This window comes from Halichoeres trimaculatus, unplaced genomic scaffold (genome assembly GCF_033239565.1).
Source record: "Halichoeres trimaculatus isolate MK-OKI-2021-1 unplaced genomic scaffold, fHalTri1.1 fHalTri1_scaffold_7, whole genome shotgun sequence".
NCBI classification, from domain to species: domain Eukaryota; kingdom Metazoa; phylum Chordata; class Actinopteri; order Labriformes; family Labridae; genus Halichoeres; species Halichoeres trimaculatus.
This window is the reverse complement of record NW_027437185.1, coordinates 4,723,166-4,788,893: the sequence shown is the minus strand read 5'-3', so window position 1 is coordinate 4,788,893 and position 65,728 is coordinate 4,723,166. Positions and strand designations below refer to the sequence as shown.

The 65,728-nt window shown below is 41.2% G+C and overlaps 3 protein-coding genes across 4 annotated transcripts; 1 reads left to right on the top strand and 2 right to left on the bottom strand.

Annotated features, from left to right (window-relative positions):
* Positions 1-5,590: 5,590 nt before the first annotated feature.
* Positions 5,591-13,493, top strand: LOC141793884 (uncharacterized). The gene is made up of 5 exons (XM_074674758.1): positions 5,591-5,813; positions 5,925-6,098; positions 7,274-7,359; positions 8,353-8,550; positions 13,461-13,493. Exons 1-5 carry the CDS (start codon positions 5,591-5,593, stop codon positions 13,491-13,493), a joined length of 714 nt encoding a protein of 237 aa, XP_074530859.1.
* Positions 13,494-17,308: 3,815 nt separating this feature from the next.
* Positions 17,309-44,892, bottom strand: LOC141793253 (up-regulator of cell proliferation-like). 2 transcript variants are annotated; one of them, XM_074673781.1, is made up of 4 exons: positions 44,795-44,892; positions 39,615-39,733; positions 26,485-26,554; positions 17,309-22,466 (listed from the first exon to the last, which is right to left on the bottom strand). In XM_074673781.1, exons 3-4 carry the CDS (start codon positions 26,531-26,533, stop codon positions 17,785-17,787), a joined length of 4,731 nt encoding a protein of 1,576 aa, XP_074529882.1. In that variant the 5' UTR covers positions 26,534-26,554; positions 39,615-39,733; positions 44,795-44,892; the 3' UTR covers positions 17,309-17,784. The 2 variants fall into 2 exon arrangements, with proteins under 2 accessions (XP_074529882.1, XP_074529883.1); XM_074673782.1 differs by having other exon boundaries at positions 39,615-39,730; positions 44,795-44,874.
* Positions 44,893-50,449: 5,557 nt separating this feature from the next.
* On the bottom strand, positions 50,450-63,234 carry LOC141793255 (NLR family CARD domain-containing protein 3-like). Its single transcript, XM_074673784.1, has 9 exons — positions 63,122-63,234; positions 62,866-62,985; positions 62,524-62,596; positions 60,647-60,860; positions 55,158-56,964; positions 54,863-55,036; positions 54,591-54,764; positions 52,151-52,197; positions 50,450-52,033 (listed from the first exon to the last, which is right to left on the bottom strand). The coding sequence occupies exons 1-9, from the start codon at positions 63,169-63,171 to the stop codon at positions 51,498-51,500; spliced, it is 3,195 nt and encodes a 1,064-aa protein (XP_074529885.1). The 5' UTR covers positions 63,172-63,234; the 3' UTR covers positions 50,450-51,497.
* Between the last annotated feature and the right edge of the window lie 2,494 nt (positions 63,235-65,728).

Below are 65,728 nucleotides of genomic sequence, written 5' to 3'. Positions count from 1 at the left end.
TGGAACACTGGACCAGCTCTGTACTTTCGCAAGGGTGCTAGAGGGGGCATGGGAGTCCGCCCAACCAGTCCATGTGCTATGTGGACTTGGAAAAGGCTTTTGGTAGTGTCTCCCCAGGTATCTTGTGGGGGCTGCTTTGTGAATATGGAGTCGATGGCCTGTTGTTATGGGCTTTTCAGTCTGTATTTCCGGAGTGAGAGCTTGGTCTGTATTGCCAAAAGTAAGTCAAACTCATTCCCAGTCAAGTTGGACTCTGCTAGGGCTGCCTTTTGTCACAGATTCTGTTCATTACTTTTATGGACAGGATGTTTTAGGGGCAGTCCAGTGGCGGAGGGAGTCAGGTTTGGGGGTCTCAGGATCCCATCTCTGCTATTGGCGGAGGATGTGGTCCTATTAGCCTCATTGAACACTGACCTCCAGATCAGTACCTCTACGTCTGAGGCCATGGTTCTCAGTCGGAAAAGGGTGGACTGCCCACTCCAGGTCGGGAGAGAGTCTTTGCCCCAAGTTGAGGAGTTCAAGTATTTCGGGGTCTTGTTCACGGGTGAGGTGAAAATGGAGCGGGAGATTGGCAGACGGATCGGGGCGGCTTCGGCAGTGATGCACACGTTATACCGGTTTATTGTAATGAAGAGAGAGTTGAAGGCAAGGCTCTCAATTTACTGGTCAATCTATGTTCCAACCCTCACCTATGGCCACGAGCTGTGGGTCGCGATGGAAAGAACAAAATTGCAGATACGGCTGAAATGAGTTTCCTCTGCAGGGTGTCTGGGCTCAGCCTTAGAGATAGGGCTTGGAGCTCGGAGTAGAGCCGCTGCTCCTCCACATCAATCGGGGCCAGATGAGGTGGTTCGGGCATCTTGGGAAAAGTTGACTTATCAGGATTGGATCTCTGCAGTCATGTGAGTGTGTTGTGTCATTTCCGGTTTTCCTTACTCTGTCTACAGCACGGTCTTGTCGCTAGCTCTCAGCTACCTTCATAGTTTTCTCTACAACAGGCTTTCTCTCTCTTCAAACTCACTAATCTACCAATCCGTAGTAGTTTTCACCAAGCACTCTGCTTTTTCCACAAGGCTGTGCACTTTTTTCGGTGTTCTAACGACTGTTTCCTCGATTAGCCTCTAGCTCATTAGCACCGGCGATGTCTCCCCACTCTAGCTGTCCCACTGACTCTCTCTCTCTGGCACACAAAGGTTAATGTGGAGTCGGTGTGTGCTCTGGCTAAAACTATGTCGGACTCTGTAATTTTCTCTGACCCCCTGCCAAATAGGGCAAATGATGAGATGTTTAGCCGCATCTCCTCATTCAACCGCTGGCTATTGAACTGGTGTCCAGATAATGGCGTGGTCTTTAGTGATAACTGGCGATCCTTCTGGGGCAAGCCTGGTCTAATTCGTCGAGATGGCGTTCATCCCACTCTGGATGACGCAGCTCGTTTAACTAGAAATCTGGCTGATTTTATTAGTTTACTCATCTGACAACTCAGAGTGGAGACCAGGCAGCAGAGCAGTGGTCCTACACGCTCCTCTGCGTTTCCCTTAGTGCAGTTTCCCAGCCACTCCTGCTGTAATATAGAGACTGTGTCAGTTCCCCAACCTAGACCCATTTTCTATAATAATAATAATAATAATAGTAATAAATGAGTGAATTATGATAATCTCATAAAAAATAAAAATCCGGATGCGGATGAACCACATGCCGTTAAAGTCAAATGTGGTCTGTTAAATATTAGATCTTTATCATCTAAAGCTGTGCTAGTTAATGAACTTATATCAGATTATCATATTGATTTACTTGCTCTGACTGAAACCTGGCTGTGTGAGGGTGAATATGTTAGTTTAAACGAGTCCACTCCTCCCAGTCACCTTAATACTCATAACCCTCGAGACACAGGCCGTGGTGGGGTAGTGGCAGCTATTTTTAACTCTAGCTTTACTACACCTAAACTAGGCTTAAGCTCTTTTGAAAGTCTTTTTCTTATTTTCTTGTATCCAGCTGTAAAAACTGCGTGACCGATTTTGTTTGTTATTGTATACTGGCTTCCTGGCCTATACTCTCAATTTTTCTAATTTTTCAGTTTCTTTCCAACATTGTTCTTCTTTCAGTTAAAATCATCATCGTCAGTGGCTTTAATATTCATGTGGACGTCGTTAATGATAGTCTTTGGATTGCCTTCATGTCGTTACTGGATTCTCTCAGTTTCACACTGTCTGTGACCATCCTACTTATTGCTTCAACCACACCTTGCATCTTGTTCTTGCTCATGGCGTAGAACCCGTCAATGTGGCAGCCTTACCACAGAATCCTCTTCTGTCGGATCATTTCTTCGTTACTTTCGAGTTCTTGCTGTCGGATTTCTTACCTACCAATAAAATAATCTTGTCCAGGAACTTGTCTGACAGAGCCATATACATTATCAAGGAAGCTATTCCTGCTGCCTTGAATTCTTGCTCTGCCTCTGCACAGAGCTCTTATGCCTCCTCCCAGCTTGATCAACTTGTTGCAGATACCACGGGTTCTCAAGCTGTCCTTAACTCAATTTCTCCACTTAGACAGAGGACGCTTAGACGACATGGTTCAGCTCCATGGTACATTGCTCAAACTTGTGAGCTCAAACAAAAATCGAGGAAATTAGAAAGAATATGGCATTTGACTAAAACAAACGAATCCTGGAAAAATGGTCTAAATGAATATAGGAAGGCTTTGCGGCTTGCGTGTACAACTTATTAGTCAACTCTAATAGAAGAGAATATAAACAATCCCAGATTCCTTTTCAGCACTGTAGCCAGGCTGACAAACAGTCATTGCTCTACTGAGCCATGCGTTCCTCTATCGCTCAGCAGTGAGGACTTAATGATCTTTTTTAAGAATAAGATATTAAAGATTAGAGATAAAATTAGAAACGTGTTACATGCAACTGCGTTAGAACCTTGGACCGAAGGCGAAATCGCGGAAGCTAAAACACTCTTGGACTGCTTCTCGCCTGTGGACTTGTCAGAACTGGATTCAACAGTCTCTTCCGCCAAACCATTGACTTGTCTTTTGGATCCCATCCCAGCTTGGCTGCTGAAGGAAGTCTTTCTCTTGGTCAGATCTTCTTTACTAAGGATGATTAATGCCTCCTTACTGACCGGCTATGTGCCCCAACTTTTTAAAGTTGCTGTGAAAGGAAATGGTGTTTTACATTTATCTCCAAGTGACAATTTTACTGATTTCCTTAACTGCAATATCTGTTAAAAGGAGCGGGTACTCTGTAACTATGCACTCCGTTATTTTCCTAATTTCTGCCTTTTCAAATAAAGAGGGTACTCTGCAGATATTATTTGTCACTCAAAGCAAAAGTCTTTATTTTGTAACTCCCGAACATTTCAGTTACTTTTTCACCATTTCAAGAGTGTTTGTTGAGCGGAGAAGAAGATCACCAGGATGCATCCGAGTTCTCAGTTAACTCAGATTTAACGATTAAAGCAAGTCAAGAATGTGCAACAGAGCTCTGGGTTCTTCTTTACCTCACCCTAACAGCCCTGATACAAGTCACGGACTCTCCCTTTGGGGACAGAACCCGGATATCTGGCCCTTGAACCCTTATATAGTTGAAGAAGCCATTGATGTCTCCACTCATTTCCCAGCATGGTCCGGTGTTTTTCGAGTAAAGAAAGGCTAAATGCAAACTCACACACATCACACACTTTCATGCTGCCTTATTAAAATTGTTGTCTCCTCCCAAGGTACTTTCCGTTCTACTCCCCTTCAACTCAAGGCCTGAAGCTGCATCGTCCAAGTGTCACATCAGCACACACACACATTCTCAAAAGCAGCAATTACATTATGCAGTTATTTGCTGAAAACTCAACAGAAACCCTTAGCAGTTATTTGATAAGTAGATGGGTAAACAAGATTAATCACTTAGCTTTAAAATAAAACTTTCATGTTAATGGTGTCCACTCTTCCTTCGAACTGAGTGATCTGTAGCCTCTCAGGAGCTCTCAACCTTCTGCAAGTACACACATTATCACATGGCTGTAACGAGCACAAATTAATATACGTCTGTAAGAGTAACACTTTACTCAACACCACATCTTCCTCCAGCTGTTATTAAGCCTCTTGAAGAAAGTTGTAGTGAGTCAGCTCTGTGAGTTTTTTCAGGGCAACAGTCTCTTTGGGGTCTAGCCCTGTTAATGTTTTTGTAATGTGTCTTGAGATAACGTTTGTTATGATTTGGCGCTATACAAATAAAGATTGATTGATTGATTGATTGATTGATTGATTGATTGATGAGGATGCCTCCTGGATGCCTCCCTGGGAAGGTGTTTTGGGTATGTCTAACTGGGAGGAGACCCCAGGGCAGACCCAGGACATGGTGGAGAAATAATATCTTTTGGCTGGCCTGGGAATGCTTTGGTATCCCCTCAGAGGAGCTGGTGGAAGAAGCCTGGAAAAGGGGTCATTGGTCTTCACTGATGGCACTGCTGGCCCCATGACCCGGACCCGGCTAAGCGGAGGAAAATCAAATGAAATGGAATCATTTTGGTACATGAGGAGCTTTGATATAAAAACGTAGCGCTGAGCTAACGTACAAAGGGAAAATGCATTGATATGCTAGCTGTAAGCGTACATTAATAAAACTTTTTTTTTTCCAGCAAAATATCAACTTTATTACGGAACAAACAAATGTACACAACTTCCACACAAAAGATTCAATTTCAATCCATTCAACAAGTAATAACCCTCCTACACCACACGGCAGTGGTGTGGAGAAGGCTGAAGAGCTGTCATCCTGTCTCTGAAAGGACACGTATGTATAATCACACATCATCACTGAAAAATCAGGCCACATTTCAAAACATCAATATAACCATTAACAATCACACAGCAACAACTCAAATGAACAGTTCTGGATGTTTTTACAGCAACCATTCAATTGTATTTACTGTAACCGGAAGTTTACATGCAGCTTGATTTTTAACCGGATATACGTCATTCTTGCCTGTGCATTGAGCCCACTGAAACAATTTGGGGGGGGGCAGCTCAAAGTGGCTTCAAGTCACATTCTGCAGCTGGAAGGAAAGGCTTACTCTCCTCTTTTTTCTTTCTCCATCATCAGGGGGACACATAGAACTTCTTTCAAGTTGGACCAGTAAAGAAGCATTAAGGGCTGTTCGTACCTGGATGCAGACTGAGTCAGAGTGGCTCCTCATGAACGTCACAGTGGAAACTAAATGGGTCATAAATTTTGACTATTTCTTCAGTGTGCTCATTTATACAGTGAGTACTAATGGTGGAAGTCTAGATTCACACATGATCTGTCGCTTCCAAACAGGCCAGACTCTATTCACATGTTGATTAAATTTAACATCATGGGCTGCTGCAGAGCATGAGCTTGTTTGTATCAACACACACCTGTTCAGCTCCACTCATCCTGGACAGTCCCAGTTTATGTCCTTTCTACTAGTTTGGTAACAAACACTGATGTTGCAATGGCCAGCCCCCACACCCCCCCCCCCCCCCCCCCCCCACCCCCCACCCCCCACCCCCCAAAAAAAAACTTTAACTGAAGTGCTGGAACAAATAGACCAAACTGATCTGAACCATGATTTCACAGATGACCATAAAGAGGCGTTCAGGCCTCTATGTGGCGAACTTCATCGTCCCCATCCTGTTCTTCCTGTGTCTGGACTTGGCCTCCTTCCTGATCTCAGAAAGTGGAGGTGAGAAGCTGAGCTTCAAGGTGACTGTGCTGCTGGCTGTCACAGTGATGCAGCTGATTCTGAATGATATTCTGCCTTCTTCTTCAGACAGGATCCCACTCATAGGTAAAGGAGCTCAGAGTCCTGCACAGACTGATGGATCTGTAGCAACACCTGCTAACTCACTGTGAGCTCACTGATTGCTCTGCTCTTTCTGTCACTGCTTTCTTCTTTTAGCCGTCTACTGTATCGGGGTTTTTACTCTGATGATGCTGAGCCTCTTGGAGACCATTTTGATGATGTACCTGATGGAAAAGGACCATGTGTTCCAGGACCAAGAGGCAGATACAGACCAAACCCTGGGTGAGGACTGCAGGGACAAACCAGGAAAAGTCCAGAAGTGCCTCAGAGGTGAGATTCAGCTCAACTTGAGCGTAGGAAATAAACACATAGAGCAAAAAACAGAGGTTAAGTTATTAGGATTAATTATTGATGATAAAATGTTATGGAATAGTTATATAAATCAAATAGTGATAAAGATTGGCAGAGGCATGGCAGTGGTAAGACATTGTAAGAAGTTTATGTCAAGCCACATGATCAAACAACTTATTCAGGCGCTAGTTCTTTCATATTTAGATTATTGTGCAATCATCTGGTCGAATACAACACAAAGTAATTTATATAAGCTGCAAGTAGCACAAAATAAAGATGCTCGTATAGCTTTGAATTGTCCATAAAGAACAAGCAGCACATGGATGCATAATGAACTAATTTGGTTAGATGTTAAAAGTAAACTACACTATTTACTAGTGACCTTTATAAAGAAAGTAATTATAAATAAAATTCCCGAAGTGCTCTATAATAAATTAACATTCTTATCTAATGAACATATGTACTGTACTAGGCAGGCATTGGATGGGAGACTCAGGCTTCCTCTGTGCAGGACAAATGTGATAAAAGGTTCAGTTCTCTACAGAGCAATGGTGGCATGGAATTTACTACCCAACTTTTTAATTTCAGACAGTAATAGAAGTTGCTTCAACAAGAAATTGAAGATGTATTTGTTTACATATGGCTTACCTGAAAGATAATAATAAGAACTATTTTTCACTAATGACATGGATTTTTTGCTGTAGTCTCAAAAGGTTAGAATAGTTCTGTGGTTGTCTCTTCTTTTTTGTTTGTTTTTTTGTTTTCTTTTATAAACATGTATTGGTTAATTTCTGCAATCAAGTGGTGAATTATAGAGCTACTGTATGAGTGGACTGTGTGAATGGTGTGAGGGTAGTGTATATAGACATGCTTAAAAAGAGGATATTTTTTGTTGTAAGTGTAATATGTGGACCCCAGGAAGAATAGCTACTGCATATTTGCTGTAACTAATGGTGGATCCTAAATAAATCAAATCAAACTAACATCATTATTTACAGAAACATTTCAGAAATCAGACACACACACACACACACACACACACACACACACACACACACACACACACACACACACACACACACACACACACACTTTCAGATTGTATAATGTTGTCTCTTTGTTCAGGCTCTAACCTGTCCCATGTTTATGTGTAGACATGAACAAATCCATTCCTTGTGTGCGTGTCTTTGACCAGTCCCCTGCTGAGACGCCTCCTGAGCTGCTGCCAGATGTGAAAGAGGTACAAATGAAATTGTATTTATGTCAAACTGCTGTGATGATTCTCTCCTGAATTTTCTCTTCATCCCATAGATCCAGAGCCTAAGAACAAACCATGACTCAGTTTTAGGTGACAGGAAGAGAGCAGACGCAGAGATTTGAGTCTAGTTCTTGATTTGTTGTTGCTAACAGATGAAAGTTGGTACATTTTGCTCATGAAGCTCATTTCCAATCAGGGTTGAATCGTTTAGTGTAACTGACTCATCTGAAGGCCTCTGAAAGGCTGATTTTACAGTTTCTCTCTTCATTCAACTCCCACCCCCCATCAGCAGGTTCTCAGAAAGAGTATTACACTCAAAGAAATGAAATAGTGGTGTGGTTCATATGTATCATAACTTTGACTCTCAAAGGGTTTCATCTGGATCCTGGACAGGGAGTTCTACTGAGAACCCTTTTATATTTCAAGGATTTTATCTAGAACCCACAAAGGGTCCTTTTTTTATAAGAGTTTCACCAATAACCCGCTTGTCTTCTCTATAATATTCTCTGTAACCAAACTTCAAAAAGCTGCTTCTTCACACTTTGAGAAAATGGTTTTAGCGAAGTAAATTTTGTTGTGCCAGCATTTTGTAACCCTGAGTGAGGAGGGAACACAGTGGATATGAGACCCTGCTGAACAATGACATGCTGGCCAGGGCCGTGTGTAGTCTGTGCTCCACATTAAAATGGACTAGTTGTCCGTACTTCATGTGGCATGGACTGGCTGTGTTTGACATAACATTGACTGGCCATTTGTGATAATTAAGCTTGATATACTTAACATGTGTTATTCACATTCATGATGTTTGCTTGTCTAATTTAAAAACAGTTTTGTGGAACCAGGGGACATATCTTAGTGAAGTAAAATCAACATTTCATTTCTCAGGGGCCACTGTTGAGTTTAATCTCAATAACTCCTCTTTTCCCTCTTCGTCTTCCTCCAATCACTCTAATAAACTGTTGTATGTTGTTTCAGGGTTATAGCAGCCAGCTGACCCAGGAAATCCAGGACTTACATGATCTGAATGATGAGCTGAGGGAGGTTTTGAAGACAGTGTCTCTGCTTCAAAGCAGCAGCAAAGAAAAAAAGGAGCCCGGCTACTGGACCAGAATGACCAAAAAACTGAACCGGATTTACTTCATTTGCTATCTCATAGCTGCCAGTGTGTTCCTGGTATCTGTGTTTTCACTTTGGCTTCATGAAGACACCATAACAACTAAAGAATGAAACCAACAGTGCAGAGAGTCATAGAGTCCAGATCCTCAACAGGTCAGAGTTAAAGGCTTGGCTTTGGTTATCAAGCCTGTTTCCTTAAAGGCCCTGAGAGGACTTTAAAACTGATGCGGGAACAGTCTCACTGTTAGATATTTGCCCATTGGTAATTCATGGGTTAAAAATGTATTCTTTCTAAATTTCTAAATGATATTTCTCAGTACTTGTGGCTGGTTCAGATTTTCCCTGGAACACAAATCCATGTAGCACATTTAGACCAAAAGTCCTTCTGATGACCAGTAAATGCACACACTGACCAGAATCACATCTTTAACACAGTGGGTGATGGTGCTCATGGGAAACAGAGTCTTTATCTGGAAAAACACTGCAGATTCTGGCCACAGGTGTCACTGTACCCCCCCAACTTATGTTTAATTTGGGTTAAAAAGAAGAAAATGCCAGAGAATTACATTTTCAAATTAAGGGGATGAAATACAATGATTTTCATTTAATAATCAGCTCTGTTAAGTTACTTTTGGAGAATCAACAACATGCAAGAGTAAGGGGATACTCATGGCATAACATAAAGGCTCAGGGGGTACACAAGACAAAAAAGGTTGGGAACCACTGGTCTCAGGGATGTCCTCAAACCTGGCTCACACTACAGGGATTTAACCCAGATTCAGCCCCCCTGACAATCTCCAAAGATATCTGATCGAGGATCAAAGTCAGCTCGATGTTTGGTCCAGATTATCTTCTTCTATGGGCGGGTGACAAATCAATCTCAAGTCCCTTAATCGTCACACAGACTTGTCTGTAGTGATGGTGAGAAGAAGCCTCATGAAGCATCGAACCACTTGAGCCAAGTGGTTCGAGAAAGGGTTCATCTCGCGAAGCTTCATTTGCTCACGAAACCACCTGCTGGTCAGGCACATAATCACAGGCAGTTATAGCTTAACCACATAATGTGTGATTCATTGAACTTCTGTGCCTGATTTTGCTCTTGGGAACGACTGTTAATTACAAAAATGAAAATAAAAAAACGTTCAACAAAATAAATTCTCTACATAAATGAACACATATTCATATAAAACAGTATTTTTTAATATTTTGTGTGTAAATTTCCCATAAATGGTAGTATCAATGATATGGCAGGTTGTGTAATAATGCTTTTCTGTTGCTTTAGGAAAATTGCATGAGCTCAAACAGGCAGAGCACAGTGAAAGTGTGTAACTAGGGAGCACTGAATATGCTTATACATGGGCAATATAATATAATATACAGTACAGGGAGATTTTACTCATTTTCATTTTGAACTAACGGTTCTTCAACTGTTTCAAACTATTTTCAAACTAAAAATGCTTTCCCAACTTTAGTATCAACACTATCAGTGACTGATCAACTCTATCAAAAACCTACATTTTGAATGGAGCCTGATGGGCTTATGCACTCAATAAAGGAACTTTGGTGTTTGTTCAATCAGCATAAATAAAACATGTTGCTTCTACCAGATTATTTCATGTTCAGTGGTTAAACATGATTAAATCATGTTGTTTCAGCATGATGTGCAAAATTGTTAAAACAACTAGATCACTTTATGTTAACTCAACCTAATTGGTTTAGGTAGGAATCCCATCTGCAACACCCCCTTCGTTACTCGATACACGCTTCGAAGCCTCGGCACATCTTGTCACATCACTACTTGTCTGAGCTGCCCCAATCATTTTCAAACAGGATTACAACATTCATTCTCACTAAGGATGACAACAGCCAATCAGAGAGAGCCCCTAACAACAGACATACACCGCACAGACAGCTCACATTGTTCACTAACCACAACTTCATCCAGATGCGTTTTGTCTCTTTTGACTATTCTTACTGCAAATAATGTTTACAGCCATCGCAGCACTAGGCTCCATTTTTTGTGCTTTTTGCTTCCTTCAGAGATCAGGGCTCCACATTATAACTGGCCCGCTTGCAGGGCTCAGAGCGCAACTGAAAGGCTCCAGGTCAGCTGACTGCGCTCACTCGAGCCAGTTAAACAATGCCTTGAAGAATAACACAACATTTGTTTTGTCAGTGATCAATGTGAGATAATGCCATTATTGGCTGATACAGGAACAGTTTCACCTCTGTCCCTCTGCGCGCACGTAATGGGTGAAAGGCAGCGCTGCAGACAGCTCCGCTTCACTCTCCTCCTGTCCCACCAGTGCTACAAACGTCAGCTCAAACAACTGAGCACGTGTGGTCCATCACTCTCTCTAGTCAAATAATCTTGGTGAAATCCTGTAGTGTGTGCTGATCATTAATCTCAAATCTTGTAGTCAGTGGGTGCTAAAGATTTAAGAAAAGAGGATCCATGAAGATTTTCCTTTTGTGGGAGATACAACCAGATTTCAGAATCCTACGATTTTTAAACGCCTGAGTCTGGCTCGGTGAGTGTCTCTTTTGTCTCTTTTCAGAATGTCTTTGTAGCTCATTTCCAGCCTAAAATAAATGTCAATCACACTATCCCTGTCCACCTTGTAACTCAAGCAGCTCCTCAGCATCTAGAGACACTAGGGAAGGTGCGCTCGAGGTGTTACACTTACTTTGTGGAAACAAATAAGCATTTCAGAGGGAACAATTTAGTATTTTGTGCACGCGTAACACATATATGTACTTTGTGGGAACAAAGTAGCATTTATTTTTCTTTTTACCATGTCATGTCTGGGGCTCTGTGGGATTGATAAAAGCTGTCAAATAGGATGAAAGGAACAGGAAAATGTTGCTTTGAGAAAGAAAATCCAACCCCAACATGATCAGTTAGTCTCTGAAAAGACTTGTGAGCAGAAAAAAGAAGAGGAGAGATCAATTATCATTGTGTTATAGTTGATAATGAGCTTTAAGAGAGCATGTTTTAGTCTGAGCCTGCACCATGACAACTGTATCTGTGTGTTCGTATGCTCAACTGCCTGATGTTTGAGATGAATGAGACCTTACTGGTGCTCTCTTGTGTCCTTATGACAAATATATGCATGTCTATCTATGTATCTATGTATCTATCTATCTATCTATCTATCTATCTATCTATCTATCTATCTATCTATCTATCTATCTATCTATCTATCTATCTATCTATCGTACTTATCTATTTATCTATGTATCTATCTATCTACCTATCTATCTATCTATCTATCTATCTATCTATCTATCTATCTATCTATCTATCTATCTATCTATCTATCTATCTATCTATCTATCTATCTATCTATCTATCTATGGTTTAATGAGAAAACTATTATTGTAACCATGAGTGAGGAGGCAACATCATTTACGAGCTACCCTCTGTTTCCGAAGTATTTGAATGACGGTGTTTGTCCCTTGACAATTCATCTTATGGAATTGTTCAGGAGAAAAAGTCAAATAATCTCTGGGAAAAATTCAGTCTATTTTGGGGTGATTATCACACATAAATGTGTTAACACTCTGAGATTGTGTCACATTTTGGACACTTTGAAAAGTGTTAATTTAACACTGTCAGACACCAGGCAGGTGTTACTTTTGAGCCAGTTAAATTTGAGGAAGTTAAATTTGCCATTTCAAATTTGCAGCGTGGCAGGAAGACATTCTAAAGAAACACTGGTAAGAGTGGTTTTTAAGCATCACACTGTGTTAAATACATTTAACACTTGTGAAGAGGTAACATACAGAGAGTAAATGTCATTTGACAATGAATGTGGTCAAAGTCAAGTGTAAATGACACTACAACAACACAATAAATCGTGTGAAAACTTGTTAACACTTCTCAGTGTAATGTGGGAATAGACAATATTGAATATTAACTCTTTCAAAAGTTAAACTCCCTGTAGCTAAGGACCAAATGTTCACTGGCTCAGTGTCAAAATTAACTCTGTCAGTGTTGGACTGACTCTGCTGATTTCACTGTGTGGAAAGAGTTCAACCAGGTCTTGGTAATTTATATAAATATGTGAAAAACAGATCAAATTCAGGTCTTTGACATAAATCAGGCTTCTAAACCTTCCATGTTTATTTCCATACTGCTCATATTGAAAATGTACTTTTTTGTGTTTCCACCAATAAAAATCTGATTACAATAAAGTAGATGTCTACAAATACTGTTATAACAAGTGAAATAGCAATCACTGTTTCATGTGTTTCAGTGTTTTTTTTTAAGTTGATTACTGATAAGTGTTAAAGTTTACCTTTAAGGGCAGACAGAAAATCTGGTAAGAGTTTGTTGGAGCAGGTCTTGTTTTGTCACAGCTGTCTGCTCTCAGTGGGTCTTAAAACACTTTCCGTCTACTGTTTGTGTACCAGGCTCCCCTTTTGGCTCCTTCTCCAAATCAATTCTGGATCTCCTCCAGTTTCTCTGCCTTGTCTGTGTCTCCTTTCTCCTCCATCCTCTCAATCAGGAAGTCCAGGTGAACATGAGTGGACAGGGAATCAGCTTTCAGAGCTATCTGCTCCAGTTAAACAGCATACTCGAAGGCCTCCTCCAGACACTGAAGCTTTTTCATTTTCATCTCCAGAGTTTCCAAAAGGCCTGATGTATCCTCACTGTCTGCTTTACTCTTGTCATACTTTCATATCCTGAAGCATCTTCAGAACTTTTCTCGTCTTGGTCTTGGAGATCCACTTTGCTCCTCACAGACTGTGCAGCAGAACAGCTCCTCTCATAAAACAGCCCTGTACGCCACCACCCACTTTTGATAAGCTGTTTTACTTTGTAAACTTCATCCACTTCTAAAGTAAAGGTCTTGTTGCTCTTTGCTTCTTTGCTCTTCATTTCCTTCATGTTTCTTCAGAGCATCCTGATACTGTTGGACTTCTCTCTGTTTTAATTAATTCACCTTAACTCGTTCCTTCAGGTTCTGGATGCAGACTGTCAGTCTGATGCGTAAATTTAGAACCTCCATGGGTTTCATCAGATTTTGAGGAGCAGCTTTCTCCAGAAACTCTGAGAACTTCTTCAATGCTTTTGTTGTTCTCTGCTCAGCTTGTCTAATGCCATGGTCACACCGGACGCAAATTCGTAAAGACGTGCAATCCGCCTTGGATGGCACGTTGGCGCGGCACATATGGAGCGTCTGGCGCGTTTGGGGCGTCAGATGCCTCTACGCTTAAGTTGAAAATATTGAACTTTCGACACAGCCAATCAGCAATGACATTCCCCTCCCCGACGTCATCGATTTGATGACATGTGGCGCTCCCACCACCTGCTCTGACTCCAACCCCGCCAAAAAATGGAGGAGAAAATAATCTGTGCAGTGTATCATTATCCAGAGTTATACGATACGACGTGTGTACTCTACAAAGACGGGAAAAAAAGGAGCAGGCTTGGGTGAAAGTCACTGAGGAGACAGGTTTTGAAGGTAAGTTCAGTAAATATTTGTTTCCAGCTGGATTTGCCTGCAGGGGTCATCACTGAGCCCGACTGTGTTTTCCTCAGCGGGGTTTTGTCGTAAAAGATGGGAGAGCATCAGGGACAACTACCTGAAAGAGAGGAGGAAGGAGCAGGACAAAAGGAGTGGGGCAGCAGCAGAGCCAGGGGAAAGATGGAAGTTCTCAATGGTCCTCTCTTTCCTCGACCCCTTCATTATCCCCAGGGAGACCTCCAAGAACATAGATAGATGTAAGTAACCCATAGTAAGTTAATCGCGCTTCGTGCCATAGGTCCTAGCACACGCTCTGTCACGCTCTGATTGTTGTTTTCTGATCCTAAGGTTTTCAGGTGTTTTGTTTTTTTGTAAAGTCAAATTAATTTTCCCACATTGTGAGTGAATACAGTTAATTCTATTCTACTCAAACTAGCCTCCAACATGTTTAAAATCTGTTTTTTAACTTAAGCTAAATGTTCATTCAAAACTTGTTTTCTCAGAGTAATTCACACCAACAGCTCCAGCCTGTGTTCTTCAGATTTCTGCATGTTTAGCCCCGTAACAGCCTTTTTTACAACTAACTTTCTCCAAAACTTTCAGAGAATTAAAACTGCTTCTGACCAAAAAGATTAAATATATCAAAAAAAAAACTATAGCTCACATTTTGCTATATGCTTATCATCTGTGTGGACGGGTTCTTATTGTTTAGTTATTGGAGTCAGAATTATAAATCCCTTTGTATGTGTTTTTGAACGTCACACTGTTGCAGACACTTAGGAAAACAATGTATTACTATGGTAGCAGTGAAAATAATTTTAGTACAGAACAAAGTTTTCCACAATTTCTGGACAAACTGTGTCCAATGAAATGATCCAAAAACCTTGTTATGTTTTTTTTTTTAGCAGGTGTCACTCTCTCCATAAAATAACACACCAAACTGACTTCCTTAAATGAAGATTAGGAAAATAATTTATATTCTCTCTGTTAATAATCAACCAAACATCATCGTTACTGTGTTTATTATCACAGGTTTGGCTGTTTTGTTGCAGAGCAGCATCACCTTGCAAATTCACTCTTTGTCAGAGGTGTTACAGTACTCAAATATTCAGTACTCAGGTACACGTACTGTTACTTGGATGAAACCTCACTTCAGAAGAAGTTTAAGAAGTAGTATGTAAACCTCATTAAGTAAAAGTAAAAAGCCTCATCCACCTCTTTAAAGTGCCCAGTACTCCTTTCTGAATCAGGGGGTGTGGAAGAAAAGATGTGAGAGATCTGAGCTCCACATGCAGTCAGAGCATCACTTTCTGTGCCGAGAGCATCTCAATATTAATTTATTCATTCATTTTCTTAACCCCTTATCCTGTTCAGGGTTGCAGGTGGCTGGAGCCTATCCCAGCTGTCATTGGGCGAGAGGTGGGGTACACCCTGGACTGGTCGCCAGCCAATCACAGGGCTGACGCAGAGACAGACAACCATTCACGCACACACTCACACCTACGAACAATTTAGAGTGATCTGTTGACCTGGTGAGGATGTTTTTGGACTGTGGGAGGAAGCTGGAGGACCTGGAGAGAACCCACGCATGCACAGGAAGAAACTGCAAACTTCACACAAAAAAGCCCACTGGCCAAGCTGGGAATTGTCCTCATGACCTTCTTTCTGTGAGGCTGCAGCGCTAACTGTTGCACTACTATACTGCCATGCTGCTTTAATTTATATTTATTTCAAAGTAAATGAGTTTTATTTTTCTTCAACCATAGTAGTCATACATGTGCCCAAAATGTAAGCCGTGCAACTATATATTTGTTCTTGCGCATTACACTTGTTCACATCCTGTGCAGCTCCTGGGGACTTTTTTACTCATACTTGTGGGTCAGGAGGCAGAGAGAGGCTCAGGGTGAAACATCAATAAATCATGTTCACAATTATACAACTACAGATGAAACAGAAACAAGGTTAGTTTTGTCTGATCTTTTCTATTGTATAAATTAACACCAGAGGGCGCCATTGTAACAGACTGCACTTTGTGAAGTCACAGGAAACTACGGGGTCAGATGATTGAGAGAACTACAGCGGCATCTTTGAATAACTTCTCACTTAATTAAAATGTTTGACTTTTGTTTGCACTTTTCATGTGGACATCTGGTGGCATCATAAACTGATTACAAGCCTGAGGCGCTTCATTTCCATTAAGTCTTTATTGCCTTTAACATAATGAATCAATATTTAATTTAAACATTTACAATATCCTGTGAAAATCTTGGTTTTTTTTTCTTCTTACCAGAGAGGTTGTTAGAAAAGGATATGTTTTATTTTATCTTTTTTCATTTTTTTTCAGTTAAACTTTATTTAAAAGTTTCCTTGATCAAACTTAACTAAGTTTTCTGTGCCCAATAAAGTGTTTGTGTATCTGTGAAAAAACTACATGAGTCAGCTGACTGCAGGCTGTAGTCAGGGCTCAAAGCTGTTCACTGAACTGTTAAATTCAGAAACCTGAATTCAGAAGAAAAAAACATGTTAGATGACAGATTTATTTTCAAAGATGGAAACTTGAGTGAAACTGTCTCTTGAATAAATGTAGTGATGACTTTCTGTTTTAGAAGTTAATATACACTGTAGTGTGACAATGAGCTGAAAACAGATAAAGGTATCTACAGTCAAAGTGTTGATGAGTTTGTTTATTCAATCAGTTTAACAGAAAGAAGTTATGAGACATGTTGACTGTACGCAGCATGAATCATCTTTTGATTCATTTAAAATGCAAATATAAGAAAACATTAATTTAACAGAATCAAGAAAAAGCAAAACTAAAGTAAACATTCTGAGAAAAAAAATAATGATTAAAGTACAGGAGTGGAAACATGTGAGCAGTGAGCTGCTGCATTGGATTGAGATATAGTGATAGAATCAAAGTTTCATTAAATTATATTTCTTTCCACACTGACAACACCAACTCAAAATGATAAGTTAACAAGAAAAAAAAGAAAAGAAAAGAAAAACAGAAAAAAACTTCTGTAATTTCTAGAACATGTTTTTGCTGCATAAAAATTAATGAGGATATAAGAGTAAATACTCTGCATCAGATACTTTACATAATTCAAAACAAACTGTGTTCAAACTTACAGATTAACAATCACAAAATAAATCAAAGACATTTTCTTTAATGTTCTCTGATCGTTTACAGACAGACCAATAAACAAACTCAGAAATGATTTAAAAAAAAACACACAGCACACAACATCAAATCGTAATTAAAGTCTCTTCAGTCTTATTCAATGACAAAATCATACAATGGAAAAAACATCTTAAACTGAAGAGCTTGGTCAACAGGAATTTCAAAAAGCCAAAGAAGAAAAGCATATGGTAATTCATTCGATTAAATGATTAAACTTTCTGGTCCCTTTGTTGCATTTAATAAACAGGTCTCTGTTTCAAAAGTGGAGTTTTCACTGGGGACAAGATTCAAAGCTACATTAAGTTACACACAGCGAGTATGGTCATTTTGTGTCCTTACATGAGCTTGACTCCAAGAACACTTCAGATAAACAAAAGTGTAGAATAAAAAGAAAAATTATGGAAGTCCTGTTTGATTCAGACTCTGAGTTACCAGTTTTTTTTGTTTGTTTTTTAATTTCACTCTTTTAAGCCTTGCTGTTTTAATGTCTCGACACTCTTTTTCTTCAAATTGTGCTTTTCTTTTGGTTTTCTTCTTCTTCTTTCATTTTCAACAAGCTAAAGTAGAAACTTCCATGACAGGAGGATCTTAACTTCTGTACTCCTTAGGTCTGTCAACTGTAACATGGTTACTTTTTTATTTCACACCAAACGACTTTTTGAGACTCTCCTCTGCCTGCTGTTTGGTGATTTCTTTCCAAGTGTCAGGAATTTCAGCGGGCTCTGCTTTGTACTCTTCAGCAAATTTGTTGTTGAACTTGGTCAGAACATATTTCCAGTAATCTGAAGCGTGGAGGCTTTCGTCTGGAGCTATTAGCCAGTCAGAGAAAATTTTTCTGTACTCCTTGTAAGGGCGCCATTCCCCATTTGTGGCAGCATTGCAAAGGCAAGAGGAAATGCAAATGTCAGTGACAAGTTTCCAACCCTGTTTGAGTCCGCCCAGACCCTTTGGTTGATGAAATGAAGTGAAGTGCTGCTTGTGCTCTGCTGCTCCTGCCTCACAGGGTGCTTTGCAGAATGGACACTGTTTACCACATCCAACAAGTTTCTTGTACAACTCAATCTGAGGCTTAACATCAACACTGGTGAGTTTTGTTCTGATGTTTGTAGTTTTGAATTCCTCTCTGAGATCTTCTGCCATGTCCTTCACACACTCTGTGAGCCACTGAGCAAACTGTTTGGGGTCGACATTATTCAGGATCATGAAAGGACCCAGAGAGTCCTCAGAAATCACCGGACTTTCACCAAGTTCCTGACGGATATCTTGAATCAGTTTCTGCAGGTTGCCTCCTTCTTTAGCTTGAGCTTTGTTTACTGCATCATTTATGCTCTGGATACTTGACCTGAGATGCTGATCCTCAAACTTAGAGACAGACTCGTTGGTCAAGAGTTTCAGCATTTCATCAAGGATCCATTTCTTCACATGTTGCTCATATGAGTTGACATAGCTCAGATAGTCTTCAAAGTTATCCTTTCTGATCAGATCCAGTAGCACAGAGTACTGAAAGAACATTCGTGTGCTGAACTGGAACCTTCCTCTCATGTCATCAATAATATCAGAACCCAGAGACTTGCTGACAAATTTGACCACAGCAGGCTTCAAGCAGTCGTCTGTGAACTCTTTTGCCTTCTTCTGGCACTGATCTCGCTCATGAAACTCGTCCTTGAAGTTAGCTCTGAACTTCTCTTTGTTTTGGCAGAGACACCTGTAGGGATCATTCACCTGAATAAAATCTTCATGCATTTTCTGAAATTCTCTGGCTGCATCTGCACAGATGTGCTGTTTCAGAGAAACCTCAAAGTCTGATCGTATCTTTAAATCCTGGCTGTTTTCCAGCTTCTGATCGATCATGTGTAGGATCTCCTGGATGAAATTGTCATGGTAGTTGTTTTTTCTCTCCACTTTTTCTTCCACAGACTGTGAACAGTCCGTTATGATACAGACAGCAAGTTTCTGCAGGGCCTTTACCTGATCTTCAATTCCGTAGAATTGACGGACTCTGTGCGCGGTCTGGTTGAAAAAGCCTTCAGCTAAATATTTGAAAGGGATCTTTCCACAATCCTGCAGTCTCTTCTGGTTTAACAATTCCATAGCATGACTCCCTTTTTGTCTAAGATTCTCCATCAGGTAAACAAAGACACTTCCCATGACATCAATAGTCTCTTGTTTTGGAAATGTTTGTTCGTCCACCATTTTATCCCACATTGTGTCAAACTCTTCATCCAACTTTTTGTCCGTCATGACGACTTTTTTCTTGTGGCAGTCTTTTATCAATGCTTGTATTTTCTTTACTAGTTCTTTGGTGTGGTTCATCTTCATTTTGTCGACTTCGTTCATTCTCCTTATATCTCCCCTGACATCTGTTGCAGCTGTGAGTTTGTTACACACAGAGCTTTCTATTTCTTGCCGGAGGCTCTTTGCACTGTTGGCAAACTCTTCCCTGTATGGTTCAACCAGATAGACATGACCCTCTGGGTGCATGAAGTACTCTTCAAGTTTATCTAGAAGCTTTGTCTCCCATTTAAACAGCTCTGAGCTGGCTTCAGTTTTTAATTTCTTGAGAAGTTGACCGATGTCAGACACCTCAGATCTCACTCTACCAAAGTATGAGATTTTTGTTTCTGCCGTGTTTGTCCAGGAGTACATTTCTTTTTTGAATTCCCATTCCCATTTGTTGTATTCTGTGCAGAGCTTCATGTATGCGTCAGCCACCAGGCTGTTTCTGAAGCTGAAGATGAATTTTTCATGTTTGACAGATTTCCACAGGCTTGTTATCCACTCTGTGAACTCTGGGATGTTATTAGCAGAAGTCTCATGATTTCCCAGAACTTGAAGGATGTTCTTCTTGAGCTCATAAACAGCCTCACTGTACCCTGCATTGACTGGGGCCATTGGTGGACTTCCGTTCCAGAGTCCAGGGATGTACATGTTCCCAGTGTCTGGGTTGTACTCCATCACATCAGTGAAGTTCTTGTACTCCTCCTTCTTTTCCATTCTGGCTGCTGCCTGTGTCATCTCATTTAGCTGCTCCAGGAGCAGCTGTCTGTCCCGTAGATTCTTCTCAGGGGCTGACACATCTGCCACATTCTGATGAACAAACTGACATTTGGGTTTTTTGCCCAATGCTTTCATCCTGAGGAATGCATGAACCACTATCTGTAGGATATCCTTCATTTCTGTGGAGTTCTCCATTGCAATATTGATGATAGTGATATCACTCAACCCCACAACAAGTGTTGCCAGCTCGTTGTCATGTTCGTAGCTGTCGTCCAGGTTTGAAAGCTCTGGTGACTTTAAGCCCTCAGTGTCGATGATCATCAAGAAGTCACAGCCGAGTTCTTTTTTCATGTCTTCATTTACTTTGATGAGCAACATAAAAGCCCCTCGAGTGCATCGACCACTGCTGACTGCAAACTGGACTCCAAACATGGTGTTGAGGAGAGTGGACTTCCCTGTACTTTGGACTCCAAGAACTGTGACAACCAGAATCTTGTTGTGAGGGGACACCAGCTTATTGAGCTCAGACAGAACATCAGTCACCCATCTGAGAGGGATGTTAGACGCATCACCATCAACAAGCTCAACAGGTAATCCATCCAACAACAGCTCTGCACATAGTTTGGGAAGATGCTTTAAGAGCTGATGTGATGGATCTGTTTCTGGAAGGGAGACCGAGGCTTCATAGATCTGACCCATTTCACGGAAGAAGTGTTCAATCCCGAGTGAGCTGTTGGAAAGTTGCTGGTCAATTTCTTTGATTTCCTCTTTGTTTTCAGGACTTTTCTTTTGGTTTTTGTAAGCCTCTCTGAGGTCAGATAGCTTCTGCCGGGACAGATTGTCAAGGTTCAGTCTCATCCATTTCAGGAAATAACACCTCTCAGTACTTGGTGTTGATATTGCACTGATGAAACATGTCATTGCATCACACATGTCATAGGAATTCTGTTTGTCCCTGAGTTTCACTTTCTGTTTCTGAAGATCACTTTTGTACATTTCTATGTTTTGTGTACCAACTTTTCGAAGTCGAAACTCTTCTTTCTCCAAGCGAGTCAGTTCCTTCCATGTTTCTCCTTGCAGAGGCAGCTGGGTCTCTTTGTATTTGAGGATGTCTTTAATCTCTGCAGTGATGGCGTCTGCATTTCTCTTTGCAGTAATGGCATCTGCATTTCTCTTTGCAGTCTGGCACTTTTCACAGTCTTCATCAACCCAGATTTCCAGTTCATGAGCAATGTCTGCCATCTGTTCAATTTTCATCTTCATCTTTGAGTTTTCAACCACATTGTTAACTGCTCCACGCAGACTTTTTATGAAATCTGCATCATTCGTTTGCTGTTTCCTCAGAAGGATTTGGCTGTTAGTCAGGTTCATCTTCTTGGCCACCCTGCTCAGAGCATCCAAACTGAGTCGCCCGCTTTGATGGTTACCAACCAGGAAGATCTGGCCCTTGTGGTGTTGGTTTGTGAGCAGCTTGCACTCAGAGTCTAAATTGTCAAAGAACACAAAAACTGCTGCAGATGTTTGACACAAAAAAGAAAACTGTGTTTCAAAAGAAGTAATGTCCCCACGAAGGTTGGCTACAGCTACTGGCTCGCTGAAAACATCCATGTTTTTGTTTCCACAAGGTAGGTACCATGAAATTTCAGTCAGTCCGTTGGATATTTGTCTTGGACAGTCACCACCCTCCATGTTACGGTGAACAAAGGTATCGTGGTACTGCTGAGAGTTACTCAGAAGCTTGTTGAGGATCTCTGACTTGGACCAGGAGCACTCGCCCAGTCTGACAAAAGAAACCATTGGGAGTTCAGAGACAACCAGTCTGTCTTCAATGAAGCCCTTAGATTCTGACAGTGATGAAGGTCTGTACTTTTTAACTATGTCTCTCATGGCCCAAAGCATCAGTGTGCACTGATTTGTGTCACAGTTTGGAAGCAGCAGAGGCACAGCAAACTGACACATAGACATTTTGAGTGTCAGTTCTTGTTGTACAAAACCATCAGAGCACAGAAACAGAGCAGTGATAACATCGAGGGGGTTCAGCTTATTATCTGACGGCAGACTGACAAGAAGTTTATCTAAATCAAACTCTGCTCCTTCAGGATCACTGACTGATTCACATGCAGATGTTAACTGAACATTCCTTGCTGTCACATTAACCATCATCAGTTTCTTTAGGAAATACCATGGAAGGTCTGAGTTACACTGAGGAGGTTCATCACTGATGGTCTTCTCATCAATCTGAAGAATTTTGCTCAGGGTCAGCTTCTCTTGGTAAAGGTGCTCCAGTCCCAGGTCCTTCAGGAGACGCTCCAGATGTGTCTCTGTGGGAATGCATATATTTGTTATGTGTAGAAGCCAATGTGTATGTTTATATATTAACCTATATTGTACGAAATGATCTAGTAAAAGAATCAGCCCCTATTGGTACATCCCGCTCATCTTAAGTTGAGGTTTGTGCTAATTAATTTTCCCCTTTAACTTCATGAACTTCTTTAAAGATGCGCTCTCTTATCTAATTTTAGCTTACCACCTTAGCTGTTATAAAATGATTTGGGCTTTGGTTTGAGATATTTGTCACTTTTTATTTTAGGATAGAGAGCAAAAGAAAAGGGGAAAGTGAGAAGCTTAAGATAAGAGTGGGCTGGAGTGAATGAGCTGGTGGGATTTGTAATCAGACAATGCCTGTATGCATAGGCCTACTCTCTGTGCCATGTGGCATGGGTCATGTACCTATAAGTATGTTTAATGCTATGGGCCCTAATTTCATAGACCAAGCGCAGGCGCACCTGCCCTGTGCCGGCCTTCGCCGCGCGCAGAGGGCGCACTTTGCAAGTTTCCTGCAGTGCCAAGAGAGGCACAGTCAAGGTGCAGAGGAGCGCAGAGGAGCAGAGCTGCGCGTCCATGCCTCCTTCAGCGCAAATGGCAGAGAGGGAGGCGAAAAGCCATGGTGGATTCAACACAGGCGAGGGCTGTTTTCACCAATCAAATGAGCGCCTCTCCTCGCCTTTAATTGCCCTGTGGCCGAGGCGCAGCGTCTGATTGGTCTGAGTGATCTACAGCACCACGGAAACAGTGCTGGTAGCGGAGACAGTCAGAGCCCCTGTTCCTGCAGCAGGATAATGGACAGCGGGGTGCATCGGAGGACATGAAGCGCGTCACCTTGTGGGCCAGCTCCCGGGACAGATTTAATCTGTTCCTTTGTCATTAATAGGAGAACAAAATGAAGAGACAGTTACACAGCTGGCTTATCCATTCAGAATACTTTTGATCCACCTGCACTCCTGGTTTGTCATCGCCAAATAGCAGAACCTTTGGTGATATACTGTATACTCTCCCAGTGTCTCCGCCTCATCCTCCTTACAGTAATGTACTCCATCTTTTTAGATCACGTTAAAAATAAAGACTAAAACAGAGAAATATGGGAAATCACGGGTAAATCCTGAGTGACATACATTTATTTTGTCTCTTTTTTTCTTCGTCTTTTCTCTCCCTCTTTTCTTTGAATTAAATGAAATGAGAGAAGCCAGATATATACTCAGTATCAGATGTTAAGGCTGTTTATTGTTTAATTGTAAGATGTGCGTCAAACTTCCAGCTGCCGTCAGGTTAACTTTCCATTATGACAAACGGCTTTAATCTGACATCAGATGTGACGGGACAGTTAATATAGATACAAATGTATATGCTGGTTCAGACGGTTACATTAAATAGTGATTACTGTGATTGTTTACTGCATTAAAATGAGCCTGACACTCTGGAAACCTGCCTCTGAGTCTTTGTTGACATGTGTGCACATGTGCGCCTGTCACCAAATTACAGCTGCGGAGGGTGCGCTCCGCTTTGCACAAAGAATAGACCAGGTTGGAGCAGGCGAGCTTTCAGCGCACTTTTTTGGCATGAAATTGTCACTGCACCAACATGAATCTGCCAACACCTCCCCCTGGTGCGCCGTCAACTCCCCCTAGCGCAGTCACACCCATCTCTGCGCAGACGGTCTACCAAATTGTCAAATTGGTAGCGCACAGCGGTGCACCGCACGAAATTAGCACTGTGCAACGCTGCGCCAAGAAATTAGAGCCCTATGTTAATAAATGAGATGTGTTGATGGTCTAAAATTATGATTAGAAATGATAAACTGATAAACATCAGTTAAATTTAAATTACCATTACTGAGAGAGTATTTTAATAAGTTTAGATTTACTTTATCTACTTGTCAAAAGTAAGTTCACTTTACTAGGTTTTCTTTTTCATGTAAAGGAATAAGCAAATAGTTCAAACAAAGAACAATCTTGCTTGATCAACATAAATTGTGCAAAAAGTTGCCTTAATTTTTCTTGAGTAGATCTGGCAGAATACTTTTATCAGTGTGACAAGATGTTGAAAAAAAGAGCATTTTTAACAGCTATACCGAAAACAGAACTTATTCCTCTTAATTTGTGCATTTTTTGTTGTATAACATACAAAATCAATGATTGACTTATTGTACCGCCCTTATTAGATGATATTTAGTGTTACATTACAAAAGAAATTTCACCTGCAATGTGCCCTCAAAAACAGCACTTGACAGGTATTTGAATTGACCTAATCACCTCGGGGATGAATAAAGTATTTTCTATTCTATTCTATTCTATTCTATTCTATTCTATTCTATTCTATTCTATTCTAAATAAAATGAGTTCATGTAACACATCGAGATCACATTCTTTATATGAACATGATTTAATCGTGTAGGTGTAACATTTAAAGAACACTAAAATAATATCTCTTTGCATGAACTCAAGTACATTGTGTGCAGGATTGCATGTTTTGAAAATTACATCTTTTTGCTGTGTCATTCAACCGGTAACCAAAATAACACCAAATAACAGAGGTCGAGTTTCTTTTCGCCTTGAGCGCCTCACTAACTTCTTTGTGCTCCATCTTGTCTGATTAATCTGCCGTACCAGGGAGGCAGATAGTCACGTGACCAGTTGAAACAGTGACTGATTAGTTATCTCATGCTCGCTCTCTTACTCAGTCACATACACACAAAAACAGACACACACACATCACACACACAAACACGCTCATTTTTTTAACTCTTTTTTAAAATAAATAATCACCAGCTCCAACCTGGTCTATCCTTGGCGCAAGGCGGAGCGCACCCCACGCAGCTGTAATTTGGTGACAGGCGCACATGTGCACACATGTCATCAAAGCCTCAGAGGCAGGTTTCCAGAGTTTCAGGCACATTTTAATGCAGTAAACAATCACAGTAATCACTATTTAATGTAACTGTCTGAACCAGCATATACATTTATATCTATATTAACTGTCCCGTCACATCTGATGTCAGATTAAAGTCGTTTGTCATAATGGAAAGTTAACCTGACGGCAGCTGGAAGTTTGATGCACATCTTACAATTAAACAATAAACAGCCTTAACATCTGATACTGAGTATATATCTGGCTTCTCTCATTTCATTTAATTCAAAGAAAAGAGGGAGAGAAAAGACGAAGAAAAAAGAGACAAAATAAATGTATGTCACTCAGGATTTACCCGTGATTTCCCATATTTCTCTGTTTTAGTCTTTATTTTTAACGTGATCTAAAAAGATGGAGTACATTATTGTAAGGAGGATGAGATGGAGACACTGGGAGAGTATACAGTATATCACCAAAGGTTCTCCTATTTGGTGATGACAAACCAGGAGTGCAGGTGGATCAAAAGTATTCTGAATGGATAAGCCAGCTGTGTAACTGCCTCTTCATTTTGTACTCCAATTAATGACAAAGGAACAGATTAAATCTGTCCCGGGAGCTGGCCCACAAGGTGACGCGCTTCGTGTCCTCCGATGTGCCCCGCTGTCCATTGACCTGCTGCAGGGACAGTGGCTCTGACCGTCTCCACTACCAGCACTCTCCCCGCAGTGCTGTGGATCTCTCAGACCAATCAGATGCTGTGCCTCGGCTGCAGGGCATTTAAATGCGAGGAGAGGCGCTTATTTGACTGGTGAAAACAGCGCTCGGCTGTGTTAAACCCACTCACGGCTTTTCTCCTCCCTCTCTGCCATTTGTGTGGAGGGAGGCGTGGACGCGGAGGGAGGCGTGGATGCGCAGCTCTGCGCTCCTCTGCGCCTTGACTGCGCCTCTCTTGGCACTGCAGGAAACTTGCAAAGTGCGCCGGTCACGCCCTGTGCGCATGGCAAAGGCCGGCGCAGGGCAGGTGCGCCTGCGCCTGGTCTATGAAATTAGAGCCCAGAAAGTTTAAGGCCTAACAAGAATTTATTGGGAAAAAAAAAAGTTACTGACTTCTGAATTTAGCATTGACTTATCTCATATATAACCTTTCAACCTTACCTTTCATTTTGCTCTGTTGATTGTCATCCATTCTGTCAGTCAATGGCATGGGTCGAGTTTCCTCTGAGGCCTCATGGTAAAAAAAAAGGAAGACAGAAAAATATAAATATGACATTTCTGCACTTTTTATTTGTCTTGTTCTTTTCTATTCAATCATTACATACACATATAACATATAAAAAATCAACATACACATATAAAAAATATTTTTTGGGCCCTATAATATTATTTTGATTTCATAGTTATATTCACAATATTTTTGTTACAATCTCTACATTTCATGGTAAATGAGCTGATGCTCTGATTAACTCTTCAGCAGGGATTAACCAACATAGCTTTGCTTTACTTTGACCTTTTCCCAATTTCGGTAATTCTTGGGAATTTGGCTGCAACAGAATTTTTTTTTTTTCTTTGAACATTAATACATCTAAACCCATGGGTATATGAAGCAAAGTAAAAAAAAAAAAAAAAAAAAAAGTTTTGTTGCAACCTCCGGATTCTGTAATTTTATCACAATTTTTTTTTTTTTTTTTTTTTACTGTCGTTTCTTAGTTTTGTCAACACCATCAGACACAATAAAAGGCTTATTATTTCTGTTCATTTATCCTTATTTTGAAAGTGTGTTAATAAATAAGTCTTTTTCAACCCTAGGAAAATACACTCAACAAAAATATAAACGCAACACTTTTGTTTTTGCTCCCATTTTTCATGAGATGGACTCAAAGATCTAAAATTAATTCCAGATAAACAATATTACTATTTCTTTCAAAAGCTGCTCACAAATCTGTCTAAATGTGTGATAGTGAGCACTTCTGCTTTGCTGAGATAATCCATCCCACCTCACAGGTGTGCCACATCAAAATGCTCATCAGACAACATGATTAGTGCATAGGTGTACCTTATACTGCCCACGATAAAAGGCCGCTCTGAAATGTGCAGTTTTGTCTCACAGCAAAATGCCACAGATGTTGCAAGCATTAAGGGAGCGTGCAATTGGCATGCTGGCAGCAGGAATGTCAACCAGATCTGTTGCTCGTGCATTGAATGTTCATTTCTCCACCATAAGCCGTCTCCAAAGGCGTTTCAGAGAATATGGCAGTACATCCAACCGGCCTCACAGCAGCAGACCACGTGTAACCACACCAGCCCAGGACCTCCACATCCAGCAGGTACATCCAAGATCGTCTGAGACCAGCCACTCAGACAGCTGCTGAAACAATTGGTTTAAACAACCAAAGAATCTCTGCACAAACTGTCAGAAACCGTCTCAGGGAAGCTCAACTGCATGCTCGTCGTCCTCATCAGGGTCTTAACCTGAGTCCAGATTGTTACCGTACCAGACTTGAGTGGGCAAATGCTCATATTCCATGGCGTCTGGTCTGGCACGTTGGAGAGGCATTTTCTTTACGGATGAATCTCGGTTTACATTGTTCAGGACAGATGGCAGACAACATGTGTGGCGCCGTGTGGGTGAGCGCTTTGCTGATGTCAATGTTATGGCCCATGGTGGTGGTGGGGTGATGGTATGGGCAGGCATCTGTTATGGACGAAGAACACAGGTGCATTGAAAAATCAATTTATCCTTTTTCCCTTGAACGTAACTCGCTACGTCATCAAGCACGAAAAGTCATATACATCATCACGCAGAGTGTTCACCCTTTCCATTCAGCCTGTTGAGCTGCAGCGTGCTGCCGGTGTTGTGGGGAAACCACGAGGAGAATTGTTTGTAAAGGTAGGCACGTCCTTTCGTTTGCTTTACTTTACCGTTAAACATTCTGTTACTAAAGTCATGACTCATTAAACACAGGAGGGTTGGTGAGTTATACACAGTGAGCCTAGCTTAGCTTAGCTTAGCCGCTCACTGCCGATAGGCAGTGGGGTTAGTTAATTCTTGACGCTTGAATCTGAATATGTCATATGCAATGAATGTCATGAATATTAAATGACCATGTAAATGTGTATTTAATTTCTTTTTGCACTTTTTGCACATATGACGAACTTATATGAAAGTCAGAAGGTTATTTCTGTTTGCACTCTGATGGATGTTTATGTACAGGGTACATAACTATGCTGTGTTAAATCATTAATACAGGGAATTTAATTTATTCAGATTAATATATTGTGAATATTCTAGATTAATTATTTTGTACAATATTGATGAATTTCTGTTAAGTATTGATAAGTTATTTATTAAACACAGTCTGTTTTATCTGAATTTTTGTGTACACAAGAGTATTATTAACAAAAGTATTACAGACAAGAGTGTTATTGAACCTGTGTTTTAAACAGGCCAGATGATGGCGAGCTAATGACCCTAGCCGGGTACGAAGCCTGAAGAACTGATCAGCTGAACCTCCACTGCTCTGTCGGGCTGGTAGGAGGCTTCTTTAAGCAGCCACCCTTTTTTGTTTTTTCCAGTATATTTTCCCCTTATTTCATAACAACGGCTGAGTAACTACACACAACCAAAGCCCAACAATTGGACTTTTGCCTTTACTACTGGACAAATTTTCAAAGCTGTTGTGTCTGAAGATTTATTTTATCTTTTGTTGTATTCCAGGTGATGTGGCTTGTCTTTTGTTTTTTTGTGACAACTTTGAAATCATGAATTTCTTGAAATCAACTCAGGTTTAAAAGAATGATTGTAAATATGTATAAAGTGTTGGAATGGCCATTCAGGATTGAAATCGGTCAATAACTGGGTTTTACACTTGTGCACTTTTCAATATACAGGGTCTAAAAATCCAAGAACATGTTCATATTCTCCTTCGCTCCTAGAGTTGAGTTTGGTCTTCTGTTCTAGTCCATAGAACAACAGCCTTGCTATCTTTTAATTAATTTATTAGTTTTTAATTAATTCAATTTAATTGATTAGCAAACTGGTTACATGTCACACATTGAGCATGTTTCGAATGTGCTTGACCGGCGTATACGACAGCGTGTACCAGTTCCCACTAATATCCAGCAACTTTGCACAGCCATTGAAGAGGAGTGGACCAACATTTCACAGGCCACAATTGACAATCTGATAAACTCTATGTGAAGAAGACGTGTTGCACTGCATGAGGCAAATGGTGGTCACACAAGATACTGACTGGTTCTGAGTCCCCAGACCCCCAATAAAGCAAAAAAAAAAATGCACATTTCAGGGTGGCCTTTTATTGTGGACAGTCTAAGGTACACCTGTGCACTAATCATGGTGTCTGATGAGCATCTTGATGTGGCACACCTGTGAGGTGGGATGGATTATCTCAGCAAAGAAGAAGTGGTCACTATCACACATTTAGACAGATCTGTAATATTGTTTATCTGGAATGAATTTTAGATCTTTGAGTCCATCTCATGAAAAACAGGAGCAAAAACAAAAGTGTTGCATTTATATTTTTGTTGAGTTGAGTGTAGATAGATTGTCAAATGTTAAATATAAGCTCTTATATATATATATATATATATATATATATATATATATATATATATATATATATATATTTGTTCTCCTTAGAAAAACATCATCCTTGCAACCTTTATTATTTATATCAAATATTTTAAATGACAAACTTAGACTTTAAAAACATATACATCTTTTATAACATTAGATTATTTAAGTAAATCAACTGTAAATGATGAAATGAATATGAACGTATTCATATTCATTGAAAACAAAAAAAAAAAGTGATGGTGGTGACACAGTTCTGATGGCTGTTGCAGTGGCCCAAGCACAATAAATAATTCCAGCCGTTTTCTTCTAAAACTAATGCTATCTACTTAACAATTCAATAAGCAATTTGGTCGAACAAATAAAAATTTGTCTTTAACATTTCATCTGTAATGTGAACAACAGTTACCATCAACCAGAGAGGCAATGTTTAAGCATGAACATCTAAAATGAACTACCTCAGGCCCCGTTTACACGACGTTCCACCCAAAAACACTAAAACGCAGTGAAAAAATTCTGCATGTGCACGGAAACGCTGAGGGACTGAAAACGCTGTAGTAAGCCTGCCAGGCCTGTAGGTGGTGCTATAACTGTCTTGTACAGAAGCAGCTTTTGGTAGATCTCCACTGAAGTAGAGTTTGGATGATCATCTGGGGTATTAGTGAATGCTAAGAGCAGAAGTGGAGCAACAGATGCTCATTTTGTTAAAGACAGTCAGCAGATACAGCAGATTGAGCAGCACATGTACAACATGGTAGTCCACGACAGTCGTAACAACGGTACTGTTGTCCTGTTGTATGTGATCACGCTGACATTATGTCAGCGTTTCCACTAAAATTGCCAGCTTGCTGTTTACACAGCAATGGTGGCTGCAGAAAAATCCCACTCAAGAGGCAGTTTTCAAAAGTTTGCGTTTCAGGTCAGCTGAATGCCGTTTCCATGTAAACGCGAGGCCGCAACGCAACAAAACTATTGCATTTCACCCTAATACCATTGTCGTGTTAACAGCCCCATAGACAGAAGAAAAAACCTTAGTTAGTGCAATAAAGTGCTATAAGTTATTTGGCATCAGGTGCAGCCTCTAAGTGCAAGACATTTTTTTTTCTTATAGAATAATGTTTCCATTACTATCCACAATCAGTTGCTGCAACAATATACTTCAACCTTCAACAAGATTCAGTGTTCAGTACTAAATATTGACTAAGAGCTGGGTCTGAGACCTGCTGACTCATTCTACCCCTGAGGACAAAGAGGAGAAAGGGTCAGATTAAGAGCTAAAGGGCTCTAATTTCGTGGCGCAGTGCAGGGGGCGCAAGCCTGGCGCACCCTGCACAGTGCTAATTTCGTGCGGCGCACTTCTGTGCGCTGCCATTTTGACAATTTGGTAGACCGTCTGCGCAGAGGAGGGTGTTACGGCGCGCCAGGGGGAGTTGACCGCGCACCAGGGGGAGGTGTCAGCAGATTCATGTTGGCGCAGTGACAATTTCGTGCCAAAAAAGTGCGCTGAAAGCTCGCCAGCTCCAACCTGGTCTATCCTTGGCGCAAGGCGGAGCGCACCCTCAGCAGCTGTAATTTGGTGACAGGCGCACATGTCATCAAAGCCTCAGAGGCAGGTTTCCAGAGTGTCAGGCACATTTTAATGCAGTAAACAATCACAGTAATCACTATTTAATGTAACTGTCTGAACCAGCATATACATTTATATCTATATTAACTGTCCCGTCACATCTGATGTCAGATTAAAGCCGTTTGTCATAATGGAAAGTTAACCTGACGGCAGCTGGAAGTTTGATGCACATCTTACAGTTAAACAATAAACAGCCTTAACATCTGATACTGAGTATATATCTGGTTCTCTCATTTCATTTAATTCAAAGAAGAGAGGGAGAGAAAAGACGAAGAAAAGAGACAAAATAAATGTGTGTCACTCAGGATTTACCCGTGATTTCCCATATTTCTCTGTTTTAGTCTTTATTTTTAACCTGATCTAAAAAGATGGAGTACATTATTGTAAGGAGGATGAGGTGGAGACACTGGGAGAGTATACAGTATATCACCAAAGGCTCTGCTTGGTGATGACAAACCAGGAGTGCAGGTGGATCAAAAGTATTCTGAATGGATAAGCCAGCTGTGTAACTGTCTCTTCATTTTGTTCTCCTATTAATGACAAAGGAACAGATTAAATCTGTCCCGGGAGCTGGCCCACAAGGTGACGCGCTTCGTGTCCTCCGATGCGCCCCGCTGTCCATTGACCTGCTGCAGGCACAGCAGCTCTGACCGTCTCCGCTACCAACACTCTCTGTGGTGCTGGAGATCACTCAGACCAATCAGACGCTGCGCCTCGACCGCAGGGCATTTAAAGGCGAGGAGAGGCGCTCATTTGATTGGTGAAAACAGCGCTCAGCTGTGTTAAACCCACTCATGGCTTTTCTCCTCCCTCCCTGCCATTTGCGCCGAGGGAGGCATGGACGCGCAGCTCTGTGCTCATGTGTGCCTGTACTGCGCCTCTCTTGGCACTGCAGGAAACTTGCAAAGTGCGCCGGTCACGCCCTGTGCGCACGACGAAGGCAGGCGCAGGGCAGGTGCGCCTGCGCCTGGTCTACGAAATTAGAGCCCGTAGTGTTCCCTGAACAGATGAGTCTTCAGACATTTCCTAAAGTAGAAAGGGACTCTGTGAATTGTATAGAGTTAAGTAATTCATTCCACCATTTGGGCACAACAGAGGAGAAGAGTCTGGCTAGAGATTCAGAGTCGCACTGGGCTGGGAGCACCAGGCGTCTTTCACAAGCAGAGTGCAGTGGACCAGAAGGAGTATAGACCTGGATGACCTGGTAGGCAGGCAGGAAGTGTTCTTGTCAACATGGCTTCCGATACTTCTGGAGCCAGCCTTGAGTGGATACTTAAGAAACTGTAGATTTTAGCACTGCTGCATTGTCTCATATTTTCAGACCGGAGGTTGCCGCTTGGTATATTCTTATTGAACAAATCAGATTCATTTTGTCTCCAAAACTTTTAATGGGCTTTTCCTAATTATTTTAACCACTGAAAGTTTAAATTTTCGTACCATCTACCTGCTTCTACCATCTTTGCGTTACCTGTCTTGGGTTTTCTTACTTCAACTCTAACTGACTGGATATTTTCAGTCTCTGCTTTTTTTGGTATTCTCTGTTTCTTCTTTTGCGCTCTGCAACAGATAGAAAATATCCCCCACACCATTACACCAGCAGCAGCAGCCTGAATTGTTGATACAGGACAGGATGGATCCATGCTTTCATGTTGTTGACGCCAAATTCTGACCCTACCATCTGAATGTGGAGCAGAAATCCAGACTCATCAGACCAGGCAACGTTTTTCCAATCTTCTATTGTCCAGTTTTGGTATTGCTGTGTGAATTGTAGCCTCAGTTTCCTGTTCTTAGCTGACAGGAGGGTCACCTGGTGTGGTCTTCTGCTGCTGTAGTCCATCTGCCTCAAGGTTGGACGTGTTGTGTGTTCAGAGATGCTCTTCTGCAGACCTCGGTTGTAACCAGTGGTTATTTGAGTTACTGTTGTCTTTCTATCAGCTTCAACCAGTCTGTCCATTCTCTTCTGACCTCTGGCATCAACAAGGTATTTTGACCCACAGAGCTGCTGCTCACTGGATATTTTCTCTTTTTGGGACCATTCTCTGTAAACCCTAGAGATGGTTGTGGGTTAAAATCCCAGTAGATCAGCAGTTTCTGAAATACTCAGACCAGCAACAACTGGCAGCAACAACCACGCCACATTTAAAGTCTCTTAAATCACCTTTCTTCTCCATTCTGATGATCTGCTGCAGATCGTCTTGACCATGTCTTCATGCCTAAATGCATTGAGATGCTGCCATGTGATTGGCTGATTCGAAATTTGCGTCATTGAGTACTTGCACAGGTGTGCTGAATAAAGTGGCCGGTGAGTGTATATTGTATTAATGTCTAACTAGTGTGTAATCAGTTTTTTAAATGAATATCTTTGAAGAGCAATTATCCATCCATCCATCCATTTTCTACCGCTTTTCTGGGGTCGGGTCGCGGGGGCAGCAGCCTAAGCAGGGAAGCCCAGACTTCCTTCTCCCTAGCCACTTTGTCCATCATCAGCTGCCTGGATGCTGCTGAAAGGACTCTGCTTGTGAATTCTTTCTCTGAACTGTTTGTATCAATTTGTGGTGTCACCACTGAGTCATATTTGTTTTCTGAAAACACTGTAGCTTGCAGTATTTTGGTATTCAGCTGTAAAACAACTCCAAACAGTGATCCTCTCTGCCACATGGAGCCAGCAGAGTGCATGTAAAGCCCTGGTGAAAATAAAGTCAGTGTAGGCCTCACCAGGGCAGAAAAAATTGTTTTTTATTTGCTGTTCTGTTTTGGGGTCGGATGACTTGATTCCTTTACATAACTAGGCATACCGGATTATTGGGTTGTTCATGTTCATTGTTGTTGTTTTTTGTTTATGGAGTCTGTAATGTTGGGGCTGGGTTATTCGTGTGGTGTTTTGCTGTTTGTTTTTTTATTATAATTTTAAGTCCACTTCCGCCGCGAAGGGAGAAAAGGGGTGGGGAAAAAAGGTAGGGTGGCACCTGAGAGGAGTGTCGTGAAATTTACCCCAACATCAGGAATAACTGGATTATTTTTCCTTTCCTCTATTATTTCCTCGCTGCTTTGGTTGTGCATCGGGTAGCGCTTTGGAGGAAGCAGTGGAGAGGAGGTGTATCTCCCGGAGGGAATTATCCTTTTTTTAAAAATTTTCCTGTGGAGTAAGAGGTTGGTCAGCAGGCACGGCGGGTTTTTCCTTTGTCCCCATTTGGATTATTTTGGTTTCGTTTGGATTATAGGGCTGGAACTGAGAGAGGACTCAATTAACTTGGGGAAAGGACACACGACTGTGGACTATTATTTTCTTTACTGGACTGGGACATTTTTTTATTTTATTTCGAGATTCGTGCTACAGGTTTGTCCACCCAGGTTGGGCGTGTTTTCAGTTGAACTTTTGACAAATATAAGTTACTGAAATCAACACTGGGTTGAATTTTCATTCTTGGGTATTTTTTGCCTTCCCTTTCATTTATAAAATACGAGCAGAGGGCTCGGGATCAGCAAGATCTTGGTTTTTCATTTAAGGGTCGGCCCCGGCTACACCCAGCGGCCTGAGCTGTCCGTCTGCCCTGGTGAGTGCAATTTGCTATATTCAAAGGGATAAAGTTGAATTGTTACAACACTACTAATGAAATATATGACAGCATTTATTAAATATATAATAACTAAATAACCCTTTTCAGGTTTTTCATGGAAAAAAGACCATGAAATATTAACTTCCTTGTAGACACCACTGTTTGAAGCTCTCTCTCATTAACCACTGTGAAAACCAGACCACCAAAGACCACTATGTGATACAATACCTACACTGTAAAAAATTACCAGGATTTCACAATATTTCACTGTATTTTCTCACAGTAAATTGCTGTATTACAACTTCACAGGACTTAACTGTAATAATTACAATATAAGACTGTAATTTTAAAATTTACAATAAAAACAGTATTACTACAGTCAACTGCTGTGATATTTGCCGTTTCAATTATTACCAGGATTTTACAGCATTTTATTGCATTATTTCACCATGAAATGCTGTATTAAGACTATCCACTGCAAAAACACAGCAAATTCCATGAACTGAATTGTGGGACGTGCAGCAGATTTTCAACATTTTCAAGGTTGATGCCACCAAAGTAAGTTTAACATATTCTGTCAAGTTATTGTACCCTTGTTTTCCACCTTTACTTTATCTACATATTGTCATTTTGAACTAGTGTGAAGTTCACCATATTAATTCCTCTTTTCTCTGACGCTTTTTTATTTGCTTTTCTGACGCTTTTTTATTGCGGCCGAGGCGCAGTGACTGCTTGGTCTGAATGATCCATGCCAGCGCGGAAAAAGTGTGCTGGAAAGACCCGGTAGCGGAGACGGTCGGAGCCTCTGTTGCCTCAGCAACCAGGAGAACAGACTGACCATCGGGGCGCGCATCAGAGGCCATGAAGCGCGTCACCGTGTGGGCCAGCTCCACAGAGAGAGAACAGCCACTGTGGTTGTATAACAGGAAGTTTTTTCAAAGGAGGGGTTTCAGATAGGGCACAAACTGTAGAAGGGTGGAATAGAAAGTTATGATCTACACTGAAAAAAATGTTTTGTTGAATTAACCCAATTTTATTAATTTTAGCAGTTGCACACAATATCTTTATCTAGATCTAGATAATTTATTCAATCTTATTGTATATAAGTTATTTAGTATTTAAAGTGTTTTCTGTTCTATTCTATTCTATTCTATGTGTTAATGGGCTAAATTTATGATCAGAAATGAAAAACTGGGTTTTGTCTTCAGTTATATTCAAATTACCATTACTGAGAGTATTTTAATTGGAGCCCTCACTGTCGTGGAGCACAGACGGCCAGGCAGACAGACAGCTAGCCAGTGCAGTGGACCACAGACAGGCAGCTGGTCCATGCACTGGAGCACAGACACACTGTCCCCACGTGGCATCATAATGTGCATCAGAGTCTCATATCCACAGTGTTCCCTCCTCACCCATGGTTTTTCCTTTTGGGTTTCGCAGATTATTGAGTAGGAACAACTTAAAATTTTATGTTGGATTAATGCAAAATATTGATTTGAGAAGAATTAAAATATTTAATTTATTTGACTAATTAAGTTTTCTGTTCAATGAACTTGTTAATTTCATTTCAAAGAACTTAATTAATTTAGGTGTGACCGATTGAAGCAATTAATTTAAGTTGGTTCAACTACTTCTTTTTATTAGTTCTCTGAAAAAAATGTTTTGTTGAATTTACACAATTTTATTGATTTAAGCAGTTGCACGCAATATCTTTATCTAGAGCTACATAATTTATTTAATCTCAATGTACATGTTATCTTAAAGTTATTTCACATTAATAACATTTGTTGTTGTAACTCAAATACACATAGTAGAATTTACTCAAATTTCTTAAGAGATCACAACTAAACCCATATTAAATAATCTAAATTGGTCCAACTACTTCTATTATTAGTTGTATCAACACAGAATTTCAAATTGATTTGATCCACAAAAATACATTGGAAACCTTAACTTAAATATTAAGATGGATTGATTAAAAAAATTACATCACTTCAACTGATTGATAGATTTTTACAGTGCAGGTTATCCTCTGGCTCTGCTCTCTGATGAATAGGGCCTATTGCACATTACTGCCACCTCCTGCTCTGGAGAGGTGTTGCAGATGGGATTCCTACCTAAACCAATTAGGTTAAGTTAACATAAAGTGATCTTGTTGTTTTAACAATTTTGCACATCATGCTGAAACAACATGTTTTGATCATGTTTAACCACTGAACATGTAATAAGCTAGTAGAAGCTACGTATTTTATTTATGCTGATTGAACAAACAACAATGTTCCTTTTTTGAGTGTATGCATGTGTAAGTCTCGATCACGTGGCCAGACTGGAAAAAAAAAATCATAATGCGCCTCTGGTATTTTTTTCAGTAATTTTCAGGGGGCCGAGCAAAACGTGGAGGCAGGCCGTATCTGGCCCCCGGGCCACAGTTTGGGGACCACTGGTTTAACAAATTGGGGTCTTGCTAAATGAAAGCAATTTAATTGGGTGGAAATTCTTTCCACAATTATTATTTCTTTGTTCACCCAGCAAGTTATTTCTGTGTTTACACAACATTTTTACAATTAGTTGGTTTAACAAATTTAGGTCTTGCTAAATAAAAGCAACTCAATCCCGCTGAAACAACACAGTCAACATTAATTGACTTAACTTGGTTTGTTTTTTTTGTTTTTTTTTAAACTTTATTTTTTACAAAAACACAACTCTAACCATAACTCAACCATAACTCTCAAAACTCCATCTCAAAATGTTTGTATTTTCAGACATGACCAAAATATATGAGAGTGGTTGGCATTCAACTGCCCACATTGTCTCCAGCAGTATTGTTGTTGACCCAATTGTTTATTTTTTAATTTTTGGTGTAATAAAAAAACGTGTTAATTTTTTCCACCCAAACTCCCTCCATCTTTTAGAGCTAGTTGATGTATGTTGGGTCTTGAGCATGGAATGCCAATCACTCTCAGACAGCACAACGTTAAATTCCTTTTCCCATTTCACTTTTATATATTCTGTATTTCTTACCTGTTGCTTCAATAAACCTCTGTATAGTTTAGAGACAATTTTTAGAGGAGTTTGCTTATATGCACCTGTCAACACCTCAATCACATCATTCCCTTCCACTGAGATTCCCTTCTTAATTTCTGTCTCATAAAAGTGTCTAACTTGGTTTGTTTTAATTAGTAGTGCAACGGATCATCATTGATCCGTGATCCGTTTGGATCGAAGTAATCAGTTCAGCACACACTTGACCCGCGGATTGATTTCTGAAAAAAGCTGTGTACTCATCTGCACACATCTTTTGATGAGCGGAGCAGGGAGGTGTGGAAAACATGGCAAGCGGAGGAGCTTGAACGCCCTGTGACACACTGGCCATACACACTGTGCCGTGCCTAAAGTGATACTCCGGGATGGAACAAGTTGGGTCCTATCACAAGGTTTAGGGCACAAAATTACCCCCACCCGCACCAAACACCCCCTTCCTGCTTGTCTGCAGGTTTCCTCTGCACTCAGATGGGGCCATATTTTACTTGACCAAAAACACAAATAAACAGACTCTCACCGAAAAAATCTGATATGGGTCTGTATTCACGCTTTATTTAGAGAATTTTCAGCACGTTACTTTCACACAAAAACACCGCTAAATAAGGCTCTAGTTCTCATCGTGTCGTAAAACGGCGCTACTTCCACTGCAGAGCCACAGCTGGCTACTAGGTGTTCGTGCCAGATATAAACAAACGCAGGTAGTTTGCCAGGACGAATTATGCAATAACAACGTAAAGATGAGTGATTATGAAAGCGAGGATGGCCTGCCGTTCACTTTTCGTTCAATTCCCATATTGTTTATATCTGTTTGTTTATATCTGGCGTGTCTTTTTGAAAAAAAATCTGAAATTATAAGCTCAGGTACTTTCACTCTCCTTCTTTCAAGGAAGATGTCATCTAACATTTACCTTTGAGTTCTATTTGATTCATGGTCTTTGGTCTTTCAACTAATGTCAAAAGGAGATATGCCTTTTTATGTTGCTGTTGCACTTTAAGTTGATTTTTGGTTCATTATTAAATTTTAAAGGAAGGAGATTTGCCTGTATATTTCACTTTAAATTGTTTTTCATTAATAACTATGTTATAAAGAAGATATGCCTTGTGCACTACTTTTATGTATTTAATTTAATAATTAAAGTGTTTAATAAACGGACAAGACTTAATTATGTATTTATTTTTATTTTTTTGCTTTTTGCTGATCCGAAAAATGATCCGATCCATGACTCTTAATCTGACGAACAATCCGATCTGTGAGTTTTGTGATCAGTTGCACCACTATTTTTAATGGAATAAAGTTGGCATTATAAAAAATATGTTCATCCAATGAATCATTTTTTCAGTGTATCATCTTTTAAACAATTGTAAAAAAAAAAAATCCAGCTTTTCAATTGTGTAAAAGAACAACTAGCGTGTTTTTTACAATGAACTTAAATTTATTTCAATTTTTGTTCAAAGGTAAATTACTTACCAGCTTAACATCAATGAAGGTTCTCTCTCAATACTGGCCTGGACCAATTTTCCATTTATTAACAGGCAGAGGGAGCATGACAGGCAGCAGCATCAGGGTTACTTCTCTCCTGAGATCTGCTGAAGGGCAATTACAGATGTCAGTATAAACTCAAAAAGCTGTGTAATACAATAAAACAAAAGGGACAAAGCCTTCACCATCGCCAGCCGTTGCCATCCATAAATCTACCGTCCCTCATGTAAAAGTCAACTGCCGAGTCAAACAGATGAAAGGACATTTAATGTTGTTTCATTATTTATTGATTTTTTATTTATTTATTTATTTATTTAGGTAGTCCTGGAAGTCTCCTTGGTCATTTGTGCTGCTGCAAAGAAAGAGGGCGGGTGTGTGTGTGTGTGTGTGTGTGTGTGTGTGTGTGTGTGTGTGTGTGTGTGAGAGTGTGTGTGTGTGTGTGTGTGTGTGTGTGTGTGTGTGTGTGTGTGTGTGTGGGGGGGGGGGGGGGGGGGGGGTGCAAGAGCAAGGTATTAAGTTCATTCCCTACAGAAATAACCAAGCAAATCGGGTTCTCAAAATACCCAATTCAATGAAAATAACCTAAATAAAGTAACCAACAGGCTCAGCTTAACAGTTGGGTTGAAAAAACTACCTAGCATTTCTTTGAGTGAAGGCGGACTTGGGCTACTCAGAGGTTGAAGAGAGAGGGCCAGAAGACGGGAGAGAGGAGAGCACAGCTGTAGTTAAAAGATAGAAAAAAAAATTTAGTAAATGATTCAGTTCAGTTTGCTCACCCAACATTCGTTTTGAACCAAACGTTCTCTTGTTGTCATAACTTTTTCTGGTGCTTTGGGCCTTCCTGCAGGCCCCGTCGGGATGGGCCCCTTTTTCCTTTGCCTAAGTACTTCATCACTGAATTTTCTAATACCTTGATATTAGACTGTTGAGAAAGAAGACCCGGAGTCTATTCAACCAAGGAGTCTAGTCATCCTGAATCCAAAAATGTATTCAACCATGCCATCTTGAACAAAGTGAGTTGACAGGTCTGCAGGAAATCAACCAAAAACCTCTCTCCCTCTCTCTCTCTTTCTCTCTCTCTTGCAAGGGTGATGCAGCTTGTGTTATATACTGGTGTAGGGCGTTCCCGGTAATCTGCAAGGCATTCCTTTCCTCAGTACAACACAGTGATTGGCTGTTCTTTTCTGAGCAACAGAAGCTGTCATTCTTGGGTCGACATTTGGAAGATGTGCATCTGTTGTCAGGTTTGGGTTCATAATAGCAACTCTTGTTGCATCCTGAATGGGAGCAGGCTCAGGTGTTTCCATGCTATTTTGGTCATAGCTGGCCCTGGACTTTGATGTGAGCCGACACTTCAGGAGGGGGACTGGTGGGACGTGATCATGTCTTCATTTGTCAGTCAAAGGAAATCTTCAAATGTAGGAATGTTACTCAGACTCCAGAGATCCTTTAAGGTCTTATTGATCTAAACAGCAACATTAAAACATTCAGTAACCTCATCCATTAGGCAGTGCCCAGTTTCATCTCCTGTACTCTTGAAGACATTGAAAGAAATGTGGTCACCTGTTATTCTGTTTATTCCTACCCCAAAGCTGAGGGGGCAGGAGGGACAACTGGCAGCTAAGTTTAAACTGCAGACATTCCTTAGTATAAGTAAGATGCTGTACAGTTCTTGAGTTTCTTGGATTGTCCCTTAAAAAATAATACAACATTCTGACGACACATCACTGTTGCAAATTAATGCCCCACTGACCTACCCCCCCCCCTCTTGCCTTTTCTCTCTCCGATCGTGTCAGTAACACACACACACACGCACAAGCACACGCGCGCGCGCGCACACACACACACACACACACACACACACACACACACACACACACACACACACACAACCTGAATGCGTGACTCTTAGGACGTGGTCACACTGGCAAACTTACACTTCAGCACTTGTGTGAGAGAGAGCAGAGTGCTCTCTCTCACACAAGTCATGCTGAGCCACGAAACGCTGCAACGTCAAAACACAGGCGAGGGAGGGAGAGCAAAAAAGCATGCTGCTCTGTGCTGCGACACAGCAACACTTACACAGACACAGAAGCAGTCAGGTTGCCACTTTTATAAAACCACAGCAGTCAATGCATGCAGGAGAATAATTAAACTAGAGTGTCGATCTTTTTACACTGGTATCATTGGATATCAATACCAACATTGGTATCAATATTATTGATATCTGGATCGATCCACCCACCTCTGTTGCATACTGAGAATTTTTCCTGGATCATAGGACTTCATGGACGGCTCCAAACCGGGGCTAGGGGGTGCTATAGCCCCCTCAAAAATCTGTTTAGCCCCATTTAAGCCCCTCCTGAATTTTAGTTCACATCATAATACATGTATATTAAGTTAAAAAACAATTTCAATCATTTCATTATAAATTTTAACACATATTTTAAATTAAAAAAAAAAAAAAAAAAAAAAAAAACATTAAAAAGTTCACGAGTTCCAATCCATCCCCCCTTGTCTGTTTCCCATTGATAAGCGCAGCCCTCTACAGTGTGTAGTGTGTGTGAGGGGACAGGGGGGCGTGTTTTGTCACCATAGATACACGCGCGTTCGGCTAGAGATAGTCAGCTGCCTGACATATGGATCGTTTTGTTATAAAGAAAAAAAGAATGGTAGAAGATGATGAAGAAGGAGGAGATAAATCGAAAAATGGCTCTGGGGGAGGAACTGCTGAGCCAGAACATGAAGCAGCACCCAGCAGTCCATCGCTGCAAGCTGCTCTACGGGCCCTACCTGCACTGCTGCTGACACAGGTACTACCGCTACCTCTGATCGTTGCGGCTCTGATTGAGCCTTCTCAGCAGCCACTTGAACTTGAAAAACTGTCTGACACACGCTGGTCCTGCCAGTACTATTCGTTGTGGGCAGTGCAAAAAACCTTACCCGCCATCATTGCAACCTTAAATGACATTAAAGCGCAACCAAATCCACGCAGAGCCACTGACGCGCGGTCATTACTCTCACTCATTGATGCTGAATTCATCCTCCACCTCATTCTGTTTGAGGATCTTTTTCGTACAGCAAAGTTCATGTCTGACACTCTACAGTCCCCCGATCTTTTGCTGGAGACTGCCACTGACCTCGCACACTCTTTAATCTCGGGCCTAAAAGAAAAGCGCACAGAGGACTCTTGGAGAGCCATATGGAGCAAGGCAGAGGCCCTGTGCGCCACCGTCGGTGTCTTAAAACCACCGCAGCTCCCACAAGAAAAGAGACAATCCCAACAGCCTCACCACCTGCAGGACTATGTAGTTGAAGCTCCAACTCAAACAAAACATTCAACCATGTCCTCTCCAGATGAACTCAGAGAATCCTCATTCTACCCTGTCATTGACCAACTAGTGAATGAAATGACAAGACGGTTTTCAACAGAAGCAGGCGCAGTTCTAATGGGCACGTCAGCCCTCAACCCGCAAAATGCCACATTCCTTGAAAAAGAGAGCCTTGAGCCCATGGCACAGTTGTATGGGATCAAAAAGGACAACCTGCTGGCTGAGGTGCACCAAATGCGCCGTCTCTTGGAGAGAAAAAAAGAACAAGGTGAAGCAGATAACAGCACACTGGAATTTCTGTCCATGCTTAAACCTTTCAAAGACTCATTTGAGGACATATATAAACTTTTGCGCATATCTGTTACACTGCCTGTAACCTCCGCTTCATGTGAGCGCAGTTTTTTCCTGCATGCGGCGCGTAAAAACCTACCCGAGGAACAGGATGGCAAACCCTCGACTCAGCAACTTGGCCTGCCTGTCCATACACGCAGAACGAACCAAGGCCCTGGATGTCCAGAAGATTATAGACTCATTTGCACTCAACCACAGCAACAGACGCATTGTCCTCTTATAAAACAACTTTGGTGACTTTCCCCCTGACGTTGCGATACATTTGATGTGATGATGTGAGATTTAATCTGTTACACTGTAACGAATGCACAGTGGGACGTGACATGTATTTTTGTTTGCAGTAGAAATATAATCACCAAAATTGGGATGAGCATGTTCCTTTTATGTTGTTAAAGTGTGTGCCTTGCCGATTTAACAGGCACAGGGTTTTGTTGTTTCGTCTCGCGGTGGCTATTAGTTCTATTTTTGACCGTAGCCTATGTTGTGATTCAAATGAAGTGTTCTCGTTGCGGCTGCATTTTGTAGCCTTATTAATTTCACTGTTATTTCATCTCTACGATGTTGTGATAAAGACATTATTGCCAATGCACAGTTGTTCGTTTTCATTAAGTGCTATAGAATAAATACATCTGTCGCATTTTGGGTATTGTCTGGTTATTGGCAGGCGCATGGTCGCTGTCTGGTGCTGAATCTGTCACCTTTGCAAGTGACGGTCGGCCGCTGCCGGTGTTGAAGCTGTCACTTTTGTACGTGAAACATTTTAGCCATTGCTTTATTGTGGTCGCTTGTATGAGGCGTAGTAATTTTATTGAATATTCTTTGGACAAATTCAATTAAAAAATACTTGAATATGCTTGTGCTGTGTATCATACAGCTGCTTTTATTGAAAAAACGAGAACCTCTTTATAAAGTTACCAATCATGAAAATCTATTATTTTCTTAGCACCCTCAGGTATTGGTCAAGCCCCTCCTTAGCACCGGTAGAAAAAAAATCCTGGCGCCGTCCATGTAGGACTTCCAGGGATTTTTGCCTACTGCAGATTTTGCAACTTTTTACATAGGCTACTGGATACACAGACTGAATTTCACCCTAATTTGTTGGCCCTACTAGTGTAGAAGGTGGTTTGGAAAACAGCCAGTCACACACAATCTGTATGACTCAGCAGCAAGATGGCATGATAATGGGAGTGGCCCAGCACCCACTCCACTGGCTTAATGCGTAAATGAGCACTAGCTTAGAAAACTGCCCTGGGCGGTTGCCCATATTGCCCATGGCAAAACTGTCCCTGCCTTAGAGTGTGACAGTCTTCATTTCTAGCCAATATATACTGGTTAAATGTTCAAAATATTCAAAACATGTTATTTATTGTTCCTCCTTCAAGGCAATTATGCAATCATTTGTCATTAAAACAGTGCACCTAAAAACAAGTCTACACAACTCTCACCAGAAAAAAAATCTAGCAAAGAGGAATCTAGAAAACTCACCTTTGTGGAATAAATGTTCACGTTTTAAACTTGCAGCTTTTTCTGGAGAAGTTTTCTTTTTAGATCAGAGTACATTCACAGTGTGCTGTAGTTGTCTGTCAGAGGATCAGTCTGAGCTCACGCGTCCTTCTTTTTCTTTTATACTGCTGCAGGAACACTTTCACTTTCGGTTTGCTAGCCCGCCTCTTTACTGATCCCGTGGTTTCTGGGAAACAAGATGTAGTTTCCCTGAAATGGTTTGATAGAATTTCCGTAAAGCTCATCCTCACTTTAAACTATTGAGGGTGGCTTTTAGCAAATTTGTTTTTTTCTCATCCTGTGTGCAAAAGAAAGACACCGTGTCACTGTGTGTTTCATCTGACAGTAAGGCAAAACACATTATGTTAATCATTAATAATGACTGTTAAACAGTGTTGGGAATAACAGTGTTAAACTAACGGCGTTAAAAACCCTGTTACTTTTTCAGTTATAGGTCATTAATTATTCACTGTTTCAAACATTATAACACCATTACAGGCAGTGAAATAAGGCGGGTCACTATGTATCTTACCTGGCTCGCTCAGCCTGAGCTAGGCTCAAGAGAGGAGCTGTATATACAATTTTTTGGAAAGCATCAGACACACAAAAAAATGATGTAATGTAATGATGAGAACAATTATGTTGACACGTCTTTAACAAAGAGCTGATGCTTAAGTCAACTTTTCAGCAACAAATATCACGCAGCTACCTGTGTGCAGCTCAATCCCAAACCACCCCTTACACACACTCCCTACACACTAACCCTCCATTTGTGTGTTCTTGTAGAGGGTCCACCACATTAAGGGCCATTCCAAACCATGTAGTGCGGAGAGGGATTGGATTAATCAGCTCCTAAACAGCGAGCCTGCATTAATGTGCTCTTTCGATGACTTGTGCAGGAAGTGCAACGGCGAAATGGAAGAGGAAACAACATATAAATATAAGTTCTGCATGTGTCCAATATGTTCCCCACACCTTTGTCACACTGAGAGATAATCACACAAATGTGGTTTAGAATAGAATAGAATAGAATAGAATAGAATAGAATAGAAAATACTTGTTTTATCCTGAGGGGAAATTCAAGAGGAGTCACAGCAGCAATCAAGAAAACAATATAGATGATGACAGCTTGTCCATCATTGTCCAGTTCAGCCAGTCTCCACCTCCACAGGGTCCAGGACTGAGCTTCTTCAGCAGTCTGTTCAGTCTCTGTCTCCTGGATCCTGTCTGCTCACAGCAGGTGAAGCTCCTCCAATGTGGCGTTGGTGTCTCATGTTAGCTCCATTAGCCATGTCTGTGAATAACATGATTCTACTTTGCCTTCTGGTATTCCCTCTGTTGCTGGGTTAGCACGGTTAGCTTGTCCATCTTATTGGAGATTGATCTTACGTTCCCAATAACGATGGCTGGAAGGACAGGTCCATGTCGCCACTTCTAAGCTCACACCTGAGAACCAACATGTCGTCCTCACCTCCTTCTCCTCACCTTGTGGGGAACATCAGGCCTTACACCAGTTAGCACCGAGGCCGGCTTTACGCAGGGGCAAGAGGGGGCATAGCCCCCTTAAATAGATGCCTTGCCCCCTCAAATCAAAATTTTACGAGTTGAGAAAGCATGTTTTAATATGCTCACAAAATTAACAGACATTATTGGCTGACAAAATTATCTGCAGTAGCGGAAAAATCCGCCGAAAAAAGACACGATATTTCCTTCTCGTCTGTGTCCCTCCGCTGTGCGTGTATTCACTCAGCACATACGCACACAAACACATACGCACACACTTCTCAGCCCTCGGTAAGCACCCAATCACACCGCAGTATGCAAATGAGCCAAGACGAAGTCTCAGCCTGAGAGTGTGGTGTCGGTGGAGTGACAGCGTTACAAGCAGAGATGAGTGCTCACGTCCATTGCATGTGTCAAACTGAAAACAAGTGACCTGTGTCTGACAGACCCCTATGTGAAGACCCATCCTGGACTGTAGTTGTATTCAGTTTTTTTTTTTCACATAACCACAGCGTTTTTTTTTTTGTTTGTTCGTTTTTTTTTACAAACCCAACTTACTTAGCTGTTGAGTTGCTTAAAAATGTTTTTTTTTTTAATTACAAAATGAAAATAAGAAAATAACCTGCTGTATATCTGATGTGGTTTATGAATTAGTTAAAGAAGTTTTTTTATTATCAGTCATAAGACTAGCTTTCAGTTTTGTAAATTTTGACTATGGTGTGTGAAGTCCTGCTTTATATTAAAATTTATTTGAGGATTAGGCCATCCAGTTAAGATAAATGTTAAGTTGTCGGTTGAAAACTGGATGAAGGATGTTTTATTTTATTTAATTCATTTATTTTATTTTTGTTTTTCAGTTTTCTCCCCTGAGGGATTGCCACCTTATTGTGGTGAAGGGGTTTGCGTGCCTCAGTGACCTTAAGAGCTATACCAGCAGGAGCTTAGTCTTCAGGTGGGACACCCAAGCTGGACAGGTCTGAAGGTAGAGGCCTGACAAAGTGCAATCCACTTCTCCAGGCTGGGGTTAAATACAAAGACCCCTTTAAATAAAAAAAAAACAAACATTGTTATTATCAGCACGGGAAAAAAAGTGCTGGAACCATAGACTGTATAAAACATTGACGTAGTCTCGCTGACGTCACCCGTCTGTTTCTGAAAAGGAAAATGAAGCACATCAGCTATCGTGGCCATATTGGTAGAGGCAAGGGCTTCGCCTACAGCCATAGGGCGCCGGCCGTCACGTGACCCTCAGCTGTGCCTCTCATTGGAGGAGCTTACGATCTTAATATCCTCCGAACAGCCGAGTTAGAAAAAAAATTCACCCCCGTACAGTGGGAGCCAGTAGTAAAATTAGCGACTCAGACAGGAGACGGTTTTTGAACTAGGCTGTAAATAGGTTAATTTCTGCTTTGAAAATGGCTTTTTTTGGCTTGGTGTGTATGTGACTTCCGCTACTTCCGGAGCCAGCCTCAAGCGAACACTCGAGAAACAGCAGATTTTAGCACTTCCGCATTGTCTCATATTCCCAGACCGGAGGTTGCGGCTTGGCTGAAACATGATGTGTACACATCATGCCCCCTTCACAATTCTGACTGCCCCCTCATATATGCCTGTCTAGAACCGGCCCTGGTTAGCACTGACATGTTACAGGCTGCTAACAGCTGAATTCACATGTAAACAATGCAGCCATGGTTACATGTAGGATCTCCAGACAAACACAGGAGAAAAAGTAGTAAAAATATCGCTGAAGACAAAAACCAGTTTGGTGTCCATGACCAACAAATGAGCCATACAAAGTAATGATCCACTCCAAATACAAAGATGACAAAAAAAATTACAAGAAACAGACAAAGAAGAGAGAGCTGCTGCAAAAGGCAGCCATAGCCAACAGGGCGGCGCCTAACAACTAGTACAGCCTGTACTTAATGTACCTTAATGTACACCTGGGTCTAATATCCACTGCATTCTCTCTTCACTCACAGTTTGAAATAAGTCAATGCAATAGGCTGTAAAGTAAACTTTACAAGTAGACATAAAGTAAACTCAACCTATGAACCGACCATTAGTTATATTTACAAACCTTTTTAGTTGAATTCTTTTCCTAGATTCTTTTAAGTAAGCTCAACTTGTCACATTTTTACAGTGTAAGTATAAAAACACCTCGTCAGATTTTACTTTGAGGTTTTACAAATTTTTGAGTTGAAATAACTAAAAATTTATTGATGCAAAATGTTGATTTGAACAATCAAATGTAAGATCATTTGACCTAATCATTTGTGTTAGTTGAACTTATTAACTTCATTTCAAAGAACTTAATTTTTTAGGTGTTACCAATTGAAGCAATAATTTAAGTTTTTGTTTGTTTTTTCAGTGTTATATTATTTTTATTCAGTATGATCAGTGTTACACACTGTTCCTACAGAACAAGTGTATTTATGAGTTTATAACTAAACACAGGCAGAGGTCAGAGGTCACTAGAGGTGAAGCTGGTCTTTTCTCTCCGGTGAAAAGGAAGAGAAAAGAAGGAACAGACGTGTAGAGAAATGTTTTCTGTTGTTTTGGCCTCAACTTTTAAAATGTCTCCTCATCCAGATCCACAGACTCATCCTCTTATCTCTGACATTTCCTCTACTGTATTTCTCAAATTCTGTTTGTGCAGTGATGTCAGTGGAGTGGTTTAAAACACTTTCATTTTGGTTTCAGGATGTTCACATTTTGACATATTTTCATGGAAAGATTACAAACGAGTGTTGATTAAATCAAGTCTTAAAATCAAAACAAAACTGTCTAAAACTGTGTTTTTGTTGAGCTCTATGGGGACAACATTGTGACCTCAGGGCCCTGTTCTACGAAGCAGGATTACTGCCCAGCGAGGTAGATTTGAGGATAGGTTTCGGATTCCCTGTTCTACGACATGGGATCACTCCTCAGCGAGGCGAGTCTCCATGGCAACATACGCTGAACAGCTAACCTGCTCCGGGGCAGGTTAGGTTCCAGATTGAACTCGTGGACCATAAAAACCCCGCCCACTGACCAATGAGCCCTCAGGAAAAAAATGGCTTGTCCATTCTTAGAGGATCCCGTGGACATCGGAGCTCGCATTGTCCGAGGAGCACTCTGGCGCGCGAGAGTTTTCAGGGACCGCACCGACCCACTCTCTTTTTCTGATGACCACCTGTATGAAAGGTACCGGTTTTCCAGGGAGGGGTTGGTAGTACATGACACTTTCTACAGGTGGTTAAAGGGAATGAAGAACTCTCATTGCCGTAATAAGATCTTCAATGCCAACACTTCTGTTCCATGACAATATTTTATTGCCCGTCTTAAAATTGTGACAGGAATTCATGTAGGGCTCATATGGGCTACATATCACATAAACAATGTAAACCAGTGTCGTAAAACCCTGTAGCGAGACCGCCAGCTACCGCGCTCAGTTTAGCGAGGTAGCTCCAAGGCTATCTCTCTAGGCTGAACTTGCTTCGTAGAACAGGGCCCTGGTGTGTTAACACAATTGAGCATGTTCACCTGTGTGGATGTGGATCTTTGGTCGTTTGTTTTCCCTGTTGAAGCTTTAGTAAATATGTTGTCCCTTTTAGAGTAAAATCTGATCACGTTTAATGATTTTATTTTTTTAATTTGAAAATAATTCCAGTGATTGATGTTGGTGTTACAAGAGAAGCCAGTGGAGATGTCTGACTGGTTTTGGACTTCACTTGTTTTGCTTAATCATTTGACAGCACGTTCTTGACATGTTGTTGTTAACACTAAAATCTGCTCATCGCACCTGAACCTGCTGCTCAGCTGGAGTGAGAGGTTGTAACGGCATTACCTTTCTCATGTCGGCGTTAAAATCACTCAAGGGGGAAACTTTAAGGAAAACTAGAGACTCTGTTAGCAAGGACTATTTTAGTAACCCCAAAAATTATAATATTTAACGAATGAAACCAATGAATTCTCAAGAGACAGTGTTTAAATAAAAAAATTACCCTTTAATCAAAATTAATAAATGCCTCTCCTGCGCACGGGGCGGGTAATGGTGATCCAACTTAAATATTTGCTCAAATGATGCCCCAAACACTGTTATGTCTTTGTTCAAACTGACCCCAAAGCAGAGACTGACTCAGGTAAGTTGTGTCAAAAAACCAGAAGTCTTAAATAAATCAAAAAATCAGGCAGTGAAGGCAGGGAGCTGGCTGGCCGACGCAGCGAGGCACACCGGGACATCTGCACACAAAGAGCACAAGTAAGAATCAAACTGCAGAAAAACACCAAAAACTTAAAGCACCAAGCAACTAGAAAGTCCACACGAAAGAACACTGGAGTACTACCCAGGAGAACAGAATTATCTCCCTGTTCCCTGACACTACGTCCTCCTTTTATCATTTCGTCCTTTATTTTCTTTTTTTCTTAACCATAAACCAACTCAGAACACATTAAAACAGGTACCCCATCCTATCTTTACATTTTTCTTACAGGGATTTATTTTCATCATACTGAAAACCTCTCATTAATTCCATTAATTGCACTTTCATTAATTTCATTCACTATAATACTTCTCTTATTTAATCAGATCTTTGTATTTGGTGACACTGTTACAGGCTCTTCTGGATTACTGTGGCTCCTTGCAGTCCTACTAGTGTGGTGCAGTGAGGAGGATGGACCGTTCATTGCCTGGTGTAAGTAAAAGTTGCTGTTTTCAATTTTGGTTTAACGTTGATTATCTTTGTAGGGGGAAAAAATCAACATAAAGTGTATCTACGCAAAATAATCCAGAAGAGCCAAAGAGGATATGGAATGCATATCGACTGAGGCACAGTGCTACAATAATAACTCCACTTGGCAGTGGAACTTTTCTACATATTTACAGATCACTCGCACTGCAGGACTGTAGCAAAAATCACGTGTACACAGACAGACAATTGGGATGTCCGCCTCAGTTGTAACTATGATTTGTGTATAGTTTCAGGACTTCAGGAAAAACATGTAGACTTTTCAGTCATTTAAGACTATTTAATTGTGAATCAGTCTACACATTTGTGGATTTGGGCATGCATTTGTAAATGTTTTACATATTTGCAAATCAGTCCATGCATGTGGATCAATTCACATATTTGTAGATGCATCTACACACATACAAATAATTTTGCTACAATAATAGCTCCATAGAAGGAGACTCTCCATCCTACATACAGCACACATTCACCGAGGAACCAGGGGACTGGAACAGAAACCCAGGATACACAGGTTCAGTGAAGGTGGTGCTGAAGGTGTGGAGGTGGATCAGTGAGTCAGAGGAGACTCTGTAGAAGGACAGAGTGCCAGCAGGACAGTCCACATACACTGCTACTCTGTCAGAGTCAGAGGACGGGGAGGGAGGGAGGACCGTTCCTCTGTTACAGTGACAGACAGAGTATCGTTGACCAGCACAGAACAGACTCCAGGACTGATCATTCCAGCCAAACCCACAGTCATAGCTGTCTCCTTTCCTTCTGATTCCTCTGTAACTCACTGATATATGAATCCTTCCTCTACACTCCACCTCCCAGTAACAGCGACCAGTCAGACCATCACTACACAGCAGCTGAGGATAGAAGTCAAATCTGTCTGAATGATCAGGATATGACTGCTCCTCTTCCACACGGGTCACCTTCCTATTGTTTTCAGACAGTCTGAGTCTTCTGTGAGCTGTGTTCAAGTCCAGAGTGAGTTCACAGAAATCTGATGGAGAGAAAAAGACACAACACAGCAGCAGTTTATCATCAGACACACCTGAAGGCTTCGTTAGCTGACAGTCTGCTGTTTGCTCATCAAGAGTCAAACTGATTCCTCACTTACACTTCTTCACACCAGGTTTCAACCTCTGCTGTCCACCATGGTCCACCCTGGAGGAAGTAACACAGTCAGAGTGATTTTCTGTCCAACATGAGTCCTAACTGCTGCACAACATGAAGCAGTGATTCTCGGTTTGTACCCGTGACAGAGAAACAGGCTGAAAGACATGAGGGCTTGCTGCTGTTTCTATTAAAGAGAGTTTTCCCCATTTCATGCTCTTCTGCTGCCTTGTGTGTTTCCTGATGCAGGTCCAATCACTCCAGGCAGGGCTAAAATCTGAAAGCAGCTTTAGAATTCCTTAGCAAAATCTCCTAATAAAACTGTGAAACATGTCAATCACTTAGTAACACCTGCCAATTGCTCAGTGATGCCTGCCAATGGCTGACTGACACGTGCCAATTTTCAGTGACACCTACAAATCACATATTGACACCTGCCATCCATCAGTTTCACCCACCAATAACTCAGTGAAACCTAACAATCACTTAGTGACACCTGCCAATCGCTCAGTAATGTCTGCCAATTGTTTAGTGACACCTGCCAATTTTCAGTGACACCCACCAATTTTTTAGTGATACCTACTTCCTGCTTAGTGACACCTGCCAATCCACCAGTAACACTTTAGTGACACTTACCAACTTAATGTAACTTAGTGACACCTGGTAATCATTAAAAGGTCAGTTCAATTGTTTATAATAATTAACTATTGTCTGGCCCCTATGCCAAGCATACACCTGTTGTTCTAACTACAAAGTGCATTGTAGTGCTGCTTTTGAACAGTAGGATGACTGGAACTTTTATATGGTTATCATCTGTACACTGTTAAATGTAACTAGTTGTTTCAACGTAAAAACTACAGTCAAAGGGCTACCTTAAAAAATAATTTAGTTGTTCTAACACAACAGAAGTTAACTTGATTAAATAAAATGTTTTGTGTCAACGTTTTGTTTTAGTTTGGTTAATCTAATACTGTAAGTTAATTTTACTTTAAATCAGTACATCCATTTAACTTTTCATGTTAACATGTATTTTTATGTTGAGTTGACTTGTATTTGTTCGTTAACTCAACTTCTACGCTGTAAAACATTTCACTACACTGTGAAAAATAATGGCAAAATACCAGCAGCAACGGCTGATAGTAATTTTCTGTTCTTCACAGACAGCCAGTCCGTGCAGATAAGCAAAAACAGCCAGTCCATGCAGTGGAGCACAGACAGCCTGTGGCTCTGCATTGTAAGATATCAATGTTCAGTAGGGTCTTATATCCACTGTGTTCCCTCCTCACTCAGAGTTACAAACGCCACCACAACAAAAATTACTTTTCCTTAAAATAGCAGTACAAACAGGGCTGCCAGTATTTTACTGTTATTTCACATTCATAAACTTCAATTCAACCTACAGTATTAAAATGTAGAAATAAATTACAGCACATGCCCTGAAAAAGAACAGGAAATTACTATTAGCCCCTGCTGCCGGTGTTTTACCATTATTTTTTACAGTGTAGTGAAATGTTTTACAGCGTAAAAGTTGGGTTAACAAACAAATATGAGTCAACTCAACATAAAAATAATGGTTAAAATAAACTGAAAAGTTTAGTGATCAATGGACATGTCTAGATGAACTGTCGGTGAGCAGAGCTGTTGCTTATGTTTATAACATTATTGGGCTTACAGTAACGTTAGTTGTGAGCTGTAGACGACTGGGGTGTTTTATCACAATTTTGGGAGATTCTGCTACCTTAACTTACCTTTGAAACATATCTTTGCCATCCAAATTTTCTCCTCTTGGCGAAACCTTTTTCATCTGTGTTGTGTGTGTGTGTGTGAGAGAGAGAGATCACTGCATGTGCACAGCTTTCACTGCTGATTGGCTGTCACCCGAGCCATGGCTCTGCTTGTAACCAATCAGATGGTACTGTGGGTGGGACAATGCTGGAGACTGAGAAGTGACTGCAGACAGCGGCGTGGCTGAATCAGAGCCAAAACAACTCAGTTTTGAATTGGTTTCACATCTGCCGTCGGATTAACAAAAAAGGCTGATGCTGATATGCCCCAAAATGCCAAATATCGGCCTAGCTGATAATCGGTCTATCCCTACTTAAAATAATATGTTGAAACAACAATTCACATTTTACAGTGTAGGAATGTTTATAACACATCATTAAAGAGTGATGAATGAGTACCTCAAGCATTCATGGAGATGTTTATGGGAGTATACACCACTTGTGCGTTTGCAATTGGTAGCTGACACTGAGGCGACACTGATGAATTTGCAGGTGTCACTGAGTGCTTGGCAGGCATCAATATGAGATTGGCAAGTGTAGCTGAGCACTTGGCAGGTGGCACTGAGCGATCAATCGGTTTTTAATCTAGGTGTCATTCCAATCACTCTCTGAGAAGAATCAAACATATTCTGTTTTTTAATTTGTGTCGTCTGGTTTTACCTCAGTGTGTCCAGTTTGCAAAGTGGATCCCTAAGTCTCATAGAAAGCTGCTCCACACCTGAGTCTCCTGGATGATTATAGCTCAGGTCCAGCTCTCTCAGGTGTGAGGGGTTGGAGCTCAGAGCTGAGGCCAAAGAAGCACAGCCTCTCTCTGTGATCAGACATCCTGACAGTCTGATGTTTGGAAAAAGAATCAGGCAATAAGAAAAAGTTGACTCATTATCACTATTTCTTCATCTCTAATGTCGAGCAGGATGAGCCAAAGACCTGACCTGAGAGTTTCCAGTTTGCAGTGTGGACTCTTCAGTCCAGCACACAGAATCTTCACTCCTGAATCCTGCAGGTCGTTGTGGCTCAGGTCCAGGTCTCTCAGACTGGACGACTGTGAGCTGAGGACTGAGGACAGAGCTTCACAGCTTCTCTCTGACAGGTTACATCCACTCAGCCTGAAGAAGAATCAGTGTTTAGCACAGATTCAATGTTCCATATGTCATGAGCAGAATTCACTCAAATGTCTTTCAAATATCTCACTCAGTCACTCATTCACTCATTTACTCATTCACTCACACAGCTTTGTTTGCAGCTCTGATCACTGGCAGCAACCTCAGAAGAGCCTCCTCTGAAGCAGAGTATTTCTTCAGGTCAAACAGGTCCAGATCTTTGTCTGAGGACAGTAAGATGAAGACCAGAGCTGACCACTGAGCAGGAGACAGTCGATCTGTGGAGAGACGTCCTGATGTCAGGGACTCTTGGATCTCCTCCACCAGAGAACGATCATTCAGTTCATTCAGACAGTGGAACAGGTTGATGCTTTTCTCTGCAGACACACCCTCACTGATCTTCTTCTTGATGAACTGGACTGTTATCTGATTGGTTTGTGAGTCACTTCCTGTCTGTGTCAGCAGACCTCTCAGGAGACTCTGATTGGTCTGCAGAGACAGACCCAGGAGGAAGCGCAGGAACAAGTCTAGGTGTCCGTTTGGACTCTGTAAGGCCTTGTCCACAGCACTCTGATGGAGATGTTCCAGTTCAGGTTGGTCTCCAAAGGTTCCAGAGATCAGGAATGTTGTTTGTTCCTCTTCCATCAGGTTGAGTCCAGAGTTGGTGAAGGTCAGATGGACGTGAAGAGCAGCCAGAAACTCCTGGATGCTCAGATGGATGAAGCAGAATACCTTTTCGGACTGGTACAGGCCTCTCTCCTCTCTAAAGATCTGTGTGAACACTCCTGAGTACACTGAGGCTGCTCTGATGTTGATGCCACACTCTGTCAGGTCTGAGTCATAGAAGATCAGGTTTCCTTTCTGCAGCTGCTCAAAAGCCAGTTTTCCCAGAGACTCAATCATCTCCTTGCTCTTTGGACCCCAAAGAGGATCAGTCTCGGCTCCTCCATCATACTTGACGCTCTTCAGTTTGGACTGAACCACCAGGAAGTGAATGTACATCTGAGTCAGGGTCCTGGGCAGCTGTCCCCCCTCTCTGGTCTTCATTGCATCCTCCAGAACTGTAGCAGTGATCCAGCAGAAGACCGGGATGTGGCACATGATGTGGAGGCTTCTGGAGGTCTTGATGTGGGAGATGATGGTGCAGGCCTGCTCCTTCTTTATGAACCTCTTCCTGAAGTACTCCTCCTTCTGAGGGTCACTGAACCCTCTGACCTCTGTCACCATGTCAACACACCATGGAGGGATGTGATTGGCTGCTGCAGGTCGTGTGGTTATCCAGAGGCGAGCAGAGGGAAGCAGGTTCCCCCTGATGAGGTTTGTCAGCAGCACATCCACTGAGGTGGACTCTGTACCATCAGTCAGGACCTGATTGTTGTGGAAGTCCAGAGGAAGTCGACACTCATCCAGACCGTCAAAGATGAACAGGACCTGGAACTCTTCAAACCTGCAGAGTCCTGCTTCTTTGGTTTGAGGGAAGAAGTGATGAACCAGTTCCACCAAGCTGAACTTTCTCTCCTTCAGCACATTCAGCTCTCTGAACGTGAAGGGAAATGTGAAGTGGATGTCCCTGTGATCTCTGTCTTCAGCCCAGTTCAAAGTGAACATCTTTGTTAAGACTGTTTTCCCGATGCCAGCCACTCCCTTTGTCATTACTGTTCTGATTGGTTCCTGTCTTCCAGGTAAGCCTTTAAAGAAGTCTTCTTGTCTGATGGTAGTTTCTGCTCTGTCTGGTGTCCTGGATGCTGCTTCAATCTGTCTGACCTCATGTTCCTCATTGACCTCTCCAGTCCCTCCCTCTGTGATGTAGAGCTCTGTGTAGATCTGGTTCAGAAAGGTTGGGTTTCCTGCTTTCGGGATCCCCTCAAACACACACTGGAACTTCTCCTTAAGGTTAGACCTCAGTTTACGTCTGCACTCTGGAGCAGCAGTTCCTAAATGAAGAAAACAGAAATGTAGTGAATGATCTGAAGCTATACGGAAGCAGATTAGGGCCATTTTAGATGGAGAAAATACTTTTGGGCAGCTTGAGATCAAAATCGAAATGACGAGAATAAAGTCCAAATGTCGAAATTAAAGTTGAAATGATGAGAAAAAAGTCAAAACAACCTGCCCCGATGTTTACCAGTAGTACGCTGGGTACAGTCAGCTCCTCAACAGTCACAGGTGCGACTGACAGTAGCAACAGCTGCCATACAGGAGCCTAAACAACAGTCTTCAGGGTCCGTGTATGTTTTGAAAATTGGATTTTCCGTTCAGCAAAGGATATAAAAATCAAAGAACGAGTGATTTTTTAATTTAATTCTAAGAATAAAAAATGAACATTGAAATTGGTGCTTGGGTTGTGCGCCCTGATGCACAGTCAAGCACTTAAGCGTGCACAGGAAAATCCAGTGGAAATTCATGTAGACTGAATGCGTCAGGATCTGATTTTTGCTGAAATACATGTCATGTGGAAAAGACAAAGCAAACGCATTGATCTGATATCGTTTCAATCTTAAAAGTGGTTTGATAGATTGACGAGGTCAAATTATGCACTAAGTAACATGAAAGAAAACGCCCCACCTCAGATCTGACAGTAGTTGTCAAACAGTCACCATAGACTGTATGAGAGGGGCACAGTGATTTATTATTCATTATGATTTGATTACTCATTCTTCGTCCAACCACTGCAGTAACATGCAAAGACAGCGAACTACCCTCACTGCAAAAAAAAGTATATTTTTTTAAAGGTAAAATACAGTCAGTTGGGGTTGCCAGAGAAATCTGTAAAAATTACGAAGAGCCTGTTGAAGAACCTGTCAGTTTTAGAGTACAAAAATTTTATTTACAAACTAATTGCATTTTAAACCTTTCAAATCAACAACTGTTAGCAGGATTAGCTAATAGTTGCTATTTCAACTATTTCTTTCAGTTATACTGACATGCACCCTATTCAATTTCAGTCCAGATTTAAAGTGTTTAATGAGGCTGAAACTATAGAGAACTTGTTTTTTTTTTGCCTTGAACAATTCCATTAAATGAAATGTCAAGGGACAGACCCTGTCATTAAGATACTTCTGAAACACAAGGTAGTCCATAAATGCTGCCCCCTTCTCACTCATGGTTGCAATGTTTGTTTTGTTTTTACAATAAACCATTTTTTGCTCTGCACTGTTAATCCAGAATTGTTTGAAATCAAATCTTCTAAGTTAGGTTAAATAAGAAAAAAAGTTCAGGATTACTTTGACTGTTTAAGTGCATTTTACCATTAGATATTAATTTATGCTGTATTTTGTAACTGTGATTGAGGAGGGAACACAGCGGATAAGAGACCCTGCTTAACATTGAGTGGTTGCACAGGGCCTCTAGGCTGTCCGTGCTTTAGACAGCACAGACTATCAGATAGTCCTCCACGGCACAGTCTGGCTGTCCATGCTTCATGACATGGACTGGCTGTCCATGCTGTTAGCCATTGTGGAATCCTTTAAGTTAACCTTAAATAACATAACAGACGGTAATATATGGTGAATGCTGGGGCACAGCAGAAACCCAGTTAGTGTTGAGCACGAGCCAGTCCATGCCATGTGGCACACAGACAGCCAGTCCATGATGCAAAAGCAAAGACAGCCAACCTGTGCCGTGGAGCACAGACAAGTAGTCTGATACATTAGGCAGAAAGAGCCTGTGCCCTCATGTTCAGCAGGGACTCATATCCACTGTGTTCCTTCCTCATTCACGGTTACTAAAGCGGCTAAGCCTATAACTTAAAGCCACTGAGGGGCTAAACAGTCTAAGCTCAATTGATGCGCTAGCCTCACACGGCTCCGCTGCTTCCTGTGCATTCCAATAATTAAAGTCCAACTTGAAATTTATGAATGTTTATTTCTCACCATGAAACATGCCAATAATCTCACAAAAGTGTCCATTTAATCCTTAGATCAGTCCAAACAGCCCAGCGTGTCAGCACGGGGGTCAAAAAACTATTGCTACCACCGTCTAGCACACCTGCTTCCTGATAGGAAGCACCGATCTAAGTAGCCCCCAAATTTGACAGTGACCCCTAGTGGAAGACTTGGTGTCCTAAACACACACAAACACGTAATGACAGTTACAAAACAACAAAAATGACTACCAAAACCATTGTCTTAAAATGTAAAGGAGCAGTTTTTTTAACATTTGGTTACAGAGAATATTTAATTAAAAAGTCTTAAAATTTGGGTTAGCTTGTTTTGAGTTGGATTTATACAAGGTGATAATTGAAATGAATCAAATTACTAAGCACATGAGACTTAAAGCAATGATGTTAGCCCAACACAAAACAGTTGTTTGAAAAAACTGTTTGTGTGTTACCAATTGAAGTTTTATCAAGTTGGACCAACAGTTTGTTTTTACAGTGCAGTGCAGTTTAAGTCAATTCTTTTAGCACTGAAGTTGAACCTACTGAAACCTTTTATTTAGTTCATCATGACTCAGATCATTTGAGTGAAATCACTTCTCAATTGTATGACAGTGCAGTTCTTGCCAAAACTTCAGTTTCATTTTTATTGAATTAAAGGTTATAAATGGCCCACTCACAATTTTAAATGAAACTCTACTGAGAAGTTTTGCTTACTTACAACTTCTGTGTTAACAGTGCAGATAAAAGGAAAGGTTACTGTAAAAACACATGATTATTGCAACCATGAGTGAGGAGTGTTTAAGGTAACACTGTGTGGTGTTAGTTTTCATCAACACTGCAAAGTAACACCCACAGTAGTATGGTTTAACACCAGTGTAGAGTTAAATACCTCAAAACAACACCAAGAATTTTACACTGAACTGGTTTAACACTGGAATTTAACACCGGGGAATTTGCTGTGTACTTTCTGAATAGAGCTACACCCCAACTGGACTAACCAGATACTTGAAACTCAAGCCTTATCAAGATTAGCAGTCACTTTAACTGAAGAAACAAAATGCAACAACCTTCACCCTCTCTGCTATCTGCTGCTCTTTTTAGGTGTCTGTCCTGTTGTCACACACATCTCCAATGAGCTGATAAAGGGGGATACTTCAGGTCCAGTCAGAAAAGTCACTACGTACACACTTCATAAAACACTACATGCAATAAAAAAGTAAAAGACTGACCCTGTCACACATACACTGATCCTGAAGACTGTTGTTTAGGCTCCTGTATGGCAGCTGTTACTACTGTCGATTGCGCCTGTGACTGTTGAGGAGCTGACTGTGCCCAGCGTACTACTGGTAAACATCAGGGCAGGTTGTTTTGACTTTTTTCTCGTCATTTCATCTTTCATCTATTTTTTTTTTTTACTTTATTCTCCACATTTAAACTTTATTCTCATCATTTTGACTTTAATCTTGTCATTTCGACTTTAATCTCAACCTGCCCAGAATTATTTTTTCCATTCAAAATGGCCCAAAACGAGTTTTTACTTTCAGACATCAGGATGGATTTGATTTGGCTTCTCTCTGAAATCTCTTCAGCTCATCAGTTGTGAACAGTTTGTCACAGCTCATAAATGTGATCCAAATGTGAGCGTCATATTCAGAGCAGAGTTTGAAATGTAAACCTCTCCCAGGTTGTCTCCATTTCCTCTTTCCATCATGTTAAATGCGTTCAAATCCTCTTACTGCTCTGCAGACAGTCAGCCAGCTCCTCCTGCTTCATTCTCCTCAGAAAGTGCAGGGTGATCTTTAGGAACGCCTCTCTGCTCCTCCTCTGCTCTTCCTCCTCATCCTCATCCTCCCGCTGACTCCCAAAGTATTCTGGATAATCAAGACTCAGAGTTTTCCTGATCTCCTTTAGCTGGCTCTTTACGAAGCTGGTGATGTTCTCCTGGAGCAGCTGGAACAGAAAAAAATATCAGGTTGAACTTGAAAAAGGTAAGATCATCTCATAACAGACAAAGTCTGCTAGTCTGCAGAGTCCAGCATGGAGACTGGACCACAAAGCTGCTCTAACCCTTTCATCTGTGGAGGCGCCTGTCTTCTACCAACCAAGTCTCTATACATTGAAACAAATAACTTGTTGAATGAACATAATTCATTTATGGAAATAGTTATATATACATAATTAAATTGCTTTCATTTAGCAAGACCCAAATTTGTTAAACCAACTAATTAAAATTATGTTGCGTGAACGTACAATATGGTGTTACTATAACATATTTGCATTGTTTGGGTCCAACGTAAGTTGTAAAGGTTGTTTCAACATATTCACTAAATTAAGACATTTGAACCGTGAGTGAGAAAGGTACACAGTGGATATGAGACCTTGCTGTACAGGGTAATATGTAAAAAAGAATAACTGTTATTGTTATATTATTATCTCATGTAATGTTTCAGAAACTGGAATATTGACCTTAACCTGAATATCGACTGCATGTAAACATAGCCACTGAGTATATACAGCTTGACTCAGTCGAACACTGAGTGAGAAGAGAATTCAGGTAGAGATGATGTTTGCAGTGTGATCAGGAAACTATTCAGCAGTGATGGTAAGACGAAGCCTCATGAGGCATCTGGTTCGGGAAAGGATTCATCTCTCAAAGCTTCATTTGCTCACGAAACCACCTGCTGGTCAGGCACATAATCACAGGCAGTTGTAGCTTAACCCACTGTTACCCAACCCTGGTCCTGGAGGACAGGCTCGAGCAGAGCTTGATAACGAGCCATTCATTAATATCAGGTGTGTTGGAGTCGGGTAACATCTAAAACATGCAGAGCAGGGCTAACCCAGGATCAGGGTTGGGTAACAATGGCTTAAACACATAATGTGTGATTCATTGATTTTCTGTGCCTGTTTTCGCTCTTGGGAACAACTGTTGATTACAAAAATAAAAATAAAAAAATGTTCAACCAAATAATTTCTCTACATAAATGATCACATTTTCATATAAAACAGCATTTTTGAATATTCTGTGTGTAAATTCCCCTTAAATGGTAGTATCAATGATATGGCAGGTTGTGTAATAATGTTTTTCAGTTGCTTTAGGAAAATTGAAACAGGCAGAGCACAGTGAAAGTGTGGAACTAGGGAGCACTGAATGTGCTTATATGGGCTTATGGGCGATATGCTTATAATATAATATACAGTATGGGGGAGATTTTATCCGTTTTCATTTTGAACTAACGGTTCTTCAACTGTTTCAAACTATTTTCAACGCTTTCCCAACTCTATTACCAACACTGTTAGTGACTGATCAACTCTCTTTTAAAAGCCTACATTTTGAATGGAGCCTGATGGGCTTATGCTGTAAGCTCTGAACCACTTTCTGAAGCAGTCACGTGGTACAGTCTGGCAACGAGGCTTCGGACATCATCATTTTTGGCTCCTTCTCCTAATGAAGCAAGCCTCGATACACGCTTCGCGGGAACGCTCCCTCCATTTCTCTATACTCGCTTCGAAGCCTCGGCACATCTTGTAACATCACTACTATTCAGAAATCTCCAAACACAATGAGTGTGTGCTCTGAGGCTCAGGAGGAGCTGTTCGTATATTTACACACCATCAATATGGAGTCCAGCTGTGTGTGATGCTGCTGGGCAGACTGACCAATGGGAGCCTCTGATCTCTGAACTCTGTGGAACAAACAGGAGATCATGGAGTGTTTATAACAGAATTACACAGTGTTCATGTGATAGACTCTATCTGCTGGATCCTCCTACAAACACAGAACACACATGAAGAGACATGCTGAGTCCAGTTCCTTCTGCCTCTAGTCCTGTTTACTGCTGTTGGATCCTGATAGAAACACAAAGACTGAAACATATTCACCTTCACAGAAAAAACACTGAGCACAGTTAGGATCAAGTGTTTCACACGGGGAAGTTACCTTTGAAACACTCACCTTTCATCATCACCACTCTCTGCAGATTCAAAGTCAGTCGATCTGTCCATAGAGTCACCACTATCTGAGGAGACATCGCTTGGAGCAGGTCCAGAGGAGTCTGGTCTCTTATGTTTGACCCTGACAGAATCAGAAACACTTGATAAATAAACATGAAGACTGAAAATCTTCCAGGTTAAAGTGCTTCTTAAAATGAAGCACAAACTTGTTTAGAGTTTGAATTCTGATAAAGACAAACACTGTGACAGATTCTTACTTCAGACCACCAGATTTAGGCCCAGTTGGGAACTCAATCAGTCTGCCCATAGAGTCATCACTCTTTAAGGAGACAATGCTGGGAGCAGGTCCAGAGGAGTCTGGTCTCTTATGTTTGACCCTGACAGAATCACAAACACTTGATAAATAAACATGAAGACTGAAAATCTTCCAGGTTAAAGTGCTTCTTAAAATGAAGCACAAACTTGTTTAGAGTTTGAATTCTGATAAAGACAAACACTGTGACAGATTCTTACTTCAGACCACCAGATTTAGGCCCAGTTGGGAACTCAATCAGTCTGCCCATAGAGTCATCACTCTTTAAGGAGACAATGCTGGGAGCAGGTCCAGAGGAGTCTGGTCTCTTATGTTTGACCCTGACAGAATCACAAACACTTGATAAATAAACATGAAGACTGAAAATCTTCCAGGTTAAAGTGCTTCTTAAAATGAAGCACAAACTTGTTTAAAATTTGAATTATGATAGAAAGAAACACTGTGACAGATTCTTACTTCAGACCACCAGAATTAGGCCCAGTTGGGAACTCAATCAGTCTGCCCATAGAGTCATCACTCTTTAAGGAGACAATGCTGGGAGCAGGTGCAGAGGAGTCTTGTCTCTTACGTTTGACCCTGACAGAATCACAAACACTGATAAATAAACGTGAACAAAAAAATCTCTTAAGTATGAGTGCAGCTGAAATGAACCACAAACTTTTCTAAAGTTTGAATTTTGATAAGAATGCTTTAATAGATTCTTTCTTTGGACCTGAAGTCTTCAAGAGGGGTCTGTGGCCCCCAGGAGGTCCATGAAGGTACTGCAGGGGGGGCTGTGACATTTCTGGTTGATAAGGCAATTTCTTTGCATTTTCATGTAATTATTCCAAATCTTTCATTTTTTCCTCATGTTATTGTCTTTGAACAAATTTCAGTTGATACACAGAGGCCGAAGATGTTATCTTTCAGTCAAAAATGAACACAATCAGCAACACAGCAGCTCTGTCAACCTGACATAGGTTCACTCAGCATTCACTTCTAGCTTCTCAAGACAGAGGAAGACCCGCCTCTATTGCTGCTCTGCAAATACACGGCCACATGTTTCAGACTGACTCTGTAAGGTCCCCCAGAATACACACACACGCACACACATACACACACACTCACAGCTCTGAGTGTGAATAATGATGGTGCAGTGGTGTTAGTGCACGGACAGTTCAAGATCCTGGTCTCACCTCTGAGCTTTGGTCTGGCTCTCATGGTCCCCACACAGAGTGCTTTCTTCTCTGTCCTTACACTGATCCATAGCAAAGCCCCACCTTCACACAAACATAACATCATGTTTGTTTATTACAACAAGTGTCACAGCACAGGACGCTTACACACACACTGCTCTCTGACACAGAGTCTGTCCAGATCCAACCACCAAAAGGAGCCTCATTTATTCCGTTCCTCTTTTACAGCGTTACCTCTTGATAAGCCAGGGGCTGATCTGGATCAACATCTAGTTCTGTCCTGTTCAAAATGAAGACCTGAGAAAACTTTTATTTCGATGTTTGGCAGAGGGAAGAAATACTTACCAGCTGAATTAAGAATGACTTTCTCGTTCACATGTAGAGGGATACTGCAGCTGATCCTCCTTCAGTTCATCATCATCATCAATCAGAGGACTCTTTCACGCTCTCACCACTGAGCAATCAAAGTCTGGAAACATGAAGAGAACATGTGTGACCTATGAGCAGAGTGCAGCTCCAATCACAGAGCAGGAACCTGCAGAGACTTCTTGTCAGGACTTGACTGAGAAAGCTTCAAGTTACAGAACATAATCCCTAGTTCTTTGAGAACAGACTGAGGTGTTTCTGTGAATCTGACTCCTGTTGAGAAGATGACAAATGGTTGGTTTTTTTTGTAGCAGACAAAAGAAAAACAACCTAAATGTTTCCATGTGTAAGAATCAGCAGCAGTGAAATCAGAGTTCATACTGTGTCACTCTGAGGTCTTTTTTGAAAGTTGTTGGGTGTTTCACTACACCACGTCTGTCAGCAATACACAGGTCACAGAAAAACTAAGTGCCATTTTTCACAGTAAAGAGAACGTGTCGCAGGTGCTCTCATGCTCTGGATAGTGTCTATATCCTGTCAGGTTAAGCTGCTGTGTTCAGGTTCCACCCCAGAGCGCCATGTGGTCTGGGTGAAGGTGGCAGATCTCTCCCTGTGTTTGGGACTGAAGATTTCTGCGTATGGGGCCAGGTTTTATATTATCTCTGCTACCCAGTGCTTTGATATCTTTGCTTTGTGGGCTTCAAAAATAACTGGAGGTATTTCTGGGACAAGCCTGGTCTGACTAGCCTGGTTAGCATCCATACTACTCTGGATTGTGCAGCTCATTTAACAAGAAATCTTGATGATTTATTAATTTTATTTAGATTTTATAGTCTGCTTATCTGACAACTCAGAGTGAAGACCTGGATGCAAAGCTGCAGTCCTACATGCTCCTCCTCCCCTTCAGTCCTGTTTCCACCAAGCAGTTCAGTTTGGTTCATCTTGGTAGAACGTGTATTTTGTGGCTTTCCACTGACTGATCCCAGCACAGATACCTAAATAACCAAGAT

What these genes read in the sequence shown, in the direction of transcription:
- LOC141793884 (XM_074674758.1), top strand. Translation starts at nt 5,591, where the DNA reads ATGATTTCACAGATGACCATAAAGAGGCGTTCAGGCCTCTATGTGGCG. An exon ending in AGACAGGATCCCACTCATAG is followed by an intron (nt 5,814 to 5,924) that starts GTAAAGGAGCTC and finishes TTCTTCTTTTAG; the next exon opens with CCGTCTACTGTATCGGGGTT. An exon ending in TGCTGCCAGATGTGAAAGAG is followed by an intron (nt 7,360 to 8,352) that starts GTACAAATGAAA and finishes ATGTTGTTTCAG; the next exon opens with GGTTATAGCAGCCAGCTGAC.
- LOC141793253 (XM_074673781.1), bottom strand. Translation starts at nt 26,533, where the DNA reads ATGCCATTGACTGACAGAATGGATGACAATCAACAGAGCAAAATGAAA. An exon ending in TCAACAGAGCAAAATGAAAG is followed by an intron (nt 22,467 to 26,484) that starts GTAAGGTTGAAA and finishes GCATTCCCACAG; the next exon opens with AGACACATCTGGAGCGTCTC.
- LOC141793255 (XM_074673784.1), bottom strand. Translation starts at nt 63,171, where the DNA reads ATGGGCAGACTGATTGAGTTCCCAACTGGGCCTAAATCTGGTGGTCTG. An exon ending in TGCAAACTGGACACACTGAG is followed by an intron (nt 52,198 to 54,590) that starts GTAAAACCAGAC and finishes TACTTCCTCCAG; the next exon opens with GGTGGACCATGGTGGACAGC. An exon ending in GAAACCTGGTGTGAAGAAGT is followed by an intron (nt 52,034 to 52,150) that starts GTAAGTGAGGAA and finishes TCTCTCCATCAG; the next exon opens with ATTTCTGTGAACTCACTCTG.